Here is a 72,089-nt window from a genome sequence, read left to right on the forward strand (position 1 = left end):
TCCCCCTGTTTCTACTCCAAGTAAAAGGTCACACATAGCAAATGGTTTTTAAAGACTAAAGTGTCTGGCTTTTAACAATGCTTACATTTATAATAATAATAATTTTGAATGACTTAGATATCATTTATGTAATTATTATACCCTTAATCAATTACCCATGTATCATTTTAGTTAATCAATCATTAATAGGCACTTAGTTGAAATTCATATAAATAGCCTATATAAAGGTCATACAAATAAGCTTTAAAATCAATAAATAAAGCTATAAAAATGACTACATGTGAGCTTAAATGTTCAATTCTCTCTATATCAACTAAACTAACTTCATAACTTTTACTTGCATTGACGTAGTAAGATTTTTCTTAAAGTTGTACTCTTTCATTGACAGCTCTTTTCTTCTTGCTGTGTAAATTTGTTTCAATTCTTAATATGTTTGAATCATGTAATATTCTGCAGAAGAGAGAAATGAGTCTCGCTGCTTTTCTCTCGCGAGAAGTGAATCTCAGTTTCACTGATCCACAGCATGTGATTGGCTGTTCACTGCTGATGTCACAGCTAAACTCCTAATCTCAGGATCAAAGCCTGAGTTGACAGAGAAAGCGGATGATCAGCATCATGGGACCAACAAAGCCTGAATTGATTGGTTTGGTTTTGTCAACTCGAAACTAATCCTGTAACTCTGAGTTTGTTAAACTACCATCATGGTACAGGCCCCTGGCCAGCTGTGTAAAATGATGACATAAAATCTCTATTTTACATATAGCTATGGTAGACACTCAATAATAATTAGCAATAATAAAAATATATAATAATTGTTTTTGTTGTTGTTGTTGTTGTTATGCATTACAGCTTAAAGGTTGGCTCTACTGCCATCTTGTGCTGTATTAAAAAAAATGATCCGGAGACTGAAAAGGAAAATGAAAAGGAATTATTCAGGATCACCAAACATTGTGTACTGATCAACCTGTCTATGATTTTTTATTATATTTCCTGTTTTGCTTCTAACAAAATAAGCACATATCCCTTCAATATCTTCCTTTGGATTAAAGGATGTAGCTGCATCAGGAACACACATACAAGCAGACGCACAAAACAGAATATGACTGTAGATTTGACACCAGGATTATCAGAATGTATTATATTTTATTTGAAGATTATTTTGTGTGGAGATGATTATGATACATAGAGATCAGTGTCCAGTTATCCCTGTTATTTTCTCCATAATTACTTTGATAGTAATATACTGTTTGGATCTTCAAATCCAAATGTAATCTAAGACCCATAAGCTGATAAAACATGAGCCCTGAGGTTTTTTATTGTTATCTTTCATTTATTGTTCATGATTTTGTTTTTTTTACATTTATTGTTTATTCCCAGGTTTTGTTTTTGTTCTGCTGAGGTGGAATTTCATTTCTGTTTCGTGTTCTCGCAACACATTTTATCTCACATGTGGTTGTCTTATTCAAGATTATATAAAACAGTGCCTTTGATGTTATGAATAAAAGATTGGTCGGAAATTATTTATGTGTTATTATATGCTAGATTAATGCAACAATGTCCTAATATTTGTTATATTACATGTTTTGCAAACAAAGGAAATGCTTACTTGTGAAGATTTAGTATTGTCAGATGTAAGTGTAACAGATGTAACACGTCACATAAATCATTTTTGGTAACACTTTATTTTACAGTGTCATAAGATACATGTAGCTACTATAGTAATAACTATAAATTATGCATAATTACATGCAACTAACCCTAAACCAAACCCTATCATAACCCAATAGTAAGTACATGCTACTTAATATTACTCGGTACTTAAATAATATAATTACAGTGTAAAAAAGACACCTTAAAATAAAGTGTAACCGATTTTTTTATGACAAAGATATCTATTAATTTGTTAAAAGTGAATGTTAATAAATAGACAAGTCATCTATTTACATAAATATTAATACACACAATGTAAACATCATGATAAAGAGAAAACAGAGGAAAGTTTTACAATTACACCCACAGAAACACATTGAAAACATTATTTACATTTGTTCAAAACCACAATGTTTTGTATGAATTAAATTGAATAAGTTACTGTCAGGGAAACAGCTGGTGAGGTCAAAGCATTTTAGAGTGCAGTCTTTTTTTTTGCAATAGCAGCATTATCACAATCCTGCCAATGTTGGACAATCTTGTGCAAAATAACAGAATACTCTCAACTATTAACCACTGTAAACATAAGTACCAAATTTGAGACATACAACTGACAAATACATCAGTTTACCACAGATACAATAGCGTTTATGTAACAATAGATGTTTAGCAGTCTTCCAGATTGGTGACTACAGCTGCTTTATATATGAGGTCCGAAATATCTCCCAGTGAGGTCTGAGGGTAGTGTGTCAAAGCCTGTCTCTGTAGTGCTCCATCAGGAATCACTTGGTCCACACACATGGAGGAATACATGGGCTGACTGGCAGTACAGTAAGATTTCAGCTGATGTCCCGAAAACCCTTCATGGTGAGCAGTAAAGCAGTTATTCTGCCAGAGACCGTTCGTCTGGTTTTGGAACGAATACTGAGCCAGTCTTTCTGATGGACAGTTGGAGAAAGGTGACGCTCCAGGTGTTTCGGAGTATCTATTCCCCCACTGCAGAACTCCAGGCAGGTCTGGGGAAATAGAGGGTTGGTGTGGCGTCGGGTGAGGGAGATTTTGAGACCAGGGACTCAGAGCTTGTCTAAGGCTTTGCTGATGGTGACGCAGGCCTCTGTTGACCTCTGTGGCTCTTTCTTCGTGGATGCCAGAATTTGGTTCAAGATTAGTTGGTGGGAAGGTAGAGCTCACTTCCTTGCCTGGACTCCTCCTTTGTGGTGTGGTCAGCTTCTTGCTTTTCATACTGCGAGCCCGTCTGTTTTGGAACCACACCTGTGAATAAATATTAAAATGTCAAATCAAAGACGGATTGAAATAAAAATAACATAATTTTCATCGTACTGCGGTTTTATTACCTGAATTTTGCTTTCTGGAAGCAGTGTGAGCGCAGCCAGTCTTTCGCGCAGCGTGATGTCTGGATACGGCGTAATCATGAACGCGCGCTCCAATTCTGACAATTGCGCGCGGCTAAAAATCGTCCTCTTCCTTTTCCTCTGTCCCTCAGCTTGGCAAGCTCTTTCGAGTTCAGGAGAGGACAGCGTATGCTTGCTTGTTTCATCTAAAAAACCAAAGTCACTTGTTAAGTAAAACACATATTTCCCCATTCATTCTATAAAAATAAAGTTCCCGCGCGCGCCTTGCCATAGAATAACCTTTCTGGGTTCTTAAAATAACCATTTTAATATTCTAAAGAACCTTTTGTCCAATTGAAAAGTTCCATGGATGTTAAAGATTCTTAATGGAACCATCAAACCTCTGTTTTAAGAGTGTTCTTTTTGGAACGTTGTTACAACGAATGTTCTCTTTAGAATATTTATATCGAAAATAACACACTCTAAAAAAAAAGAGGTTCTAGCCTATATGGCACCAAAAATGGTTCTTGGCTCGTAATCATAGGGGAACCTTTTTTAGTGCTATGCAATTTTGGTGCTTCAGTGGTTCTTCACCGGTTCTTTGACTAAGGTGCTATATAGCACCTCTGAAGAACCAAAATTGGTGCTATATGGCACTAAAAAAGGTTCCCCTATGATTACGAGCCAAGAACCTTTTTGGTGCCATATAGAACCTTTTTTTTTAAAGTGCACAAATGAAATAAGAACATTGATTATTAATTGCGTAGTCAATAACAATCCAACAAACCAAAGTTCTCACCTGTAAACTGGACCATGTTTGTGTTGAAAATAAAATCGCTTTCAGTGTCCACGGTTATTGTTTTGACTAGATCGAACGATTGGTCAAAAAACAATGCCATAGTCCAGTCTGCGCAATACAAGTTCAGTTCTCGGAGGTTCCAGTCCTGCCCGCGTCCAACGCTGAAATGTTTCCGAGCGCGTTTAAACCCACCTACTTTATACCCGCTCCTTTCACACCCACGCGCTCCTCTCGCCCTTCAAGGTGTCGTCGCAGGCACAGCGACAGCCCGAATCAGAGAACTATCGTTCAACTTTGATCCCCCCCACCCCGGTAGGGTAATCCCTCTAGCATGTCTGGCAACTTCGTGCCCATCTCCTGTAGCTGCCGTGTCGACAGGAAAGCAGACATTCCGCTTCTGTCTGATGGGCGTCCTGCGGCTGTGTATCACAGATCCTTTATCAGGCAAATAAACACACTCGCGTGAAAGCTCAGGGCATGGACACCAGGTCAAAAACAGATTTTTCCACAGAGAATGTTGCTGTTGGATCAAGTTGTTTCCATGCAAATTTTCACTGCACAATTAATAGGCATAGGCCTACATCAAATAAAATGAACGTAGGCTGTATAAAATAAACAAATACAATTGTTAAATAATAATATAAATAAAATACTATACAATAAAAAAACAGCCACTAAAGAGACCCAATGAAAATACTGAAGATGGACAACATTATTCTTTAGTGTATTTTTTTTATGTTTTATTATTTTATTTATATTATTATTTAATAATTGTATTCGTTTAAGTTGAATATAAAATACATATATTCATAGTTGAATATAAAATACACACACACACACACACACACACACACACACACACACACACACACACACACACACACACACACACACACACACACACACACACACACACACACACACACACACACACACACACACACACACACACACACACACACACACACACACACACACACACACACACACACACACACACACACACACACACACACACACACACACACACATGTGTGTGTAGCTATTTTATATTCAACTAGGAATATATGTATTTTATATTCAACTTCACAATAAAAAGGGGAAATAAATAAAAGTTTTTTTGCGTTTTGAGTTTCATTCATCAAACATTTTGTTCTCAAAAATGTTATTCAAAATGATCTGAAAAGTGAAATTTGTGTACAGTCTGGCACCGCTTTGATTTGAAAACCAGGGCATCAGTTAGGCTAAACATAGGCTAAGTGTTCCGTGATACCTATAATATTTTTAGACCTATTCCCTGGATATGTTTTTCTAATATCCAGGGACATATTATTATCTAAGGATGATATTAAGGATTAAGAGCGGTGTACGACGAATGAACAGTAATCTAAACCCGAGATTACTTCAGTAATCTGTGCGTTTTTGAACTTTGTTGGCATGAGCCTCCATCACTTTCAGGTCAACATGCGAAACATTCGAAAGACAATTTTTTTTACCATCTTACCAAATGCACACTATTAATATAGCCTATTATATTATTAATATTATATTAATATAGCCCCTGTCTGCGTCAAGTGTTCCAATATTTATTATATTGTGAAAATGACACTTTTATTACATTATTTAGCCCAATACATTGTGCTCAGAATACACACCCAGGCCATTCCAGGCGCTTTGATATGAAAGGACTATTGATGGCGACAAGTGGCTCCATCAACTTCTAAACGAGATGAAACGCAAACACTCCAGCCACATCTGACGTTTAACACCGTGTGGGGGAAATGTGTATTTTCCTGGTTTTAAAGCTGTCAACGATAATACATGGATTGCGCTTTCTGGAATGTACGCATAGGCTACATGTTTTTAATTATTAAAAATGAACCTCTCAATACAATACACAATGTTGTTGGCACAGATGGACGGGATCAGAAAATACCACCAGTCCTCGAAAAAACACAAATAATTTGAATGTATCATTGAATTATTTTTAGAGGGTTTTTTATTCAAGCAAAGTGGTTAATTTCTGTGTGTTTTGCTGTGGTTGTTTAATATAGGCTATAATTCAACACTGGCATCATCTCTCTTTTTCTCCACGAGTCTTTTTTTTATTTATTAATTTAGCTTGATACATATTCATTCACCTTTACAGAAGAAAATGACTGAAGTAAGGAAAACAACGTTTTGCTACAAACAATAGGCTACATTTTTGCTTGATAAAGCCCTGATAAACAAAATGATAAACAATTTTCAGATCATATACAGCAGCCTGGAAATCATTACAGTAACCCACTTAAAATGAACTAATCTCATTCTACATTAATAATATCAAGTGACATCTGCAAGCAAATATGCTAGACCCTTATTTTTAGCACAAGCGCATTTTTTTCAGTATTACTTTATGCTCTAAAAAAAATGCTGGGTTGTTGTTTCAACACAAATTTGGGTCAAATACGGACAAACCCAGCCGTTGGGTTAACTTTTTTTAAATAAAATTTTCATCCCAGCGTTTGGGTTTGTCTGTTTGTCCCAAATGTGTGTTAAACAACCCAGCATTTCTAGAGTGCACTCAAAAAAAAAAAAAAAAGGTTCTATATGGCACCAAAAATGGTTCTTGGTTCGTAGCCTAATCATAGGGGAACCTTTTTTAGTGCTACATAGCACCAATTTTGGTGCTTCAGTGGTTCTTCAGCTGTTCTTCAGAGGTGCTAAATAGCACCTTAGTCAAAGAACCGGTGAATAACCTCTGAAGAACCACTGAAGCACCAAAATTGGTGCTATTTAGCTCTAAAAAAAAGGTTCCCCTATGATTACGAGCCAAGAACCATTTTTGGTGCCATATAGATTTTTTTTTTTTTTTTGAGTGCACTCTAGAAATGCTGGGTTGTTTAACACACATTTGGGACAAACAGACATTGTATAGCCTACAATAACATTTAATAATCAGAACTGTAAAATAGGCTACCTTTCGTCTTTGATTTGACACTTTTTGTGAAATCTTTTGCTTGAGAAGTGTTGTTGGTGTAATATTTTTTCAAAAAAGTAGCCTATATTTCATTCTCTGTGTGCTACATAGCAAAAAATAAGGATTTAGTCTAGTATGGTAGCTATATATGAACAAGAATGTTCATTATAACAATAGGCTACTTCTTGTTTCGTTGTTGTTTTTTGCCACAGTTTTAACACATTTCAAAATGCTGTGGCAATCGCAGTCATCCTCACAACATTATTAATCACAGTTGAGAAAACAATTTTGAGTTGCAAAGATCAACAATGTAAGGGTACGAATGAGATCGTATGAAGTAGCCACCAATTCAGCAAAACGTAAAATAGTTCTGAATTGCCGTGAAAGTGTTGGTTTGCTTCACCACCAGTGCCCACACAGGGTCGCTGTGGTTATTAGCATTGTCTTTTCTATGCTAATACTGTCTCGTGTGCTTGCAAGGTTAATCTTTTGGGATGTCATCTGTTTTCTTTTCTGTTATCCGTTATCTTTTCCCCTCTGCCACATCCCTTTTCATTAAAGAATTTATCATCATGATTATTATTAATAAAACTAGGCCTAAATAGTAGTAGTAGTAGCCTAGTAGTATACAAAACAGAGTTATAGGTACAAAAACATTATAACCATGGCATACACAAGCCTTTTATTCATGCCAAAATCAATTTAATATCAACTAAATTATACCAAGTAGCTTATAGAACAACAGCAACAACAATAAAAGTCAGAGAAAAACATTTAGGCTTTAGTCTATAATAGGTAGTTTTTGACATTCCAAAGATTTTTTTGTGCCCATCATAGACATAAGAATTATAGTCAACCCTGAATCCAAGAGTTTGTGTCGTAGTAAAATAAAATATTCTTGAGGCGCGTATATATTTTTTTTTACTAAATGTTTTGACAAACACATTCACAAAAAAAGAAAGATTTTTTTTCTCTATAGTTTTGAATATAGGCTACTTAGAAAGTGTGCTATTACAAGGGTAACATTTATGTAAAGTTGTAACAACTTATTTTGTCACCCTACACACACACACACACGCTGAATGTGACGTCATCACGTCAACACAGAAGTCTGGCGGGAGTTATAACTGCACGCACCCACACCTCGAGTATTGCTCTTCTAAAGTTTATTTCGTTTAAATATTCGTTTTATTTTCGCCGACATGATTGGACAGAAAAGTATTAAGTCGTTCTTTTCGCCAGCGTCCAAAAAAAGAAATCTGGACGAGATACTCACGGGGGACGCAAGAGAAGATGTGAGTAAAACACACTTTATTCTGGGGCTGGTGGCCTGAAAGCAGATTAGTCATATATCGACACATTTCGGCTGAAATATGAATGAAAGTGGTGGTGGTTTATGTGTCTGTTGAACATATTGTCATTCACGAGCAAACAGAATTGGCTCTGACTGACACCTCGTTGTTCTTTTTTCTCCCTTCCCGCGAAATAGTTTACACAATTCCGGAAGTAGTTTTACGTCACTTTAGCCTGGGAAAACCCAGACTACTTCCGGCGAATTTAGATTTGCTCTGCTAGTAACTCAGTTACTACTGAGAATTGTCTGGTTTTAACCAGGCTAACGTCACTTGGCTTTAACGTCTATCACTTCAAACAACACACACTGCTAAAATGTTAGCGTCAACAAAATTGGATATAAATTTCACATATTTTAGTTGCTTATAAATCAAAATCTCACGAATTCTGTTCGTGACTTTATATATGGTGGAGCTCTAAAGGGTTACTTTATAATTTGAGTCTATTTCTATTTCTTTTACTCTCTACGCCGTAACAAATAGACAAATGTTTTCAAATATATCATGTCTAAGGTTTTTAAATGTACAAATGCCCACTCTTTTTGCCAAACGAACGTGGAATTCAACCAAATACATAAAAATATCGCCTCAGGGGAAAAAGCAAAAGTTGGAGAGCGATGACGTCACGTTCCCATCACCATCATTGAGTCCTGAGCAACTGGAGCGGATCTCCAAAAACAAAAAGGCGGCTCTGGAGCGGCTCGCTGCACAACAAGTGGCTCCGGACGGGTTTGGAGAGAGCTGGAGGAAAGCCCTCAACGCTGAGTTCGGAAAGAACTACTTTAAGTCAGTAAGTGACTTACACATGAAAAATCATTTTCATTTTAACCCTTGATAAAAGAAGAGTGATACAACATTGTTTCTCTTCCGCAGTTGATGACTTTTGTTGCTTCTCTTCCGCAGTTGATGACTTTTGTTGCTGAGGAGAGGAAGAAACACACCATCTATCCACCTCAGCATGAAGTTTTCACCTGGACACGAACATGTGACATACAAGATGTGAGTTGAATGTCATCGTTCATATGTAAGGCCTGCTACAGACTGTGCAGTTTCGGCAATCCTTTAAGATCATTACAAATCACACTCTCCGATTTGAACCACTTCCATATGTGGTACTTAATCCGATACAGGGCAGATGTTTTGCAATGTGACCTTAGTCTGAACAGTCAAATCGGAATTTATGCAACTTTTACGTCTCTAGATCGACATTTGTCACAATTCTGGAGTCACGTTAAAAAAGTTTTACATACCCGAAGTTGTCATGACAGTTGCGAAAGGTAGTGAAAGGCAGTGTTGCCACAGTTACTTTGAAAAATTAATCTAATTACTGATTACTCCTTTAAAAAGTAACTTAGTTACTTTACAGATTACTTGAAACACACACATGTTGTAAAACTCGCACATGACAAGCCGCTATAAGCAGGTAAGTTACCATTATAAGTTATACATTTTACAGTACCATAGAGATGTCCTGCTGTAGTCGTCGTTGCTGCTTCTCCTGTTCAATTTCAGCCTCTAGATCTGATTCTGGATCATATATGTATGGCTACATCCGTAAAAAACGTTTTTTCCACGTTTAAGGATGTCACAGCTTTCAGCTCTCAACGCAATCGCTGTGCGCGCTTGTGATTCTTTAGCTCCGCCCACACGATACGCCCCCATCCGCTCTGTTTTTTTCCGGAAAGACTCGGTACAGCGTATCTTTCTTTAATAGATATAATAAAACTAAAGACTTTTCGGAGATATGAAGGATGCAGTGCTACTCTATAGGCACTTAAGATTGACATGAGATTGACTGAAACTGAGTGTCTGTCTGCCGGATGTCCTTCCGTTGTCGCCTACACTGTTATCTTCTCACGCTTTGCCCTTTCTTCATTTTAGCCTTCGTCATTCTTATCTCCACCTGTGGTTTTTGACACCCTTTCTTCAACCCTGTGTGCCCTCTTGTTAAACTTTGTGGTTGGCTACAACTATTTTAGTTCATGAACTTGACTTTCACAACTTCTGCTCATTTCTTTTTTTGATTATTATCAAGTTTTTAAAGTTATTTTATTCGATATAGTCAAGTGCAATATCATTCTATGTATTGCAGGTACTTTCCAAGCAAATAGCATTCAAGCATCTTAATATAACATTAACTTAAAGGTCCCATGGCATGAAATTTTCATTTTATGAGGTTTTTCAACATTATTATGAGTTCCCCTAGCCTGAATATTGTCCCCAAGTGGATAGAAATGTTGATCGGTGTAAACCCGAGTTCTGGCTGTCTCTCTCTGCCTTTGAGAAAATGACAGGCCAGACTAGCCAATCCTGAAGTCTCCTGGTTTGACGTCCAAGCAGGAACGGTTTCCTCCCTTTCCTCCGCCCAGAGAATCTGCCACGCCCATGCAAGCGCTCGAGTCGAGAGATCATTACTTGTGAACGCTGGCAGTTTCTCAGTGTTTGGATGTACAAATGAAAACAGAAGTCTTTTTTCAGTTCCTTCTGATCTGTGATCAGTGATTTCTGATGTGTAGCTAATTATTTATTATTCGTGCACACAATGCGGCTTCTCTCTCTCCAGACAGAACGGTGTTTTCGTGTTTTATATCTTGTGAGTCAGTGTTTTTGTACGTCCTCGTCGCGTCTATCGGTTCTAAAATGTGCATACAGTCATGAGTTTCTGCTCAACATCAGCAGAGATAAACCTCACACACGCCGAAGCTCGGCCTCCAACATCCCCGACCCCCAGTACTGCATCTGGCCCACAGCGGAGGCACCAAACGCGGCGTGAGATTAAGCAGAAGGGGGTAAGCGTGAGCATATCTGGGCTAGGCTAGCCAGCTTTCCCCACAATAAACTGGATTACATTCGATTACTGCTGTTGTGTCTTTGTTTGCGCTGTGTACTCAACGCGCGTCACTGACGCTTTTATTTTATTTTACACTTTATCAACACTTACTTTTAGCTCGTTCATCTCGACAGCTGTAATGGTACTTTGCATGTGTTACAAAGTTGGTAGAATAATGATGAAGAGAAGACGGACTCGGTGTGACTGGGACTCGTGTTTATTCAGAACTCTCAAATACAAACACAATAAACTCGCGCTGACTGACAGCGCTCTCATAACTCAGTAGTTACTATAAATAACTTTGTTAGCAATCGCTGAGCTCCATCTCTGGTACATTAGTGATGTCCGGTTCGCGAACGATCTTTCTTTTGAACCAGTTCTTTTTAGTGAACCGAATCAGTTCACCAAATCGGACTGAATCGTTCTAAACGGTTCGCGTCTCCAGTCAGCGCTGATCCATAATTGACTAAAGTTACTAACTTTCTGACATGAGTGACAGTCCCTCCGACTAGAAATAGACTAATAACCTGAAGTATATGCTGTTAATAAAACAGTTCAGACATGCTGAGAACTGATGTGAAGTGAACTCAGGTCCATCCGTCTCTCTGGCAGCAGCTCGTGCCTGCTCGTGCCTCGTTAAACACACGCCCCCTCCGCTCATATAAAATGCAAAGATGTCAGCCAATCACAACAGTGGGTGTTTTTACTGAAGTCTCACAGCAGACACGCCTCTTGAAGCAGGGCATTCAGCCACAGGCCAAACAGCAGTATAGAAAAAAATGCCTTTTATTTCTAAATTATGACATTTTATGATGTAAAAGTCATACTAACAATATAAGTACAGCTCAGGAAACATTATAAAATAATAGAAAAATGCCATGCCATGGGACCTTTAAAAGCAAGCAAAATAATTTCTTTGAAACTAAACTAAATATCAATATCACGAAACAGATTCAATAGCGAAAAGATAAAATCCATGATAGCTTTCCAAAAACGGAAAAAAAACATTTGGAGGGCTTGTGGTCAGAATAAAGAAAGAAGAAACGCTCACACATCAGCATTAAGTAGTTCAAATGAAATGTAATTCCAAGGTAATATAATACACAGTGTAGTCTTTTTTTAAAAATGGAAATATATATAAAAAAAAAAACATGTTAATACTGTGGAAATATCGCAATTACTGTAAATTAGAGATGACAATCCGTGACATCCTACTCTGAGCTGTTCACGTCATCTGACTGGAAATTATGCACTATTAACGCCTAAATACATGGTACAAGTAGGAGGTCTTAAAAAAATTCCGGTAACACTTTATTTTAAGGGTCCAGAATAATGCATTAGTTAAGCATTAATTAAGGGTTAACTTGTTCACAACTAAGCATTAGTTAAGCACGAACACACTAGTAATTAATGATTAACTTTACATTTAAAGGGTCCGTAATTATGCATTAGTTAAACTAGTAATTAATGATTTGCTTGTTCACAATTATGCATTAGTTAAGCATGGACACAATAGTTATTAATGATTAACTTAACATTACAGTAAGGGCATATTAGACATTATTTACAACTTAATAAGCCATATATTATTTTTCTGTAGCTGTGTAATTATATCTCTGTATTTTCTGTTAAGTTAATTGAACAATAAGCTAGTAATTGTGTTTAATTACTGCTGATTTTGCCGTTATAAATTACTAAAATAGTGTAATAAAGACAATTTGAGCCCCTATTCTGAAGTGAAAGTTTTATTCTCATTAATTATGGCACTTATTGAATGATATTTAAGTTTATTAACCAGAATAAGCCAATAATTAAGCCTAACTACCATTAATACAGTACTAATAAAGGCAATTTAATACAGTACTAATAAAGGCAATTTAATACAGTACTAATAAAGGCAATTTAATACAGTACTAATAAAGGAAATTTGACCCCCTATTCTAAAGTGAAAGTTTAATCCTCATTAATTATGGCACTTATTCAGTGATATTTAAGTTTATTGACCAGAATATGCAGCTTTTACGGACACAAAACATACTTTTGTTGTATATTTGGATAAATGGTTTAAGGTAAGGTTAACATTGAAACAAACGTAGGCTATTATGTATTACAGAAAAAAAAACGAAAAGTATATTTTATTAAATTTTAGTAACAATATAGCATTACAATTATATGTTGAGCCACTAATCTCACTCAAACCTCTAAACCTACATATAAACATTTCTTAAAAGTATGTAACGTTAGGGTGAACTCATGAAGAAAAAACGAACAAAAGTGTAATCACAATAATTTCTTTATTGTGAAAATGTCAAAAGCGGTACCAATAGTAGTCCAAATGATGATGTGCTGCAGTCGGAGTCCTCTCTGGCGATATAGATAATTTAAGTTATTTAAAAAAATCTCGAGGGCCAGAGGTGCACAGACCTAACAGCACCTTTCAGTAAAATGTAAATATATCAAATTATGTAAGAAAATACTAAAGTTGTATTAATCCTGTTTTACAGAAAACATCTACTCTGTGCACAACACTTGAAAGGGAACTTCTGTTTTTTAAAATATCTCGCTTGGCATTGAACTTTGAGCTTTATAATTTTACAGGTATTATTTATGCTCTAACAGCAACATTACACACTAACTAAAGTTTGAAAAATGGGATCACGAAGAACAGGACCTTTAAGAGGTGGCTTTATGAGAGTGGCACTTATATAGATCAGTGGTGCACATGCTTTTGGTGTGAGCTCGAATCCTACGGGAATGACTAAAATGATGTACAATACAAGCACTATTTAACCAGAGCGAGTGACTGGAGGCAGGTGTGTGTCAATTCGCCGCTGGAGAGAAGAGAGAGTGAGAACGCGCGGCTGGTATCAGTGTATCGATACTGCAGAAGAGTATTGGAACTAGGGCTGCACGATATGAGGAAAAGCTGCGATGTGCGATAACATTGTTTAATATTGCGATGACGATATGACTTGCGATAAATATTCAAATGTGAATGTTTAGCGTGAAATGCGCTATACACATAAGCTTGACCAAGTCTAATAGCAAGCACAAACTGTGTTAAATAAAGTAAAGTTTGAAGTAAAATGTATCTGTCCTACTCCGTTTTCTACTTTACCACAGTAAATGATGCGAATAGCCTACTCCTAAATAAATCAAACAAGGAAGAAACGTTTAATCCCCTGTGAGAGACGTAAATGAGGATTTGGGAAAATGAATAAGAGATTCCATGTCCAGTAGAATAAAATGGAGTAAGCCTATTGTTAAATTCGTGGAAAATCGTGTGACCAGATAGCAGAACGCAAGCGAACTTAAATTTAGCTCACCACACAAAGCCTTCCTCTCTCGCTCAGCATAAATCCTTATGTTTCCATGGCTGTGATGTAACATTTAACAGCGAACCTATTATTTATTTTGTAAATAAAGCTTTGTGCTTCACTCGTGTCATAATATTCACGTAAAACAGCTTCACATACAAAAAAAAAGTGTTTTGGCCGACCACCGCCGGTGCTACTGCTTAGTTGACGTGCAACTTTACATTCTCCTATGTGCTGATTTACCAGCCCAAGCGCCGTTGGCCCCGTTTGACGTTAGCTAAATATTTTATAATTTAAACAGGATTTGATGGCCGCATTCCTACACTTATAAAATGCAATTCAATGTGGAAGTAATCCAAGTATTCACAATACGTTACTCAGATTGGCGCATGTAAACTGTTTTCCCTTATTCATCGTATCAGGCTGTCTGTTGCGATGTGTTCATTGCGCGAGTTCATATCGCGAAGACGATGAAAATTCGATGTATCGTTCAGCCCTAATTGGAACACTTTCAGATATATTGAAATATTGATATTTTTGACAACACTACTATGAATGCATTTTACAAGTTGAAATCTTTGGAGTTTTGGAGGATGATCAGATATCTCTTTTAATTTTATTAACTTGTGTTTACATCACTCAAATAGCGAGCTCGGCCGTTTACAGAGAAACAGTGGTTGTGAGACAACTGACCAATCCTGAGTGGCGACGTCACTACATGGTTCACGCGGTTAGCCAACTGTGCTGAGAATTTCGGGTGCCGTGCCGAACAAAGCTTAATGGAAACATAACTGGAACCATTCATTACTGTTCTTAGAGCCGTTTGGTCCCACAGTAGAAAAGCATCTATAGTCAGTGAAAAGGGTCATAGGAGTTGCTTGAAATGGCATCATGCAGAAATGATATTTTCTTTCTTTTTCTTGTGATTCTAGGTAAAGGTAGTGATACTTGGCCAGGACCCTTATCATGGGCCGAACCAGGCTCATGGGCTTTGCTTCAGCGTTCAGAGACCTGTGCCACCTCCACCAAGGTATTGTCTAGCAGTCGCCAAGTCAGGGTGTATTTATATACTTTTCCCAAAACACATAATTTCAAAGCAGCTTTACAGATTACTATATTGTGATATGTATCCATGAGTTGTGCATCTTGAGACTGTTGCCAGTCATGACTCACATGAGCCGCCTACTGGTGCATGTGCAATCATTCTCCTAATTATTGCTTTTTACTTGACTTTATTTACATATTTGACCTTGAAGGAATCCAATAGTAATCAGATTACATTACTTTCATATTGCGGTGCTTGGATTATGTTACTGAATACTTTGTGTATGAAGTAATTTGTAACTGTTACAGAATTTTAAAGTAACCCTCTCAACTCGTGACAAATTATATTCTGGCAGCTTATGTTTAATTTCAACCTGTTATTTTGAATGACATTGAACATATAAGCAAAATTATTATAATGGCTAGATGATTCTTTTTTTTTGGATGCAATGATTTTATGAGACTTTTTCTGTTCACAGTTTGGTGAACATATTCAAAGAACTGGCTTCAGACATCGAAGGCTTTGAGCAACCCGGTCATGGGGATCTTACGGGATGGGCAAAGCAAGGTGTGTTTCCCCTGCTTTCTCCTTTTCATGGCTTACACTTTAATGGTTAAGTACACAACTGATGCCAGTCTTGCAAGATATGTAAAGAGAGACTCTTTTTACCAGTGCGGTCATTGCAGATTTTGGTTTAGAAATTGCTCTTTTTGTGAGCAATAACCACATTTCATTGCACAATAAATCAGTAAGAAAAACAAAGATTAAGTAGTGAAAGGCAAAATGAGATAAAGTCTTAAAATCCAAAAGACTGTCAGCCATATTGTTGTAGGCGGCGTTCCAATATATGATGCATTAGTGCTTCAGGTGACCCAAGTTTGAGTTTGTGGCTGGTTGGATAAACTGCTTGGACTAGTCTTACAAGTTAGTCATTAATTTGTTTTTCTTTAAAACCCAAGTCATAATTTGAAGTCAGGTAGATTGGTCTAATTTGAATCTGGAAAGTAAGACTGATTACCCCCTTGGCTAACTGTTAGTTGGTCAAACTAGCTCTTAACTCTTTCACCACCATTTACGAGATTTTCCGTCATACATGCTTCCCAGCCATTGAAGAGATATTTTCCTCTTTTGATATATTGACTTTGTACATATTCATACAACAAAGTATTCTGGGTGCCATGAAAGTTTTTTTATTAAACGCTGGTGGGGAAAGAGTTAAAGGGATAGTTCACCCAAAAATGAAAATGAGCCCATGATTTACTCACCCTCAAGTCATCCTAGCTGTATATGACATTCTTCTTTCAGACAAATACAATCTGAGTTATATTAAAAAAGTCCTGGCTAATCCAAGCTTTATAATGGCAGTAATCGTTGCTCTGTTTTTGAAGTCCATAAAAAATGCACCTGTCCGTCAAATAACGTGCTCCACACGGCCCTGGGGTGTTAATAAAGGCCTTCTGAAGCAAAAGTATTGTTTGTGTAAGAAAAATATCCATATTTAAAACTTTATAAAGTAAAATTTCGGCTGACCGCCTTCCGTATTCAATTTATTGAAGAAGTGTTGAAAGTGCCTCTGCTGATCGAAAGACAAACGCGACCAGGTACAAGTTCGTCATGACGTCACGTACGCATCTTGAATTGCGAGAAGGAATTTTTAAACACTTTTTTTGCAATTCACTTTAATATATTATCCTGCAGTTAGGCTCTATAAGGGTACGTTTGCATGACAACGATGTACTAAAAGGGGATCGTTTTCACATACAGATGACACCATTGCCCGCAAATGTTGCGGATCCGCAAAAACAATTAAAAACGTTGTATTCTACTGCCTGGCCAGTAGATGACGATGCCATTTTGTAAAGAAACACAATGCGCCTAAAGACTGAACATGTGATACGCACGCACATTACGTCACCGTTTTCACAAAATTCACATTTTTGTAGTTTACACAAAGATGATAATGCTATAGTTTTCCAAAACGTGCACTTTGAAACCCGTTTGCAGGTAAATAAACAGCCAAAGTGCATAAAGTTTTCCATTTTTAGTTGAAAATGGTGTTGTGTGAACAACCCCAAAGTGTGGTTGTTTTGTCAGGGCAAAGTCAGGACATATGTTTGATCTAAACGTTTGATTTACATTTTTAAAGTGAGGAAGCAAAACGCACCTTTACCTGTTACTTGATTTCAGGTGCTTAAACTTTAGCAAATCATATGAAAAATGTTGGCCTTGGTTTTGTTTTTGGGCTCTACTAGCCTGACAATCCAGACCCACATCAAGATGTTGGGTCTGGGAACACACTATTGGCAGGGCTCAATCCAAGGGGCGGGATAAATGGTTGTCTTTCAAATTCCCTCTACACGCAACAGGATATCGCTACAACCAACCAACAACCGTATCTGGTCTGCAAAACTCTGAACACATCTTCCTTTTTTAAGAATGACTTCAGTGCCGTTCTTTGTTAGCAGGGAATTCATGTGGAACCGTCACAACTCCACCGTCATTATGTTAAGCCCGCCCATTGACTCTATACACAATGTGATTGGCCTGAGGAGAGTTTGGTTTTTCCAGCTCGCATTGTCGCATTGTCAATTATATTTTCTGCCGCTAGGGTGCGTCTAGATTTCTGGGCTAGGTTAAAAAAAAAGTCATTATTTTTCAAATATTGATACCAATGGTGTCTATGATCAACTAATGGTGCGCTTTTCCACTGCCTGGTATTGCTCGATTGGGGTTCCAAGTTTGCCGTACCAAAATGTGACGTGTAAACAATGCAGATCACCGATTGGTCAGAGAGAATCTTCACTGCCAGCGCCATTGGATTTGCAACACGAGACACCAAACCCGCAAGCAGTAACAGCCACCGCAGTATCATTTGTTTGCACAACTTTTTTTAAGTGACTTGGAGAAAAAAAAACGTGAAAAAAGAAATGGCTGAATCGTGGTGAGTAGACGAGGTGCAGACGTTCCTCTCGTTGGTTGCGAAGGAGCGGATTGTGATTGGTCAACTGCTTTTGAGTGTGTTTGGGAACTGCCCCTTGATTTTGCTTATGCCTTGAGCAGGAATTATTTAAATGAGAAATACTGTGGCTTGTTTGTTCCCGAAATAACGTTTCTGTTTGTGCGTTCTCATGTAGGGAATAACTTGGTTTGACTTTGTGCTTTGTAACTTTACAGACCTTTTTCAACCTTAAACATCCAATATTACACACAACAAAGAAAGTTGAAAAACATAATAATATATATAATTCCAAAGTCGTGTCTACTTAGTTCATGTCTGTCATTATATCGCATATCCATATAAGCTCATTTTCTTGTGCATGTGAATGTGTTCAGTGACAACCCCTTTATGAATGGCTGTTGTAGGAGTCCTGTTGCTGAATGCTGTGCTGTCTGTGCGTGCGCACCAGGCCAACTCTCACAAAGACAAGGGCTGGGAGATCTTCACCGATGCTGTGGTACACTGGCTCAGCACTAACATGCAGGGTCTTGTTTTTATTCTCTGGGGCTCATACGCTCAAAAGAAAGGGGCTGCAATTAACAAGGTATGTTGGAAACAAAGAGCTTGCTTGTGATTCTTTCAGTTCATAACTGAACTAGAATTGCCAGTTTAAATATGTGAAAGTATATGCCAGTACATCCGATAAATATTCCAAATGGTTGTACATTGTTTTCTGATTGTTGACTAGAATCGACACCATGTTCTGCAAGCTGTCCATCCCTCGCCACTGTCTGCTCACCGTGGCTTCTTCGGATGTAAACATTTCTCAAAGACCAATGAACTGCTGAAGAAGTCAGGAAAGAAACCCATAGACTGGAACGCTTTGTGATGGTTTCCCTGTCTTGTAGATGGAATGCTGTTTGTCCTGTGTCAAACGTAAGCTTTATTTTTTTATTTTCAATTCCTGCAAAAATGATCAGTGTGTTGGTTCTGAATACATATATTTTTTTCCTTTTAAATTAATGTTTTTCCTTTCCCGAAGAGTTGGTAAATAGTTATTTGAATTACTTTATTGCTGTTCGTTTCCATCTACTTTTCTGCATTTATCCCTTTTATGTAGTCAAATGTACAACACTAACAACAGTGAAAGTTTTCGTGTTTGTGCCTGTTAATACAATAAACTATTTTTCTACTGAATGTTTTGTGCACTTGCTTTGTCAATCTAAATCTGTGTTTTAAGTAAGATAGACTATTTTGCAGTGTTTTAAAGCCAGATTAGATGTAATATCTGGCTTTTTCAGTGTAGAACATTATGGCCTGGTATTAAAGACCGGGTTTAGATTAAGCCAGGATTGGTTCAATTAGTACATTAAAGGTCCTGTTCTTCGTGATCCCATTTTTCAAACTTTAGTTAGTGTGTAATGTTGCTGTTAGAGCATAAATAATACCTGTAAAATTATAAAGCTCAAAGTTCAATGCCAAGCGAGATATTTTAATAAACAGAAGTTCCCTTTCAAAGCCTACAGCGAACGGCCGGTTTGGACTACATCCCTGTACATCCTGCTTTAATGACGTCAGTAGAACAGTTTATTGACTAACCTCCGCCCACAAGAATACGCAAAAAAGGGGGCGTGGTCTTGTTGCTCTCCCTCATGGAGAAGAGGAAGTGTTGCGTTCGGTTCGGTTGCATTTGTCGCCATGTCGTCCAGACGCTGTTATTTTCATCCCGTAGTCAAATCACCTTTGTTTGGCCTTCAGGGGCTGTAGATTGAGCGCGTTCATCTCCTCGTTATGGTAAGAGGCGTGACCTTTCCGGGCAACGTGCGTTAAGCTGCTGTCCAATCACAACACGGGAACCGCTGGCACAATCAGAACTCGTTACGTATTTCTGAAGGAGGGACTTCATAGAACAAGGAAATCATCAAGGCGTTTTTAGGACAGTGAAAACAGCGATATACAGATAAGTAAATTGTGTGAAAAATTCTGTGTTTTTTTACACGCGAAACATGAACACGTTATATTGCACACTGTAAACACAATCAAAGCTTCAAAAACATAGGAAAAACGGGACCTTTAAGTAGCTTTTATAAACGTACCTTAGAAAAAAAAACATTAATGGTGTGCATCTTAAGACAAAACAATGGCAACGACATATTTTATTTAAGATATACTCCTGAGACCAATAATTTTTTTATTTATTTAGTCCCCATGTTGTTACATTGTTTAGAGTATATGTTTAGGAAAACATTTTTGGAAATGGATATTTTATTCATATGTCTATGTTATGTCATATGCTATGTCCTCTGTAGTGGACACCAGGACTCAGTTGTTAAAAAAATTAAAACACATTATGACATCATTGACATGTATAGGCAAAAACAATTCGATTTTTATTTTTCATTCACCAATCAATTTTTAGGTTTCAGGATTCTTTTTAACCAAGCTTTGATTCATAAAAACGGAATGAATTGATATACCATTTACTTAAATACATAGTCCCATTCAATACAATGTGTAGACTATCAAATTTGCATATTAATGTGTTATTGGGACAACATGTAATGAGAAAAATTTAATAATGGGAGTATCAATTTGCAACATTTTCATAATAATATTGAATATTTCATAGGGATATTGATATATCATTTCTTTCCTTATTCACTTGCTGTGTCTCCCAAAATGCCTGATAAACATGCTGTAAGTCCCGGTGTCCTCTACAGAGGTCATGTATGAAATCAATAACAGAAAGTCATAGTTTGATCAGAAACGCCATAACATTTTCCTGATATGTTGATTTATGGCAAACAATTGGAAAATGTCATATTTAAATAATTAGAAAATATTGTCATATACCATAAGAGTGCTACATTTGATCATTAATGTCAGTCATTTTTAAAGACCAAGGAGTTGTCGTGTTGAAACCCAAAATCATTTGGTATCTCTGAAAAGCCCTGAATGTGTTCTTTACAGGACATCCAGACATTAAAACTGTGACGTAGTGTTAGAGAAATTCACTAAAATGTAATGTCCACTACAAAGGACAAGAGTTCTGCACCCAGGAGCAGTGTTGGGCAAAGTTACTTTAAAAAAAGTAATGCATTACAATACTTTTACTTAGTTACTTTTGACAGAAAGTAATGCGTTTTTACTTTTTCTTTTTTCACCTGGGCTGTGCTTGCTTGCTTTGTTTTTAATAGCAAAAAAACCCTCTTCCTTCAGCAATAAAAAGTCATTTTGCTTATTTGTATGGTTGAATTGGATCATCAAAAGTCAGCAGTAAATACATTGGTTAATAAAGTGAGATTAAATACATAAGGATATTTGTGTTATTTAACATAATTATAACAGGTTTGTGTAATATTCTAACAAACCTTTCAGCTGTGCTGCCATTCTGAATTGCAGAAGAATGGGATGCAGGAGAAGAAAGTTTAAAGGTGCACTGTGTAAATTTTAGCGGCGAGGTTGCGAATTGCAACCGTTCACCGCTCACCCCTCCTTTTCGGAGCCCGTTGCTACGTATGACACAGTCGTTTGAAGACTGTGATTGGTTGGTTGTCCAAAAAGGGGAAAAAATGAGTGCTTTTAAGTATAGGGTCTATTCTAAGCCTTCACTTTGAATTTACAAGCGCAAATTGTCCTATTTTACCGTTCTCTCTCACTCACACACACACACACACACACACACAATATATAAATGTACACTGACAAATTAAAATAAGCATAATTAATTTGTGCTCGTTTAAATAATTTAAATTTATTTTTTTATTTTAATTTTAAAAAATTAATTGGTTTAATGGGAATTGCATGTGTTTTTGTTTAAATTGAGATCAAATAAATTGATTGCGACCACTTACGATAATTTTTTTTAGTAAATTCAACAAATAATTTTTTTCAGTGTATATAAATCCTTTTATTATTTACCATGCTGTTAATTTCCTATAAGGTATTTGATTGGCTTAGAATTATAAACATTGTTCCACTCTTTCCAATTACACTGATTGCTGGCATGTCTATTTAATTGGTGGTTTGAAAGTTGGTTTTAATGCAACAAACATGATCTAATCTATAGCGTCTGATTAAGTCACTGTCATCCATTGTCTGCAACACATTTCTTCTCCCTCTTCGTCTTTCTGCCATTTTCTCCGCTGCTAAAGAAACTCTTAAGCCTCTTAAAAGTCCTCGTCCGTGCTCCTAACAAATTTGACCTTAAGACCTCTTTTAAGGGTTAAGATGCTTTCTGAATTACTTTTTTCTTTACTAGGATTTTTTAGTTAATTTTAAGAGTAAACGGCCACATTTCTAAGAATTTTCTTAGAATTTTGTCACTAGGAGCTACTCTTTGCATTAAGATTCTTTATGAATACGGGCCCTGTTCACCCGGGACGATTTTTGTGTGCGTTTATCGCTGACGTTTAAAGCCTCATGACTAAACAAAGGGCAACAATGTGAGTGTGCACACCGACGTGCAAAACGGCAGGCGTAAAAACGTCATTTAAAAAAAAAAAAACGCCTTGGTTTTTTTGGGGGTTTTTTGACGCGGCACGTTAAAAACCGGCCGACAAATGAGATCAGCGTTTAGTTCACGTGCCTGGAGCTGCTGAAGTTACAGTAAAACATGACTTGGTGGCGCTCAAGCACAAAACGGTCTTGCACACATTGATACGACAAAGAGGAAGTAAGTAGAAAAAGAAGATGATGAGCTACTAATGAGAACAGAAGAAGAAGAGAGACAGTATTTACGTGCTTGCCAAAACCATTCACACACTTTTTGCTAACTGGCAAGCACGTAAATACCATAGACCGTAAAAAAATATGGACGATGCGACTTCATTGACTCCCGCTGACGAGAGTTGAAGCTTTCGGAGGCCCGCACACGGCGCTGACATCTTGCGCAGATTTGGGACCGAGTCTGCGCAGTAGAGAACAGGAAGTAGAGGCGCGATTATCAAAAGCCCGCCCACACTCTCACAGATGCAGAACAATTCATTATGTTGGTGTGAAATAAACAGTAATGGAAATGTAGAAATTAAAGCTAAAGCTCCAATCTCCTCCCGAAAATCCAGAGAAAAGTCTGTTATTGCCTCAGTGACAACTTCACTCAGAGACGCCGTCAATCATGACGTCACACCCCCCGTTTTTATAGCATCAAATAACTAACTTAAACTAAACTTATTTAAAAAAACAAACACTTGAAATGAAATCATTGTGATAAAAACTGCCTAAAATGACAGAAACCATCTTTAGGAAATAATTATTTGAAGTGTAATTTAATTTTTTAGTTTGTCTCGCGTCCATTGTAATACATGGAGGGGTGGGGTTTTATGAGCTATACTGGGACAAACCACCTGGGGGCGATCGAGGCGCGGAGGCTTCAGTTTCTGAGAGGAGTGCCTCAGGCTTGGTAAATACATAGACAGTAAAGGAAATGGACACAGCAACCCCATAGACTTCAACGTGAAAAAGTGAAGTCAATTAGAAGCACTCACTTCCTGATGGCTGAGCGTACTGCGCAGCCTCATGCTGCGTTCACACCAAACACGAATAGAGCGCCTGGCGCGAGTGATTTCAATGTTAAGTCAATGGAAAGGCGCGTTGACGCGCGTCTGGAGGTCCCGCGGCGCGGAAGGCGCGTTTCATGCGGCGCGAAGGACGAGAATCCACCTCATTTGCGCGTCGGACGCGAATTGAGCGTCTTGCGCGATTCGCGTGTTACACGCGAATGGTGCTTTTGTGCATTCACGCGTTTGAATCGAATTCGCGTCTGACGCCTGAGTTGAAAAATTTTAACTTTGGCGTCAATTCGTGCCACGTTAACCAATCAGGAGCCTGCTTGCTGCTGTCACGTGGTAAAGTGACGTGATGAGAAACCCTGCATAATTAAAAAATACTACTATTGTGTCACAAAATGTAGTTTTAAGACTTTTTCAGGTGAGAATGTGGTTGTTTAAAGCTCAAATCTGTGGTTTATTTATTAAGAGAGCGCCTATTTAAAAAAGCTAATCTTGTGTTTTTGGAGTTGTGAGATCCAGGCGATCACCGGGCACTCAGCGCTCATAACCCCGGCCAGAGCAGCCTTTCCTCGGCCAGTCCTTCTGACGTTTGCCGCTGGCTCTGATGTCCTGTAGTGGTTCGTCTTGTGTAGATCTAATGGGCGATCTTTGCTCTCATGAATCTATAATTTGTTGTCTGCCAAATCGTTTTGACTGAGGGCAAAGAGAAGTTTCATAACTTTATTTTTTAAGGATATTTACATGCAGTGAAGATACTGTAGGAGTTGCCTGGACCACATTTTTTGTGGCTATTAATGCTTAATATATATTTTTAATGAAAATGAAGAGGCAGAGTGGCGTTTTATGACATATTTCTCCTGGAGCGCCTTGAACACGCATCTATTTCGCTTCAAACGCTCGATTTCTACGCGCGTCCAATTCGCCGTAGACGTGCGAATGGATTCAAAATGTTCACTCGTCAAACTAGACGCGGTAGACACGATTTTGACGCTCCATTCACGTTTTGTGTGAACGCAGCATCAGACTGAGCTTGACGACGTAGATGTTACGTGAGCAACCTGTCTGACAGTTGTCGGTAGTCATGTCCTCTAGTAGTTGTGCAAAGTGAAATCTGAATCATGTTGTTGATGTAGTAGGTGTATGTAGATAGAAATGGCTCATTTTAAGGTAATAAAAACATAACGGTTCATTATGTCAGGTTATTATACACCACTGAAAACACATGTATATTATATTGCATTTCTGTCAATAGATCCTCATGAAATTACACACTGCACCTTTAACATTTACAAAAAAAGTCATTTTTGCTTATGGTTTAACTGAATCATTAAAGGTCAGCAGCTAGTACATTGGTCAAAGTGAGATTAAATGCATACAAAATATCTGTTTTAATTTTTGGAGTTTTGCGTAGTATTCTGGTTTTGCATTTCACTGATTTTATTCATTTTGAGGAATATGCAATTTTTTTGGAGCAAGTGAAAAGTAACTTTGTTACTTAATTGAAAAAGTAACGCAGATATTTTGTTGTAAATGTAAAAGTAATGCGTCACTTTACAAGTTACTGAAATAAAGTAATCTGATTATGTAACTTGCACAGCAGGATATGTCAAGTGCAAGTTGCTTTCAGTTAAAACAGCTCAAATATGCATTTTAGTCTGGGACTTGTCTGTGAAACCTCGGGGGAATATGTTTTGACTGACTTGCACAGTTGCAGCCCGCATAGTGTTTCCAATGTTAGTGGGTGTGCTTTCTAGTCAACCAATCGCGATCGGTTCTGTCATCGCGACGCAAAGACCGTCTTGAGTTCACCAAAATCCCTTCAAGTTACAAGGGATAGCATGCTGGCTAATATTCAGGGCGTGCGGCAAAGTCTGGACATCGAAATAGCGTCTAAGACTATACAAAACAATCCAGTTGCAATGGATGAAGTGCGTGGCATAATGTGAAGTATCACCAGTGCAACAATTCTAGCAAACATCTTTTATCATGGCTACTCGAGACACACGACAATACCGACGGGCTGCTATCAAACAAGAGCAGGACGACGACTCTGACGCAGAGGAACCGACTATTTCGTTAAAGAAACCCGACGGACGAGAGTCCCAGATCATCCACAGTGGTCATTTTATGGTGTCTTCTCCTCATACGGATCACCCCCCGAAGAAAGGTTACGACTTCGACACTGTAAACAAACAAACCTGCCAGACGTATCATTTCGGAAAGACTAGCACGTCGCATCTCTCTATAGATGCCTCGCTGACGAAGCTCTTTGAGTGCATGACCCTTGCATACAGGTAGGCTAGTTAACAAAAGAGCGATTTACTACCTGTTTGGGCGAAGGCTTTTGTTGGGCCACAGTATAAATGTTATATCATCTTTCCTATAAAGACATTAGCGCATTGCTAGCTTTGCCAAAATCTTGTAGATAAACTAGTACAGCTTGGCATTTAATTTCCTGGGGGAGCAGACGAGAACTAACTTGTTTTTTGTTGTTATTAGACACATACAATAGTATTGGCCTATTTATGTTTCACTTTTTTTACTTTTAGTTTGGATTAAACGCATTGACCTTAGTCATGACATAATTGATTAACCTGTTTATAAAATTAGACTTTTGTCAGGAAGTGTTAAACATTTCCCCCTTCTTATCTTAGCAACCAAATACACAAACACTGATAGTTAAAACATTAGTATTTTGGAAGTAAATGTGAAGACTGACTATAAAAATACAAGTCAGTCACATGATTTCATTTTCGGATCTGGTCATTTATCCAGAAATGCACTATAAATGTATACATGCGAGCATTTACTTGAATAGATACACACTTCTGCGATGAACATGTTTAATTTCGTAATTAAAATTCATTATTTTTGGTGTTTACATGGTGAAAGTTTGGAAACTTTAGGCCTATTATTTTTTAATGTTTTTGAAAGATGTCTCTTATGCTCAAGCCTGTATTTATTTGATTGAAAATACAGAATATTAAACAGTAATATTGTGAAATATTATTACAATGTTTTTCTATTTGAATATACTTTAAAGTATAATTTATTTCTGATTTATTTTCTGCATCATTACTCCAGTTTTCAGTGTCACATGATCCTTCAGAGATCATTCTAAAATGCTGATTTATTATAAATGTTAGAAACAGTTGTGCTGCTTCATATTTGTTATAACCTGTGATACGTTTTTCAGGATTCTTCGATAAATAAAAAGTGTAGCATTTATTTAGAATATAAATCTTTTGTAACAATAAACACTACCGTTCAAAAGTTTAGGGTCAGTAATTTTTTTCTTTCTTTTTTTTTGTTGAAAGAAACTACTTTTAAATTGTTAAATTGATACAAAGTGATAGTAAATATTTATATTGTTAGAAAATATTTCTATTTTGAATAAATGCAGTTGTTTTTAACTTTTTATTCATTAATGTATCCTAAAAAAAATATTAAGCAGCACGACTGTTTCTAACATTGATAATAAATCAGCATATTATTTCTGAAGGATCATGTGACACTGAAGACTGGAGTAATGGCTGATGGAAATTCAGCTTTGCATCACAGAAATAAATAATATTTGAAAGTATATTCAAATAAAAAAACATTATTTTAAATTATAATAATATTTCACAATATTACTGTTTTCTTCTGCATTTTTGATCAAATAAATGCAGGCTTGGTGAGCATAAGAGTTTTATATATATATATACATATATATATATATATATATATATATATATATATATATATATATATATATATATATATATATATATATATATATATATATATATATATATATATATATATATATATCTCTACAAAATTGGACAATCCCCTTGTGTGTTCCAATGACCAAAGAATAGAACAACATAAGGGAAAGTAAATGGTGACAGAATTTTCATTTTTAAATGGCACATAATATTGACACGCACTCCTTGCAGAATATGCAAGAGGTTAATTTGACAAAATAAGAGGGATCATAAAAATGGCATGTTATTTTTTTAGTACTGAATATGCTTTCACATAACAGATGTTTACATATAGTATACGGTTAATACAGTAAAATGCATTAAATACAGTAAACTTAACACAGTAAACACATAAAACACACTGCTTTCTTCTATTTTGCTCAGCAAAATTGTCTAAGTATGTGAAAACGTGTTCTTTTCTCCATTCTTAAGGCCCTTTCACACCGGACGCGTAACGAAAAAGCGAAGCGGAAAAAGCGAATATTTCGTGCGCGAATAGTTCGCATTAAAACCATTCACACCAGCCGCGACGCGAGTTTGCGACGTTTCAGAGCTCCAACATTCCAAAACATTCGCGGCGACAGCTGAGAAACACGGACACGTAATCATTCAGTGGAGACGAGCTTTTCATTTTCTTTAAAAGACAGAGAAGAAGGCTTTGGGTGTACCCAGTCTTAAAGAACAGAGAGTCTGAAGGGGAGTATGCTAATCTTGTACAGGAGCTAAAACTTTATCATGGCCGGTTCCGAACTTACTTTCAAATGTCCGTGGGACAATTTGTGGAGCTCCTCCAGACAGAGACGGTAGCAGCGCATCTTGCGACACACACACACACACACACACACACACACACACACACACACACACACACACACACACACACGTTTTTCAAAAAACATCACTTAGTCTGATTTATAAGATGTTTTCCTCATGGGGACCTAAAAATGTCCCCACAAGGATGAGGATTTCGGATATTGCTATCTTTGTGGGGACATTTTGTCCCCATAACGTGATGATTACCAGTCCACACACACACACACACACACACACACACACACACACACACACACACACACACACACACACACACACTCTTCAGGAACGGCTCGATCCGGAGCAGCTGTTTCCAGTTGAGTCACAATGTAAATATTTAAGTGCCACAGTCGTACTGACGGAAACACATTCACTTTCTATAGTCGCGGACACAATTAGATTAAAAAAAAAAAAATCAATGTATTGATTATAATATCGTAATCTGTAGCCTATAGTGGGCAAACACAGCTGCATCTGTACAGCTGTAAACACAACTACAGCTGTAATCTTGTGAGAAATGCGACACCTGGCAAAGGTTAATGTTGATTGAATGGCTAGTGACATCAACTGGACTTTCGTCACCTTTGTTTCCTTGTATGTGATTGGTTTAAGCCTTTTCTGTCGCTGTGAGTGTTAAAAAAAATCGACATCGAAACGAAAAAAATAAACATAGTTTTTTCGCCACAGCACATTCGAGTTCGGTGTGAAAGCTCTCATTACACAAACAGCTGATCAAAAAATAAAACCATCGCGCGTCAAAATCGTGTCCAGTGTGAAAGGACCTTAAAACATAGATATGTTCTGATGATGCTGTTTTAAATGCGTTGCAGTGTTGATATATTTATATAGAATTATATAATGTTGACTTTGTTTTGATGAATTTACTAAAGTACCATTTACAGGTTTTAGGTTTGGGAAATGAGCTAAAAAAAACTATAGTCTATAGTACAGTACACTAAATTATGATTCAATCCGAGGGGTGGGATTTAACGGTTGTCTTTCAAATTCCCTCTGCACGCAATTAGATAGTGCCATGAGGGCCACAACCAACCAGAGCAAAGAAGAAGGTGAAGCGGAGCTAACGCTAGATGATAGATTAAACTTTTACCGTATCCGGTCGGCAAAACTCCGAACACATCTTCCTTTCTTAAGAATGACTTCAGTGCCGTTCTTTTCTCAAAGAAAAGCTGAACTCCAAGTCTTCCAGAGTCGCGGCTAAAGCCGATTCGAAAGACCGCTGTTCGCCAGCTTCTTTGTTTATGAGTAGCACGCAGAACCGTCACAACTCTGCCGTCATTATGTTAAGCCCGCCCACGGCCTGACCAGAGTTTGGTTTTTCCAGCTCGCAAGCCAACGGAGAGTTGCTAGACGACCCTGGCTGCAAATTACATTTGCTGCTGCTAGTGTGCGTCTAGATTTATAGACTAGAAAACACATGACCCTGCTATCTTTTTCAGATCTTGCTCGTGTCTAGTTTTGTCTGAACTAAGTGGAGTAGTTGCACAGACTAGCATGTCAGGTTTTTTTTGTTTATTTTTTTGTTGTAGTACAACACAGGTCTTATGGCAAAAGTCATAATGGTTAATATTTCTTTTTTTTAATTCTAATTATTAGTATTATTAATGATTTGATTGATAGAATTTACATGCATATTTTTTGGGAAAAAAAATTGTATAGTAACTTTGTCATATACACTGCCCATTCAAAAGAACAACAACAAAGTCACTGTTTAGTAGGGGTGTAACGATACCCTCATGTCACGATTCGATACATATCACGATACTGAACTTGTGATGCAATATTATTGCGATACACCATGACAAATGGTAAAAAATTAACAACAAATTTACAAATCAGGTGATTAGTTAAGGATATGGCCATAGTATTTTTTGTATATAACACCAATTATGGTCACACTTTATATTAGGTGGCCTTAATCATTTGACACAATTTACTTCCATACATACATTTTGGTGCATCATATTTAAAGTACTTGCATTTGATTAACATTTGTAGTTACACTGTTAACTTTACCCCTAACTGTAACCCATTATTACCAATAATTCGAACCCCTATAATCCCAACCCTGCCTTTACTCCTAAACCTAACCATACCTCAAACTCATTAGCAGTAAATGTTGGCATTTTCCCAAATATAATTGGTAAATTCGTAGTCTTTTCATAGGTATTTCATAGGCATTTAATCTTAGTACATAGTTAAGGCCACCTAATAGTAAAAAATATTACTGTAGGTTGACGGTTCTATTCAAGTGTGAATAGTGGAGTAAAGTGGATACAAAATAAATTATCTTTATATTTAAATTATAATTATCAAAATATTTAAAATATTTAGACAATTAATCACCACCAAAAATGTCATGATCTGATAGCCCTAACAAACACACATTTGTTCTGTGTCCATAAGTGGAAGGTTGGTGTCACCAAAATGGAAGAACTTCAAAGGCCTCAAGCTGCTGTGGAGGGACAAGATTCGCCTCAACAATGCTATTTGGAGAGCCTGGTATATGCAATGTAAGATCAACAATGAACCATGCATACTGTTTAAGGCGGGCGTACACACTGCGTGAGTTCGAACACTCGGGAGGTTTTGAGATATTGCACACAGTATGAGTCAGTTAACGGGATAATCGCGTCAAAGCAGCTGGTACATGGCACGACCATGCCGTTTTCGGTTTCTCAGTCAGCTCCTGGTTCAGTAGTCAGGGCACTGATCAGGGAGTGAGCCCATTGACTGATTACCTGCTCAGTGCCCTGACTACTGAACCAGGAGCTGACTGAGACACACCCACTGGATCCTTCAATGTTGCAGCTATAGCTTTCTATAGGAAAAAGAAAGAAAAAATAATTTATGTGCAAATGATTTGTTGAAAAGCAGAGAACAGCAGCCATTCCTTTCAACAGAAACAACCAGAGAGAGAGAAAGTGCGTGTGTCTGTGACTGTGTGTGTGTGTGAGAGACAATGTATGTGCACACGATATGGGGTTGTAGCTATAGCCTAGTATTACTCATAGATTTGGCCTACTATGTGACGTGGTTGTGTATGATTTGACAATAGGGAACAGCCTATACACTGTTGAAAATCGGGGCTGACTCCCCAAACTTTTTTAACATGTTTAAAAATGATCTGGAGGTCGTAAGGTGCTCGTAACATGCTCGACTCATCTCGTAATTCCTCTCACACGCTGCGAGCCGTGACCATACGAGGATCAGCGATTTCCACACGAGTGAAAAAAAACGTCTTCAAGCTCGTACGACATCAAAAATCGCACCGTGTACGCCCGGCTTTAGAAATTTTAAAATGCAGGAGTTTGTTGATTTCTGTCTGCAATGCCTGTCTTTCCTGTAGATGTAGAGAAGAGGCAGAACCCTGTTTGCCATTTTGTCACACCATTGGATGGCAATATGGATTCGGGAGTACATCGACCAACAGAGGTGAGCATGTTTGGAGTGTCATTTGACTACAGATAGTCTTTCAAACCTGCATACCTGTTTTTTCCCTTGAAGAATTTGCACCGTTCATTTCTTGCGTTTGATCACTTTCTCTTGGTACCGTATTGTTCTGTTTCCTAGGCAATAGCAACAGAAGGCAAATACTGGAAAAGGAGAATTGAAATCGTCATCAGGGAATATCATAAATGGAGAACATATTTCAAGAAAAGAGTATGATTATTTTCCCCTTACACTGAATTTACTTGCAGTACTGTGTAACTCGGATGTTATTTATAAATGGCTTATATTTACAACATGAATGCACCAATTACTAAGATTTCTTTGAGAGCTCTTACAAATTAAAATTTATAGTTACAGAAGCACAAGGATGAAGACCTGTCCAGCCTTCTCAAGGTAATTTCTAGAATGTTCTCCACTATTGTTGATAAAGCATTGCTTCAAAATAATTCTGCATCAAAGTAAGAAGGGTGTACATGCATGCCGTTATTGCAATTGTTTTCTGTTACTTTTTACGCAAACTTTGTTGTTGATTTGTAAGAAAGCACTGCCTGTCTTAACGTCACATGAGATTTTTGATAGTTGGAACGTCAGTGTTACGAATCTTGGTTTAAAAGTGCCAAATACATTTTTGTTGCAAACTTTTGAAAGACAGCATTTCATATTTATTTAGCTGAGATTTTATAACACCAGCAATTCATCCAAACAAGAATGCAAATGTTCAGAATTAGTAAAGAAATGACGAGCAAGTACAGAAATCTATATGTGACAGAGGAGTAAAAAAAACGAAGGATTTGTGAATGGCTACGATTATGTATTACAATATAGATTATATATTGTAGTTTAGTCTGAAGCCACTTAAGGGACATAATGGAAATATAATATCAGATGGGAGGAAAATTTATATTTTAATGCTTTTGCGTTCACTCGCAAAACTTTTGTATTCACTTGCAAAAAACATTGTTCTTTTGTAAAAGTATTGCATTCCCACAAGTTTTTCTCCCACCTCATATTGTTTAACTCAACCCCAGCTCAGAGCCTAACTCCACCCACTGGCAATATTTGAAAAATGTTGGAAAAGTGGGCAGAGCCCAGCGGAGACGGCGTGCACCTGAGACCCGCAGTGATGGATTGATTGACAGCTGTCTGACTCACAAAGATGGAGAATGACTGGAGTGACGCCAATAGATTTGCAACAGAGCGGTCATTCGAAGTATTCTCTTTTCTCCCCCACCTTCACCTGAAGTGGAGGAGGGTAAATTGTCTTAAGACACAAGCCGCTGGCTCAAACTGTGTTAACTCCTGATGCTAGCGAAGCAGCAGCGCAAGAGAGAATGAGACACCTGACCTAATCTATGAACAGTCAAATCCTTATACTGAATGCCACTAAAAATAGATCAGATTTCACGTAAACACAGTCAGCTATGTTTTAAGTGAACGTAAACAGTTGAGAAGAACGCATGTAACAGTATAATGGATCCATGCGTCAGGTCTTAAAGTGACAGCACCCTAATATACCTGCAAAATTATGAGATAACATTAAAAATATCTCTGTTGGAGATTTTCCAACTCAATGTCAAAATTGTGGCCAGTGAAAATGCTGAGTGGCTAGTAACTTTGGAAAACCACTAGCCACAGTGGCCGCTGAGCAAATGAGTTAATGTCAGGCCCTGTTTATGACTAACGCCCGTTTCACACATACTCCGTCTGCAGTGCGTATGCGGTGTGTGTTGCGGTGCGTATGCGGTGCAGGAGCAGCACGTGCTGTTGTGCTTTCATTTATGCTGCGTTTGCAGCACGCAACTGATCCGCGGCTGTATACCACAAACACAGCATTTATTCATTATTTTTTTTATTTCAAATCCAAAAGTTGTTACTGAACATGGCTTGTCAGAATTGCAATTATCTTTGTTTACACTTTCATAGATGTCACGTTTTAACATAGTACATTTAAACAACGTTTTATTCAATTCATTACTTTATATTTATATAGATTTAGCTCACACAAGTGGCAAAACATTTAAACATAGGTTATAGCCTATAAACATTTTAAATTAGAAACGTACAATAGGCTATACAAAAACAGCCGACTCTCGTCTTTTCTTTCGTTTTTAAACCCTTTTAAAAGCAGGTCATAAATACCTTTGTTTTTCCACCTCCAAGAACGTACGAGTGCTATCCATTATTTTAATTGTTTTACCTAAATGCCAGGTAAGGTGTCGTTTCCTTGCTTTACCCGAGAAAAAAAAAATCCATGTGTTGACTTTGAAACAGAGTATATTTGAAATTATATCCCTCTGTGGTAAAATTACAAAATTTCCGCGTCAGTACATGTTTATTTTAATGCGAACAATGTGCTGTCACTTTAAAGGTCCCGTTTTTCGTGTTTTTTTGAAGCTTTGATTGTGTTTACAGTGTGCAATATATATGTGTTCATGTTTCGCGTGTAAAAAAACACAGTATTTTTCACACAATTTACTTATCTGTATACTGCTGTTTTCACTGTCCTCAAAACGGCTCGAAAGATTTCCCTGTTCTATGAAGTCCCTCCTTCAGAAACACGTAACGAGTTCTGATTGTGCCAGCGGTTCCCGTGTTGTGATTGGACAGCAGCTTAGCGCACGCAGAGCGCACGTTACCGGAAAGGTCACGCCTCTCACCATAACAGGGATGCATGCGCTCAATGATCTCTAAGTACAGTGTCCCTGGGAAAGCCAAACAAAGGTGACTTGACTCCGGGATGAAAATAACAGCGTCTCGACGACATGGCAACAAACAAACTATACGAACGCAACCGAACGCAACACTTCCTATTCTCCACGCGGGAGCAACAAGACCACGCCCCTTTTTTCGCGTGTTCTTGTGGGCGGAGGTTAGTCGACATACTGCTCTACTGACGTAATTAAAGCAGGAAATACCAGGATGTTGTCCTAATCAGCCGTTCGCTGTAGGCTTTGAAAGGGAACTTCTGTTAAATAAAATATCTCGCTTGGCATTGAACTTTGAGCTTTATAATTCTACAGGTATTATAAATGCTCTAACAGCAACATTACACACTAACTAAAGTTTGAAAAATGGGATCACGAAGAACAGGACCTTTAATTCAGCTGTGCAGCACAGCAAAAAATAGACTCGGTACAGAAACGATCGCCGGACTGCTGCAGATGCACCGCACCTGGAACGGACTGACAGACAGCATCCGCGTGCAGTGTGAAAGCTGTAATCCGTTAACATGGGTACGGAAAAGAATACGCACCGCATGCGCACTGCAAACGAGTATGTGTGAAACGGGCGTAAGGTAGCCTGGATGCCAGCCGATCTTAGCCCCGCCCACAACATTTGAGGTCGGGAAGTTCGATCTGCACTTGATCCGTTGTGGAGTAACTTTGCTCGAACCAGAGCTGTTCAGACCAATCAAATTGTCAGGGCGGGCTTTATACGATGATGGACTGATGAACAACAATAACGTAATCATCCACGTCACCAAGGAGCGCTTGGGTTGAATTCGTTCACAACACCGGTAAAGATCGTTTACACTCTTCTTCTACTTCTTCCAGCGTGCGTGCAGTAGAGTTCTATTGACAACTATGCGTCGATCAACCACGCCACATAATCACAGCCCAATGGAGCAGAATCAGACTCATATTCTGATTAGAATCTGAGTATGACGACCTCAGGCTATGACTAAGGAGTTCGGCTGGCAAAAATATTTTAGGAACCCCGGGTTTAACCTTTAGGTGAAAGTGCTATTAAAGATCACAAGAAACATAAAGTCAGTTGTGTCCTAACTTTTGACTGGCAGTGCATGCTAATACACATTCTTGATGCTTGCATTTTTCTCTGCATGAACCCTGAGTGTGTCTGTTGACCTGGCCTGCTTGTTGCATTTTGACCTCCCAAAGGGTGCGGAGGAACAGTTTTCGCTCTTTGGGGAAGTGTGTCCAGACACCTACCGTGTCCTCTTCTGCCAGGATGAGGATATCAGTGTGGGAGGTCGTCGTAGGTCCCGCAAGAGTAGTGATTCACCTGTTCCAATGGAGATGGACTCCCTTTTTGACATGGACGTGCTCATGTCTGAATTCTCAGACACTCTCTTTTCCACACTGGCCTCTCATCAACCTGTAGCATGGCCCAATCCAAGGGAGATTGGTGAGAAATGACAGTCAAGTCGGCATTGTTAACGCATTTATTCTTGAGTAAGATGAACTGACTCTAAGCCCCCTTTCTGTCTTCTTAGCCCATGCAGGAAATGCAGATATGATCCAGCCAGGCCTCATCCCACTGCAGCCCAATCTGGACTTCATGGACACTTTTGAGCCTCTGCAAGGTGCGAGCACAATTCCTCTTGTTAACTTGCAGATTAATGATAGACTTGTTGACAACATGACTAGTTGATGAAGAAATGTTGTTTGTGCAGTTATGGCCTGGCATCTTCTAGGGCTGGGTATTGACACAAGTTTCAATATTCGATTTTGTTTCACTAGCTAGCAATTCAATTCGAATCTCAATCTCGTTTAGATTCAAAATCAATTAATTTGGATGTTTATCAGGTACAGTACATGTCAATTTTTCTCGATGAAAAATCTCTCTCAAATAATGTTGTATACTGCAACAGTGCCTGCCTAATCTTTCAGCGGCCTTGGTGCCGGAAGTATTTTTTTTCCATTGATTTTCTCCAATAGGGATTTCAGAAACACTTCATTAAAGTGTTATTTTATGAACCAAGCCAACCAGCTACAAGGTGAATCACAACATTGCAAACTTTGATCTGAAGCAAAAAGTATTTGAAAATCAGCCTAAAGTAGTAAAGGGATAGTTCACCCAAATTTGATGTTTATCTGCTTACCCCCAGGGCATCCAAAATATAGGTGACTTTGTTTCTTCAGTAGAACACAAATGAAGATTTTTAACTCCAACCGTTGCCGTCTGACAGTCGTATAATGCATGTGAATGGTAGCAAAAAAAACATGCACAGACAAATCCAAATTAAACCCTGCGGCTCGTGACAACACATTGATGTCTTAAGACATGAAACGATGGGTTTGTGCGAGAAACCGAACAGTATTTATATAATTTTTTACCTCTAATACACCACTATGTCCAACAGCCTTGAGCGTGCTCTCACTTCTGGTGAGTGAGGTCTGTACACGATCAGGCTTGCGTAAACTACGCCAGATTGTGTACAGACCTCACTCACCGGAAGTGAGAGCGCGCTCAAGGCTGTTGGACATTCACTTTCGGTGAGTGTCCTGTTGGACATAGTGGTGTTTATACGACTGACAGACTGCAACGGTTGGAGTTAAAAATCTTCATGTGTGTTCTACTGAACAAGGGTAAGCAGATAAACATCAAATTTTCATTTTTGGGTGAACTTCCCTTTAACCCTTTAAGACCTAAGGGTATTTTTACAATTAATTTTCCGCCTGGTGTTATTTACTAAAAAAGCTTGTAAAACATCAACCCTGTTGTGCACAGACAATTGACACACCTCTTTTTTTTCAAGACAAGCTGCACTGTCAGTATTTTTGTGTTGCATTGATGTCACCTGAATGTAAAATAAGTTATGGGACCATAAAGACAAATGAAAACATAAAACGGAAATTGAATCACTCAAATATTTATTGAAAACACACACAAATAAATAAAAGCTAAGCATATTTCCTCTGGAAAACAGTTTGTTCAAGTCTTTGGAGTCCTGGAACTCAGGAATAAACATGATAACTTATACAGAACCAAAACTATTTACATTTTTCCAAAAAAAGTCCAGGCGCTTTTGGCCTCTTTGGATTTTGGATATTTACTGGTGCCAAGCCTCAAAACAGTTCCTATCAGGAACTTCTCCACAAACTTTCTTCTCAAACTTTTTCCTCAAACTTTCTCCACAAAACTGCAGCGCGTCTCTCTCTCTCTCTCCTCAACACTAGCCATGCGCCTCTCTCTCTCCACAATAACAGAGCTGTGGTAATGCGTAATGACGCACACCAACGTGGATGACGGATCAGCCTGTCATTGGTCAAACCCTCATCCAAAATGGCAGCTAGCATCGCGCTAGCGGCAAAAATGACGGAAAATTTATAAATTATGGACATCAAGTGGATATATCTTGGATGTAAGCATTTTGATTTATTGCTGAACAACTCCAAAAAGATGCACATGTTCCAGGCTGGATAGAAAACCTTCTGTAAAGGCTACAAAGACACCAAAGACACCCCCGTGATGGCTAGCTCGTTAGCTTTCTGCTGGAAAAAACGGTAAGAAAATCGATAAAAGTTTCATGAAATAATATAGATATTTATCGGAGGTGCCGTGTGACGTCGTGGGCGATGCCGTCGGGCTCTGAGGGTTAAGGTACAAGAAGAACTAAAATCCCATCAAGCATTGCAAACAGCATAATCAAATTAAAAATGGAGAAATATAAAACTATTCATTTAAAAATTGATTATATGTGTAAAAACAATATTTTAAGTTTATTGCAAAATATGCATATATATTTAGTATTTTGACAGACTCGATTACGTCATTCGCTGTGTTTAATGGGAGTGGGCGGAGCAAAAGAGATCTTTTGACAAATTTTTCTTGCTTCAATTCTGATTGGTGGAAATTTCTGCGCATCATCATGGTTAATGTAGTTTTTCACCTCGAATTCTGCTGTTAAGCACGATTATTTTAAAACTAAGTTACCGAACAAATATGGTAACACTTTATTTTAGCGAGACGTAGTTGCACATGTACTTTTTATAGTAATAAATACTAAATTACAATTAACTAACCCTAAACCAAACCCCAGCTATAACTCTATAGTAAGTACATATAGCTAATTCATTTTACTCAGTACTTATTTGAGTGGGTACAATGTAACTATGTCACCTTTTAAATAAAGTGTAACCGCAAATTCTATGGATTGACAACCTCATAGCCCACATTAAAGCTGTCTTTTAAAGGTTTATAAATTATTGTTAAAATATGTTTTTTTTACTTCCGGAACCAGTTTTTATGATACTATGTTACAAAACTTTTGTAATTATATAATTTTGAAATATAAACATTTAAACAGTGTCTGTCTTAAATAAAAATGACAGATTTATTCAAACATAGATTAAATATTGAAGAACAGGTCAAGTAAAAATATGATTATGTAATATAAAACATACAATTTATTTACCAAAGAGTTTATATTTGTTCAAGCTATGGACATTGAATGGCTCTTAAATGTAATGTTCCATGAAAGATAGTTCAAAACTGTTTTATTGATGTCTTTCCGCCGTTAAAACACTGACTGAGTGATAACAGGAGACATGATACAATTCAGTAAGCTGTACTGTATCTTTCAACATACATTCTGATTCATGTTTATTTCATGCTATAATTAGAAGTAAAGAGGAAGAGATGATCGGTTCATGTGCTGCTTGAACTGAAGCACTACAGGAATCTGTCGCGCCACATTATGCCAAAATGGTATTTATTGTTTGAATTTTGTTATAAAATTTACTTTGTTTCATATTACTAGTAACAAAGCACAAATCTTTTTGCAATTAATTAAATTATGATTAATTAAAATTGAAATTGAGAAATCCATAGTCAACCCAGTCCTATCATCTTATACTGGCAACTGGTAATATCTGATTTTGTGACTAAATCACTCATTTTGAATTCATGAATCAATCAAACAATTTTGTCGAACATTCTTCATCAAAGTCATAAATCAGTCAGAAATTCAATTAATTTACTACAAATTCACTTAATCTGTCAGAGTAGTTTTAGAGTTAACTCATTGGATCAAAGGTCTTTTTTGTTTTCCCAACTAGATTTGTTTCACACCCTGCGTCAGCCAGCCTTCCCCTTCACTTCCCCCACTGCTCCACAAGTCACCCCCTTAACCAGCAGCGGCTCCCAAACACAGGTAACAACCCTGAACATGCATACACAGATTTGTAGGGCTGCAAGTTCTTCCTGTTTCGTATGCACTTCCTTTCCTCCACCACAGATGCACAGTTGCTTCATGTTAATTACAGAAATCTGCAGTGTCATTGTAACCCATTAGTATCATAAAAAATAAGGGTAACACTTTAGTTTAGGGTCCAGTTGTCACTATTTACTAGTTGCTTATTAGCATGCATATTACTTGGATATTGGCTGTTTATTAGTACTTATAACGCACATATTAAAGGGATAGTTCACCTAAAAATGAAAATTACCCTATGATTTACTTGTTACCCTACTTGTTAGGTTTAGTACTTGTCTTGCTCAAACTATGATGTGCACCCAGCAAAGGCAGAAAAGACTGCATTGTGCTGATATTCATATCTGTTGTTTGCTAGAATCCCTTGCTGTCATCCATGCCGCTTCCCTCTCTTCCACTGGACTACCGCCTCATCCCGTCTGCTCCACTGCCCAGCCATCTCTCAGTCACCAACCAGGACAATGGTAATGCTGTTGGCCCATCCTACCAACAAACCTACATGCCTCTTTTCACCGAGCAAGTGACACCCTCCGTCCCATCTCTCCTGCCACCACCAGCTCCGCCTCTCCCACCAGCTTCACAACCTCTCCAGTGTGAAGGTGTTTCTACAGGCACTACAGTTCCTCAGCCCTCCCCAAGCATCCCACCTCCATCTGTAATAACACACTCCGCCCCTTCCACAGTAACTCCCACCGATGCAGCCACTACCTTCAGTCGCAGGTCAAGCTTTGAGCTGCCTGCTGCACAATCTCCACAGCCTGCGGCTTCTACCTCTGTCTCACTGAACTCACAGCCAGTCAACTTTGCCTTGCCCAAATCCATTCTGCCTCCTGTTTCTAGCAAAAAGGCCAGACACCCACAGAGACAGATTGTCCCGGCCAATCCACTGCCATCCTCTCAACTCATACTCACAGGTTTGTGTCTCTCCTCAACGCAGATTTTGTAACATGCTCACACACGCACACACAAAAAAGATACATTTAGGGGACCAAGCGGCAGTTGTGGTTGCAAGGTCGTCTTTTGATCTGGAGATTCTGTAGCCAGAAAATTCCCTCAATGGCGGGGAAAGAGTTAATATACTAAAATCTATTTTTTACTTTTAAAATATACTGACATCTACATGAATCAAAGTTCAAAGTAAATACTAATATATAGAAGGTGTGCGCACTGTGCGGTGTCATGCACACAAATACAAAACACCATCATGTTAACACACAGCACTAAAATAATGCAATAATTTAACAACATAAGGTGTAATAAAACCCTAACATACGTAAATGATAACAAAAAACTTAGAAGAAACAAGGTTTTCAATGAAAAAGATCAAATGTGACTGGTCACACAGAATTCTGGAAATGTTCGCTGTAAATTATAAGATAACTTATACAAGCAAGCAAGCATTTTTATTTATATAGCACATTTTTAAACAAAAGTTGTTGCCCCAAAGTGCTTTACAGAAATGAAAACATTAAAATTAGTGTTCTCTGAACTGTACAGTTCTCTGAAGTAAAAAAAGAACATTTAACCGTATTTCATTGTAAAATTACATGAAATGTCTTTATTAGATCTATCAGTTTTTCACTGTGTAAAGTAAAGGAACTAACCATTAACCAATGAAAGGTTTTTTTTAAACTGTTTTTAACCATTTTTTACCATTTTAAAATGACTTTGTGCCGTACAGTGATGGACACTCAATTGTGATTTTGAATATTTTAATTCAAAAACACATATTTACTGCAAACATTCCTCAAGCTGCTGATCTGCCACTAAGGTGCAATGGTAAAAATTCACACTTTTTCTATTAGTTCTATTATCTTCAACAGCTACAGTTAGGGATGTAACGATTCACTCAACTCACGATGAGATACGATTCGGGATACTAATTTCAACCAGGGCTCTGAACCGGTTCAAGGAACGAAAACGAAAACCGGAAACGAACGAAATTTTAAGAGGAACAAAAACGAAAACTAAATCAAAATAAATTTGAATCGTTCTGAACAGAAACGTTAATTTGAAATGACCATTAACCGGTTAATAACGTTATTTTATCGTTCTTTTAATATTTTAATTTGGCAGTGACCAATCATGAATTGAGTAGTACAGTGTGTGACGTTGACGGATCAAGCGTGAGTGAAATGCCCGCGCACCAGTCATCTATGAATCTACCGGTAACGCAAGTCAGTGTAGAGCGCGCATTTTCATGCCTCAAGTACATTTCTTTCCCCACTGAGGTCTACAATGAATGTGCAGGTATTGGAGGACATTCTTTTCGAACGTTTAAATAAGCAGTACGGACTTTAAGCTCAAATAGACTGATCTAGGCTAGTTTATGGATTCCGTTTAAGCCTATCCAAGTAGGCTATAGCATCTATCAAACATTTTTCCTATAGTCTTTCAGATTGCCAATACAGGACAGGTCAATGTTTTCTATATAGACGGTTGATGCTTCGTATTAAATGGTAATGTTCTATTGCATTAAATGATCAAGCTTTATTAGCTGACTGAATTTGATTATGTGATGCAGTGTTGCGCAGTGTTTGCTTTGAAATTAGCAGTTGACGGTGCATTAAAAGAGCAATGGTTATCCAGTTTATTTATTCTTTATTCATGCAATTTTTAAAACAAGTCGTGTTGAAAAAAAGTTATGTACAAAGAATGTTATCACTCTTCTGAAAAGAATTAGGCATAAGAGCCACTTTCGATTGTCTAACGCTCCATTAAAACAGGTCCGCTATGCTTTGTAATTAATGCATGTATTTCTGTTGTGGTTTTAAAAATGTTATGAAATAAATATTCAAGTTTAATTACCATGCGTTATATTATTATTGAGTGAAAAATAAGTCTATTTATACATATTTGTTTAAAGTATAGGCTAAATTAAAATAATGTTATTAACCGGTATTTTTTCAAATCAAACCGTTTTCGGAACAGTAATGTTTATTGAGGAACGCAAAAACGGAAACGCTATAATATCGATTCTGCTCGGAGTGAACCGATTGATATTTTTTTCCGTTTTTAAGCCCTGATTTCAATAAAATGAGATTTCAGACAAATTATAAAATAAGTGTCCTTTTATTTCTCAGACAAAATTGCATATTTCTTTGTAAAATTTAAATATATATTTTATGTCGAATAATAACTCGGTTGAAATTTTAAAACAAATTCTCAAAAAGTCCCTTCAAGGAGATCTTCCAGTGGTGTTTCGGCTTCTTCACCCTCATCCTGCACTGAGGAACAGCAGAAATAAAAAGACTAGGTACAAATTTAAGTACAACAGTGACAGGGGTTTCACATTGTTATAAAGGCAAGATTTTAATTATAATTTGTATCATTACACTTGCAAGAGTTAGAAAAACAGGACGAGATGGTAAGATAAATGCAACTCCTGGTTCTGCATCTGAAACAGCACAGATTTCTCCTTCAGTCTGTGAACACATCCTCGTGCTGGTCTTTCTCTTGATGAGGAAGGGCCTGGAATTAATTTACTACAGCCCATCTTTCACTGTGAAAACACTGATGCACCTTGTAATCTTCGTGGCAATCGTCCTCGGTGCCTCGAGTGGGGCTGCAAATCCGCCGGTCAGTGTGGTTTGGCCTGTTATCTTTTACATGCAGACGGAATTCTGATTATTAGTATTCGGAAAGTCAAAATGCCACCACACCTCCAATTTGAGTCAACGTAAACTGCGCGCTTGCCGTCGCCATGCTTCTGTTTGAAGGCGCGTTTACACGGGTGCGCTCGCGCCCAACTTCAATATTAATGAACTGAAAACATTTGGTTATTTCACTCTTCTTTGCGCCAGTGCACGCACAGTCTGTAACGCTATAGCTACAACTTGCTCGTTGCTATCCTGCCTGTAAAGTGAGGTGATAGTATATGGTTTCAGTGTCCCTGCTGTTTAAAACGTGTATTGCGATTCGTTTAACATCTCAACCGACTTGAATCGTCACACATTTGTATCGATTTTCAACTGGCTCAGACTGAATCGTTACATCCCTAACTACAATGGATCCCCAAAAATCATCCAAAAACTGATAGTAGGCTAAAAATCAACCGCATTGCCAATGCTGAAATGTGTTCTCATCATGTACATATCCCATCATAACCATCCCCAGGTCCCACCAGTGCTGTCATTGTTACCTCGTCCCCTCTCAACACTGATGTTGTCCCCACCACTGGTATGGTCATTGCCTCCTCCAGTATTCCTTGTGTAAGCTTTTCACCCTTCATGTCCTATCATGTTTTACAATAGGTACAGTGCATCCGGAATGTATTCACAGTGCTTCACTTTTTCCACATTTTGTTATGTTACAGCCTTATTCCAAAATGGATTAAATTCATTATTGTCCTCAAAATTCTACAAACAATACCCCGTAATGACAATGTGAAAGAAGTTTGTTTGAAATCTGTGAAAATGTATTAAAAAGAAAAACATCCCATGTATATAAGTATACACAGTCTTTGCTAAATACTTGAAGCACCTTTGGCACCAATTACCGCCTCAAGTCTTTTTGAGTAAGATGCTACAAGTTTAGTACACCTATTTTTGGGCAATTTCTCCCATTCTTCTTTGCAGGACCTCTCAAGCTCCATCAGGTTGGATGGGGAGCGTCGGTGCAGAGCCATTTTAAGAGATGTTCAATCGGGTTCAGGTCTGGGCTCTCTCTGGCCACTCAAGGACATTCACAGAGTTGTCCCGTAGCCACTCCTTTGTTATCTTGGCTGTGTGCTTAGGATCGTTGTCCTGTTGGAAGATGAACCTTCACCGGAGTCTGTGGTCCAGAGCGCTCTGGAGCAGGTTTTCATCAAGGATGTCTCTGTACATTGCTGCATTCATATTTCCCTCGATCCTGACTAGTTTCCCAGTTCCTGTCGCTGAAAAACATCCCCACAGCATGATGCTGCCACCACCGCTTCACTGTAGGGATGGTATTGGCTGGGTCATGAGCGGTGCCTGGTTTCCTCCAGACATGACGCTTGCCATTCAGGCCAAAGAGTTCAATCTTTGTTTCATCAGACCAGGGAATTTTGTTTCTCATGGTCTGAGAGTCCTTCAGGTGCCATTTGGCAAACTCCAGGTGGGCTGTCACGTGCCTTTTACTGAGGAGTGGCTTCCGTCTGGCCACTCTACCATACAGGCCTGATTGGTGGAGAGCTGCAGAGATGGTTGTTATTCTGGAAGGTTCTTCTCTCTCCACAGGGAAACACTGGAGCTTTGTCAGAGTGACCATCGGGTTCCTGGTCACCTCTCTGACTAAGGCCCTTCTTCCCCGATCACTCAGTTTGGTCAGGCGGCCAGCTCTAGGAAGAGTCCTGGTGGTTCCAAACTTTTTCCATTTACGGATGATGGAGGCCACTGTGCTCATTGGGACCTTCAATGCTGCAGAAATGTTTCTGTACCCATCCCCAGATCTGTGCCTCGATACAATCCTGTCTCGGAGGTCTACAGACAATTCCTTGGACTTCATGGATGGTTTGTGCTCTGACATGCACTGTTAACTGTGGGACCTTATATAGACAGGTGTGTGCCTTTCCAAATCAGGTCCAATCAATTGAATTTACCACAGGTGGACTCCAATCAAGTTGTAGAAACATCTCAAGGATGATCCGTGGAAACAGGAGCACCTGAGCTCCATTTTAAGTGTCATGGCAAAGGCTGTGAATACTTCTGTACATGTGATTTTTTTCTTTTTTTTTTCTTTTTTAAATGTGCAAAGATTTCAAACAAACTTCTTTCACATTATCATTATGGGTATTGTTTGCAGAGTTTTGAGAAAAATAATTAATTTAATCAATTTTGGAATAAGGCTGTAACATAACAAAATGTGGAAAAAGTTAAGCGCTGTGAATACTTTCCGGATGCACTTTGGTCTATATAACAGGGTTGTGGTATCATTCAGAATTGATTTAAAGAAACTTTTGGTAAGACTTAACAAATAAGGTCTCATTTGTTAACATTACTTAATGTATTAATAACTAACATGAACTAACAATGAGTAATACATTTGTCACAGCATTTATTAATATTTGTTAATGTTAGTTAATAAAAATACAGTCGTTCATGTTAGTTCAGTGCATTAACTAATGTTAACAAATAAATGTTGCAATAAAAGTAAATGTTGAAATTAACATTTACTAAGATTAAGAAATGGTGTAAAAGTATTGTTCATCCTCATTTCATGTTAACTAAAGTAGTTAACTGATGAAACCTTATTGTAAAGTGTTACCAAATTTACCAAGCAGGATGCAGAATTATAATTCAAATTGAATGAAATTTAAAGAAGTGTATGTAATGGCTATTAATTATTTGTATACATTTTTCAGTGTAATCTAATCAAACAACATTATCATGTATGCGACATGTATACACTGCTGTTCAAAAGTTTAAGTTTTAAAAATAATTTTGAAAGTCTCTTCTGCTCATCAAGGCTGACTTTATTTGATAAAAAATACAGTAAAACCGTATCATGAAATATTATTACAATTTAAAATAACTATATTCTATTTTAATATATTTTTTAAAATGTAATTTATTTCTATAATGGTAAAAAAAAAACAGCATCAATACTCCGGTCTTATGTGCCACATGATCCTTCAGAAATCATTCTAATTGGCCGATTTGCTGAAACATTTTTTGCCAAAAAAATTGGCTAAATCATGATACAAATTCTGGATTCTTTGAGAAGAACAGCATGTATTTGGAATAGAAACCTTTTGTCACACTGAATGTCTTTACTGTAATTTATGATCAATTTAACCTAAAAAAACAACAACTAAACTTTCATTTTCTGGAGTGTGACTTCAGTTTCTTTGAATTTCAATTCACTAAATTCATCTTCCTATCATTCCAGTTCAGAATCATATATGTTGTGGTTTGTTCCATTTCTGATTCATGAATTGAAAATGGAGCCAATTCTTAATTTTGAATTTTGCCCAACCCTTGTAAATAATCATTCATTTTGGCCTCAAGCAATGCAAAATTGCAATAAAAAATTACACTGCTTTGCAGGGTTCTGCTGGTTTTCATATTCTTCCTCAGACACAGAAGTCTCCCCAACTAATCGTACCCAAAGAGGAAACCGCCACAACTGTGTCCAACAAGAAGACATCAGTACAGTCCGCCAGTGCAGGTTCAATTCACCCCAGTCACTTTCAATATATGCTGAAATTGCTTTGTGTTTTTGTCATTATTCTGTTTGAGATTCACTAAATTTAGGGTTCTGAGCAAGGTTTTTTTTTTCCTTTAGCGCACGACGGACGGATCTCAGGTCAAGGGTCACCATTGGGACCAGAACAGGTACCTAGCCCCCAGTCACCTCTCAACACCAGTGGAGGCATGAGCAAAAATGAAACCTGTAAGGTATGGTTAATGAGATTACACTTTACTAATGTTGTCTAACTGTACATTGATGCGATGTATCCTGAAATTCAAAAGGTTAATTTACATACATTTTCAAAGCAGAATGTTTGAAATGCAAACATTTATTTGCACAATAAATGATAGTACATTTTTCTTATATTGAAATTTTACAGATTTACTCAGTTCACCAAAAAAGGAAGTCGTTTTTTGTGTGTGGGTGAACTAACAACTCTTAATTGGCCAATTGAGCATAATTGTCACCAATTTTGATGTTTTAAATATTAAAATCTCTACCAATTTCTCTGTTGTTGTTTTTTTTCCATGTTTGTAATTTTTTTGTCTTGTGCTTTGACAGAGTCGCAGAGTAACTCACATATCTGCGGAGCAGAAGAGGCGGTTTACCATAAATGTCTGCTTTAAGACATTGTCTAATCTTGTGCCAACTCTCAAGTCTCAATCAAATGTAAATCTGCATACATCTTACTCAAAATCCAAATTCTTTTTATTATAGAGCATGTAATTTGCTTGTCTGTTTAGTGGGAGAAAGTATTTTAAAGAAGCCATATGTAAAGAAGCCACAAAAGGTCATAATTATGTTTTTTGGGTGTACTAGAATAGGTTAACATGATTTAATGTAAAAAATATATAAATATATATTTTTCACATACTGTACATTGCAGAACCTCTATTCCCAGTCTGTCTTAAACACTGATTTCTAGAAAGCCCCTTCTTCCAAAAAAGCCCAGAGTGCTTTGATTGGCCAGCTGACCCAGTGCGTTGTGATTGGCCAAAGTCCTCTAGTGTGTTTTGAAAATGTAACCTCCCCCACCATAGAGCTTCAGATTCCAAGGCTTCTTAAGCAATTGTAAACACAAAACAGTTTATAATGTTGTTGGTTTTTGCCACATCAGTTCGAGTCAGATTCTGAACATGTGAATGGTAAAGCAGATCGATCGGAAACAACTTGAGTAAAAAATTTCAGAGTGTGTATGGCTTTGCTAATATATGACATTGGCCACGTACACACTGCAGCTGAATTCGGTTGTCAATTCACCTTTTAATCCTTAATCCTTAGTCATTTATGGGAGTGACAACCGAATGAACAAAATGCATTTACAAAAGTTCTACACAGTGTGTACAGAACTGAACAACTTGTTGTTAATGACGTATGATAAGAGAGATACAGTGGGGAGAACAAGTATTTGATACACTGCCGATTTTGCAGGTTTACCCACTTACAAAGCATGTAGAAGTCTGTAATTTTCATCATAGGTACACTTCAACTGTGACTGACGGAATCTAAAACAAAAATCCAGAAAATCACATTGTATGATTTTTAAGTAATTAATTTGCATTGTATTGCATGACATGAGTATTTGACACATCAGAAAAGCAGAACTTAATATTTGGTACAGAAACCTTTGTTTACAATTAAAGAGATCATCCGTTTCCTGTAGATCTTGACCAGGTTTGCACACACTGCAGGAGGGATTTTGGCCCACTCCTCCATACAGACCTTCTCCAGATCCTTCAGGTTTCGGGGCTGTCGCTGGGCAATACAGACTTTCAGCTCCCTCCAAAGATTTTCTATTGGGTTCAGTTCTGGAGACTGGCTAGGCCACTGCAGGACCTTGCGATGCTTCTTACGGAGCCACTCCTTAGTTGCCCTGGCTGTGTGTTTCGGATCGTGGTCATGCTGGAAGACCCAGCCACGACCCGTCTTCAATGCTCTTACTCTGAGAGGAAGGAGGTTGTTGGCCAAGATCTCGCGATACATGGCCCCATCCATCCTCCCCTCAATACGGTGCAGTCGTCCTGTTCTCTTTGCAGAAAAGCATCCCCAAAGAATGATGTTTCCACCCCCATGCTTCACGGTTGGGATGGTGTTCTTTGGGTTGTACTCATTCTTCTTCTTCCTCCAAACACGGCGAGTGGAGTTTAGACCAAAAAGCTCTATTTTTCGTCTCATCAGACCACATGACCTTCTCCCATTTCTCCTCTGGATCATCCAGATGGTCATTGGCAAACTTCAGACGGGCCTGGACATGTGCAGGCTTGAGCAGGGGGACCTTGCGTGCGCTGCAGGATTTTAATCCATGACGGCGTAGTGTGTTACTAATGGTTTTCTTTGAGACTGTGGTCCCAGCTCTCTTCAGGTCATTGACCAGGTCCTGCCGTGTGGTTCTGGGCTGATCCCTCCCCTTCCTCATGATCATTGATGCCCCACGAGATGAGATATTGGATGGTGCCCCAGACAGAGGGAGATTTACCGTCATCTTGAACTTCTTCCATTTTCGAATAATTGCGGCAACAGTTGTTGCCTTTTCACCAAGCTGCTTGCCTATTGTCCTGTAGCCCATCCCAGCCTTGTGCAGGTCTACAATTTTATCCCTGATGTCCTTACACAGCGCTCTGGTCTTGGCCATTGTGGAGAGGTTGGAGTCTGTTTGATTGAGTGTGTGGACAGGTGTCTTTCATACAGGTAACAAGTTCAAACAGGTGAGTGGAGAACAGGAGGGCTTCTTAAAGAAAAACTAACAGGTCTGTGAGAGTCGGAATTCTTACTGGTTTGTAGGTAATCAAATACTTATGTCATGCAATAAAATGCAAATTATTATTATTATTTTTTTTAATCATTATTTATTGTATTATTTAAAAATCATACAATGTGATTTTCTGGATTTTCTTCTCTCACAGTTGAAGTGTACCTATGATAAAAATTACAGACTTCTACATGCTTTATAAGTAGGAAAACCTGCAAAATCGTCAGTGTATCAAATACTTGTTCTCCCCACTGTATATAGCAGATGTAAGGATTAAAACTATCATTCTATTTCTGGACACACACACACACAAACACACACACACTCCTATTGCAGATTTTAAAAATGTATTTATTGACCTGAGGGAGGGGTTCTGGCAGACCAATCACAGCGCTTGCGGTCCTCGTAGAATTGACGCGCTGTTACATTTGTGGAGAGGTGCACGCCAGGCTACGCGTGCTACACACAGCCTATGACGTAACTATGGCGTACAGTCGACGCAGAGGTATAAATTGGGCTTTACTCCCACATTTAACTGCGGTTGTCACTTCTGAAACTTTGCCATTGTGACACAGACATGCAGAAGTAATCTGGGCTTCAATCAAGGTGTTTTTGGCAGTTCTGAAACAGTGTTCTCTGTTAGATATAATCAATTTGTGAAACACAATGAGCTTTGTAACTTTGCAGATCTTATCTGCATGTACAAACAGACACATTGCACACTAAAGGAAAAGGAACACATTAAAAAGCATCATATGGCCTCTTTAATATTGAAAAATAATGTAATTGTTTAATTTTGGCCCTTAAACAGCATCAACTTCCCGTTTCTGTGTTTTCAGATCAGTAATGCTGCAACACTTCAAAAGACAGTTGATTACATAGGCAAACTACAACTAGAGAGACAACAGATGCAGGAAGAGACCAAGAGACTACGAGAGGAGATTGAGGAGCTTAATACATCTATAAGGTACGCTTGTTGTGATCAAGTGTTCATAAAAAAGAAATATTGGGAACCAATTTCTTTTTACTATTTAAAAGTATTACGTTTGGATAAACTGCTGCTTCATAGCCAGGCTATTTCAATGTACATATATATGTGAAAGGGAGCACAAAAATGTGCATGTAGGCCTGCTTATACTCTGTAAAAGATGCCCACTATTTATTTCAGCTTGTGCCAGGAACAGCTTCCTGACACTGGGGTTCCCGTCACACGCCATCGCTTTGATCACATGAGGGAGAAGTTTGAGGACTATGTGAAGAGCAGAACTCTTCAGAACTGGAAATTCTGGATAGTATCCTTAAACCTGAAGAGATTCAACCGAATAGTCAAAATGTTTGTACTGGATTCGACACCTCCACAGGCTTCTTATTTTCTTTAATTCTCCTCTCTCAGTTTAGCGTCATTATTCAACCTCTGTTTGAGTCCTTCAATGGGACAGTGTCTACCACCAACAACACAGAGCTATGTGAAACCACCATGCAGTGGCTGGATCGTTACTGTTCCCTCCCTGTCCTCCGACCTAGTAAGTTCAGCGCTCCATTTTATCGAAACGTCAGCAACTGAAAATTGGACAGTAGTAGTTTCGCATAGCCAAACCTTTAGGCTGACGGCAGAATGTCTGGACTCCATAGCATCTTTCATTGGCCAAGGCCGACCCAAGGGGACGTCTGACCTATATGTCAAGCAACCAATCATAGTTTGTTTTGTTCAAAAACAAAACGCTTTTATTGAAACCAAGCTGCCAAAACGACTTGCTTTTTGTACTTCCTTGTCTTTATGAAGTCATAGAGATGAATACATCAGCACAAGACACAGATCAACACTTTGTCCTACTTATTGGCGCATTTGTGAAGGCAGAGATACTAAAACAGTTTCTGCCTTCCAAGGATTCTAACATTTGGGGGAAGTGGCTGTTTTTTTTTAAAGTTAATTTTCAACTTTTAGTGTGTAATGTTTCTGTTTGAGCATGAAAACTCTTCTACGAAACATAGGGCTGGGCGGTATATCAAGTTTGTACAATATATCGATATATTTTTTAGAAACGATATGGAATGAGGCAATACCGTTTATATCGATATACAGTAGATTGATACGAGCACATCTGAAAATAGCAGAATGAGCTGATGCAGTGAAAGTGCATGATACAATTTGTCCTGAACATGACACATGCTTTATATTAAGGGTGAGAAATAGTTAACACGTGTAGTTTAAAGCAGCTTGCCCTGCCAGATGCTCTGAGGCTACTTGTGCTGACAGACTGATAAATATTTGCGGTGTTTAATGGGTTTGAAATGCGGTGCTTTCCTCAGTGCATAACTTACATTTCACAGGTATATTCTCCATCTGTAAATGTTAGAAAGTCAAGCAAATACGCGCTGCAAAAAGACGGAGCGCAATAGAATAGGAATGCAATAATTCTGACTGAAGTATACATATTTCTGAAATATTTGTTGTTGGACAATAAATGTGCCATATGTGGAATTTTAAACCTACAAGTAAGTATATTTTTATGAAAGGTACCATTATTATGGGGTAATCAAATATAGGCTAATAAGCTTTTGTTATATTTTCATTTTTAGTTTAGTGTTTAATTTTGTTTTAAGATTGTAAACCCCCTTTTTCCACATAATATATTGCATAGCCTACATTACATTTACTGTATTTGTTTATAGCCTTCAATATAAACGTTGTTTTAAAAACATTATTGGGCAGGATGTGAAATAAAAATGATTATTTAAAAAAAATACAGATTTTTTTAATCCAAATAGAAAAACATAGAAAATACCGGGATATATGCCATGTATTGCCATTCAACCAAAAATTACAGAGATATGATTAATGAAACACGCTCGAAGCATTTGACCAATCACAACGCACCGGTCCAGCTGACCAATCAGAGCAATTTGCACTTTTCAGAAAGAGGGGTGTCTTAGAGACAGGAACTAAACAGAGTGTTACTAGCCACGTTTCCATTACCCTTCAAATTGCGCAAATTAAAATTGCGAGTCAAAAATACGGCCAATGGAAGCGCGTCAATTTCGCAAAAACTCCCATATTTCGCAAACAAGTTTTTACGCACACATCAGGTGCTTTTTCAGGCAATTTGAAAAAACTGCAATGGAAACTTTTTTTCTGCATTTACAGGTCACCTGGCGTATGTAAAAGACAATCATTCTTTAAAGATGACCCTGTATTTTGGACAGAAGACGAGACAGAGTTCTTTATTAATCTCATAAGAGACAATAGAATTACAGGAATAATGGATTCTAAACAACAAAGAAATGCCACAAATGATCATTTAAGACCTTGAAGCAGATCTGAGGGAGAAACACCCACAAACACCTCTCCGTGGCCGCTCCAAAGTATACAGTTCTTTCCTTGCCATTAATGCTTGGATAACATGCCTATGTGTCCTTTCATTAAAAAATAATGGCTAGTGCAGTGACTGAGATATACGTAAACCTACTACATACGTGGCATCATTTTGGAATCACGAGAGGAGTTTTAGTTGCATGACTTCGGTTAATGGAAACGCCGTCATTTTGCAGTAGTTTTTATCGACATTTAAGCCGCGTTTCCACCGAAATTACCCGAAACAATTTGTACCAGGAACTTTTTTCACAGGAACTTTTTTCCCCCCAGATCTGCTCCTGTCTGCGTTTCCACTGCGGTCTAAAGTACCGGGTAGATTAGGCAAATTAGCCCAGAGACGTGGCATGGGACTGCGCGCAACTGTTCCTCCCAGTCAGAGACGGACAGGAATCATTTTTGCGCGATACTGTCTGCAACAATAACAAGTGGAGGAGATGCAAGCAGCGCTGCTTTTGGTAGTTATGTATTGTTTTAATAAAGAGGTCATTAACAAAACGGCGGAAAAGAGACTAGCACTGATACTAAAGCGTATTCTGAAAGCTCGTAAAGCTAGATTTAAAATAAGACAACGTTTGTTATTATCAGCTATTACGGACATTGACCGTGCGATGGCTGAGACGAACGTGCGCCATCAGACAGAAAGAGCAAGACTGATATTTACTGAACGCAGAACCTCGCAAAAGACTTTTGAAAATGCCGGTTGAAATAAAATGCTTCGTGAGTTCAACCAATGAGCATGTTCAGCGCCCAAGTCCCACCCCCGAAAGTTCCCGAACTTTGAAAAAGTACTACCCCGGGAGCAGGGCCGTTTGGAGGGGGAAATATTTACCCGGAACTTCATTTAGACCCCGGTTCCTGCGGTCGAAACACACCGAGTACCAGCCCAAAGTTCCTAGTTCCTGGGGAAAGTTCCTGCGGTGGAAACGCGGCTTTAGAAAATATTGCAAAAGTTTTGCACAAATTTGTAATGGAAACGCGGCTACTGAAAGACTGAGTAGAGAGGTGCTGCAACAATGGAGAATATGTGAAAGAACATTTACAAATTTTTAACATTCAAGCATGAAATCCTATTCTAGTAGCGCCCAAAAACAAAATCAAGACTTTGAAAAAGGGCATAATATGTCTGAGGAATTATGTATACGTTGTGAAATGATGATGGTAATATGTAATGTTAGTAATAGTGTGTTGGTCCTGGCGCTTTCTATTCGATGTTTACCATTTCTTTCTTTTGATGTAGTGTCTTGTATATCTATGTATTATGTTCACCATTTTCTGTGTTTGTGTGTTTTTTGTGTGTCCTACAGTGGTACTCAGGACATTACGACAGCTCTGTACCAGCACCTCCATCTTGACCGATCCTGCACTTTTACCTGAGGAAGCCAGAAAAGCTGTTCTCAACCCCAAAAAACATTCCTCATGATCCTCAGTTTTAACCCTCTGACATGGAAAATGTGATTTTTAAGAATTTTTACCCAGGCAAATCAGTCTTCAGGAGCCTTGTGCCTGCGGTGAGGTCTTTGCTTTGTTGTTACTCATTTAACTCCACTCAAAGTGGTGGAAATGCAAGAGAACTGCTGGATTGATGCTCATAGAAGTGTAGTGAACAAAATGGACAACTGTATGAACATGGTCAAATCCCTATTGTATGCTTCTCTTATGTACAGGAAGATACAAATGGCCACTCAATCCTGAAAAAAATAGCCCCCCCCCCCCTTTTTTTTTTTGTATGTAAGCGATTTATTTTAAAAGGACAAACCAAAGTCAATCTCTCTTGTTTGCGTTCACCGTCTTGAGAGTTCTTTGCATTGTTTTAATAGACCTGTTGCCTTGAGACTTATGGATGTTTTGTGTTTGGGTGTCTTCCATATTAGAATCTGTTATTCGGATTATTTAGAGCCCTTTTTAGAAATTGATCCTCTTCACCCAAAAACTTCAACACCATTTAACATATACCATGATTGATACTGGCTTATTGAAGCATTTTAGTGCATGGACAGATGCTTGAGCCTGTAAAACTGCCGAAAATAACAAATACAATACAGCCACATATATTTATATTCATAGAAGTGTGAGATGCATTTGTTGTTTGTCAAGATGAACATTTTAAAAGACCTTCTGGTTTACTGTTTTTTTTTCCTTCTCTCAGGGAGGATGTCTTAAAGGGTTAGTTCACCCAAAAATGAAAATTAGCCCATGATTTACTCACCCTTCAGCCGTCCTAGATGTACATGACATTCTTCTTTCAGACGAATGCAATCAGAGTTATATTAATCATGTCCTGACTCTTCCAGGCTTTATAATGGCAGTGAATGGGGGATGAGATTTTGAAGGCCAAAAAAGTGCATCCATAGTTAGTTATATTAGTTTATAAAGTTTTAAATATGGATATTTTTCTTACTAAAACCCATTGGTTCGTTTCAGAAAGGCTTTTATTAAAGGATTAGTTCACTTTCAAATAAACTTTTGCTTATAATTTACTCACCCCCTTGTCATCCAAGATATCCATGTCTTTCTGTCTTCAGTCGAAAAGAAATGAAGATTTTTGATGAGAAGATTTCAGGATATTTCTCCATATAATGGAAGTCAATAGACCCCATACGGTTCAAGGTCCAAATGAGAGGTTCAGTACAGCTTCAAACGGGCTTTAAACCACATCAAACGGTACCAGACGATCAATAAGGGTCTTATCTAGCGAAACGATCTGTCTTTTTTTTTTAAATAAATAAAGTTTAAGTTTTATAAGCACAAATGCTCGCCTTGCTCTGTTCATTGATGCGCGCTCGTGACGTCACGTAAAACGCAATTACGTTGAAAAGGTCACGCTAGACGCAGCCGCAAAGACGTTTGAATATGTGGATACGGTCCTCCTTACGCTCATTTGCAAACACTGACTCAGTACTTCCGCCTGCGTCTAGCGTGACCTTTTCAACGTAACTGTGTTTTACGTGACGTCACGAGCGCGCATCAACGAACAGAGCACGGCGAGCATTTGTGCTTATAAAACGTAAACTTTATTTATTTTTTAAAAAATTTGTTAGATAAGACCCTTATTGATCGTCTGGTACCGTTTGATGTGGTTTAAAGCTGTACTGAACCTCTCATTTGGACCTTGAACCGTATGGGGTCTATTGACTTCCATTATATGGAAAAATATCCTGAAATCTTTTCATCAAAAATCTTCATTTCTTTTCGACTGAAGACAGAAAGACATGGATATCTTGGATGACAAGGGGGTGAGTAAATTATAAGCAAAAGTTTATTTGAAAGTGAACTAACACTTTAACCCCCTGGAGTTGTACGGAACACGTTTACGAGGGATAGATGCGCTTTTTTTGGACTGCCATTCACTACCATTATAAAGCTTGGAAGATGTTTTTTTTTTATACAATTCCCGATTGTGTTTGGCTGAAACGAGATATAAACGCCTAGGGTGATTAAATCATGGGATACTTTTCATTTTTGGACCAACTATCCCTTTAATGTCAGACACCTGATTTCAGCAGTTCACATTAAAGGCTCACAGGTCTAAAATAAGGACATAGTATCTATTATTAAATATTAAGGGTTATTTTTCACTGTGTGCTGTGAATGCTGATCATTTTTGTTTCTGCATTTACTTGGTGAAAAACAAAAAACAAATGAACCTTTCCGACTGTGGGTTGTTCCCAATAAAAATATAAGATTTTGCATTCATTTATATGCAAGGCGTTTGACTAAAGTCATTTGTATGGGAAGTTGGTGGGTATTTTCACTAATCTGAGCAAAGCAGGTCAAGATAAAGTTAACGTATTTACCACAGTTATGCTGTCTCCTGTTAGCTCAGGCTTCACTTTCACAGAGTCAAACCAAATCATTTAAACCTTCTGTTTTAAAATGTTTGACTCCTGGAAATGAGTTTGCATTTTAGCCCTTCCGGTTCCATAGTGCGGAAGTCATGGGTTTTTGTTAAGGTCAGTGGTGAACACAAGCTCAGGATATTTTCATGTTTTATTCACTATGGAGGATTTCTCCTTTTTGTATTTGAGGGAGTACATAAAATGCCACGTTCACAGTAGGCCTACAATAAAGGTACAATATGTTGCTTTTTTTCCTTCAGTGAATCTGCACAGAACTAATCACCGGTTAGAAATGTGTCCCAGTGTTGTCTCACTTGCTCTGAATGCCAAAAAACTCAAGGCGCCATGCCAGTTACTCTGTGCTGACTGAAGCGGTATGATTGTAACTTGATGCTTATTGGTTTAAACAACTGTGATGTTTTGAAATGTTTGATTTATAACTTTGATATCATGTTTAATGTGATAAATTCTCTGTGGATATTCCCAAACACTCTGAAAGTGAATCTGCATTCTCTTTAGATATAGTTATCATAGAAAAGTCTTTTTTTTTTAATTATTATTAAAAAGGAATGGAAAACACGTCAAAATAAACATACTTTGGGTGTCTTGTTCATTTTTATTTTCATTAAAAAAGCATAATGTCCAATTATATCCAATGTATAGTTCTGCAGGGATGACCTATTTTTCTAGGCCGAAACCTGGAAATGAGTTTGCATTTTAGCCTTTGTGGTTCCTTGTGGGTTTTTGTTTGAAAGTAGGAATGGAACCACTGAGCTATACAGAGAAGTCATTTATATAGATCAGTGGATGGAACGGTATGAAAATTTCATATGATTATAGCGACCCAAATTATCACGATTATCAATATTATCACGGTTTTGTTCAAATGAGATGAGTGTTCAAAAGGAACTCGTGCACACACTGAAAACATTTAAACAAGATCTCTATTTGAAAATCAACAAACAAATAAAATCAGCAGCTTCATGCACTTTTGTAAAGTAAGATTCTATTCTGTGGCACAACGGACGTGCTCTCTCATTTAATTCAAATGCAACTTGCATCTCTGTTTTTGATTGTATTGAAAATGATATCTGAGGACTTTACTATTAATACTTCTATAATTATTACTATGTGATCATCTAGTCTGGACGGTTTTGTACACTGTACAAAATGGATTTATAAACAGGTAAGATTTAAAACAATCTCAATGCAATATGTCCCCGTAATTATATATGTGGTAAAGAAAATCTGTGTAATAAGTGTACAATGCATAAAAATTATTATCTCTTAAATGTCACCTAGTCTCATGCGAACTTGTTCGTTCGTCTTTCTTTGGCTCAAAACCACGTGCTGCGAACTTTTCTTCGTAGAAGCTTCACGTTCCCTTTCGAGGGAACTTCACACTGCGTCCACTAGGGACAGCTTTGGGAACGCCCACAGCGTGATAGCGTCTGATGCACGTATGTCAACTCAGCCAATGGCGAGAGTGAGCGTCACGGGCGGGTGACGTCAGGTCCAGGAAAGGATAAATATACATCCGGTCCGATCGCACTTCAGCTTTTCTGCCTCAGCTAAGCGATCTGTGTGAAAAACTGTCTCTGTCTACCTATTGTTGTCCGTCAAAAGCACAATAAGTCTCAGTTTAAAAATGGCGAATGCATCAGTATTCAAACAGTGTACTCCTCCGTGTCCCCGTTTCCTTACGGGTGGAGATACACATGATTTGTGTGTGATGTGTTTGGGAGTGGAGCATGCTCTGTCAGCCTTCGAGGGGGCTGAGTGTGAGCATTGTGAGAAGCTGCCGCTTCGCATGCTCCGCTCCCGCCTGTCACTCTTTGAGAAGGGTGATCAGGATCGCGTTCCCTCTGGTTCTGGACCCGCTGCTGCTGAGGCACAGCGGAGAAGGACATCATGGGGTTCGCAGATGGATCTCTCGGCGGGGTTTGAGACGAGCGCGAGCGCTCTTTCTCTGCCTTCACCCGGGAGATCTGTCGCTCAATCTCTGGTGTCGGAAGCCCGCGCTGCGGCTTCTTCCGCCCAGAGTGAGAGCCCGTCGCTTCAACACTCCAGCTCTGAGGAGGTGGATGTGTTGAGCGTCGGATTGGGGGAAGATGATTCGCCATCTCTTTCCCCCGCACACGAAGAGCTGGTGGAGGTGATTACTCGCGCTGTGGCGAAGTTAAATATTGATTGGCCAGCCGAGAAACAAGGCGCTCGTCCGAAAAGCAAATTAGACGAGCGCTTTTTGACGTCAAATGTATCACCTTCACCACGGGGTCTTCCTTTCTTTCCTGATTTACACAGTGAGCTGTGTAGATCATGGAAGAAACCATATTCATCACGTCTTTTCAGCCCTCAAGTAAAAACATACAGTGATATAAGGGGGCTGAAAGAATATGGTTATGGGGCGATGCCTAAAGTGGATCAGACGCTTGCTAGTTATCTGTCCCCTGCGTCAGCATCGTCCCTGAAGGCCCCCACGCTCCCCACTAAACCATTAAAAACAACATCAGGGCTAGTGGGGAAAGCGTACACGGCAGCAGGGCAGGCTGGTGCATGTTTGCATACAATGAGCATTTTGCAAGCGTACCAGGCTGAACTGCTGGGGGATTTGGATGGCGGCGAAACAGTGAGCCCTGAGGCAGTGCGCGAACTGCGTTGGGCCACAGATTTATCCCTGAGAGCCACCAAGGAGACCGCTAGAGCTATTGGGCGGTCTATGGCAGCCTTGGTGGCGACAGAGAGACATCTGTGGCTCAATTTATCTGACATTAAGGATAAAGACAGGGCTTTTCTCCTTGATGCGCCAGTTGAACCCGCTGGTCTGTTCGGCGACGCTGTAAATGAAGTCGTCGACAGATTTCAGGAGAATAAAAAGCAAGCGGAGGCTTTTAAAAAATATCTCCCGCGCCGCCACCAACCCTCTGGGGCTGCTGGGCGTGAGCAGCCCCAGCCGTCTAGCTCTTCGTACAGGCAGCAGCAAAAAGAGAGTGTCGCATCTCGTGCTCCACCTCAGAGATACGGTGGGCCAGGTCGGCACTCTCAGCCGAAGCCTTCTAAGCCGAAGACCGACCTGAGGGTCGTGCTTCAGGCGAAGAAGGCTTCAGGCCAAAAGAGGTCCTGACGCCAGCAGCGTCAGGTCTCCGAGGGCGCCCCCCCGCGGGGTGGATTGGTGTTCACCTCAGTATACGGTGCCCACTCCACTTCGTTGCCCTCAGGGGACCGTTCTGCCAACCCCGCCACCCTTGGTGCTTCGGGGCGCAGCGGTTTCCAGCGAGCTCGTGACTCGGCGTCCACAGGACAAGGTGTCACACTCGCAGCCTCCAAGGAGGTTAGAAACACAGCCAGATCGGTTAGGTGCTGCCAGTACGCTTCAGGCCGCCGAGATGGTTGCAGTGGAAATATCAGAGACCAGCCTCGAGAGGCTGGTTCCCTTAGTAGATTTTCTGGCAGAATGGAAACGTCTACCAAATATATCGCTATGGGTCCTGCAGACGGTAGAAAAGGGGTACAGAATTCAGTTTGGGTTCCACCCACCTCGTTTCAACGGAGTGCTGGTAACATCAGTACGTCCCGAGCAGGCTCTGATAATGGAACAGGAAGTAGAAACCTTGTTAAAAAAGGAGGCTATAGAACAGGTCCCTGTACAGAACAGAGAGTCGGGTTTTTACAGCCGGTACTTCTTAGTTCCAAAAAAGGATGGAGGGTTGCGCCCCATATTAGATCTTCGTCGTCTGAATTGTACGGTCAGGAAACTAAAATTCAAGATGCTGACGCTAAGTCAGATTGTGACCCTAATCAGATCCGAGGATTGGTTTGTCACAATAGATCTGAAGGACGCATACTTCCATGTCTCCATCCTTCCACAACACAGGAAGTTTCTGAGGTTCGCTTTCGGGGGCAAAGCGTACCAGTATCGGGTTCTTCCATTTGGTCTAGCTCTCTCACCCCGCACGTTCACGAAATGCGTAGATGCAGCTCTGGCCCCGCTCAGGCTGCAGGGCATACGCATTCTGAACTATATAGACGACTGGCTGATTCTGGCACAGTCGCAGGAGATGGCGGTTCGGCATCGAGATGTCGTCCTCGCGCATATTCAAAAGTTGGGGTTGAGACTGAACGCGAAGAAGAGTGTGCTTCCTCCAGTACAGAGGACCACTTTTCTAGGCGTGGTTTGGGATTCTGTAGCAATGCGGGCAGTGCTTTCACCCACGCGCATTGCTGCGATTCTGTCAGCTATAAAGAGAGTCAAACTAGGCCAGTCATTCACTGTCAAGCAGTTTCAAAAGTTGCTGGGGTTATTGGCAGCGGCGTCCAACGTGATTCCTTTTGGCCTGCTGTACATGAGGCCCTTACAGTGGTGGCTCAGGACCAGAGGGTTTTCCCCGAGGGGGAACCCTTTTCGTATGATCAAGATCACGCGGCGGTGTCTCCGCGCCTTGGTCATATGGAAGAAAGCCTGGTTCCTGTCCCAGGGTCCGGTGCTGGGGGCACTATGTCGTCGAGTCACCCTGACGACAGATGCCTCTCTCACGGGCTGGGGAGCGGTAATGGAAGGCCGCTCAGCTCAGGGTCTGTGGGGGGACCATCATCTTTCGTGGCACATCAACTGCCTGGAGATGATGGCAGTCTTCAATGCTTTGAAGTTCTTCCTCCCGGACCTGAGGGGCCATCATGTGTTGGTCCGTACGGACAACACATCGGTGGTTTCCTATGTAAATCGTCAGGGGGGTCTGCGTTCGCGCCCACTGTGCAAACTAGCGCACCAGATCCTCCTGTGGTCTCTGGGGAAGTTACTCTCCTTGAGAGCAATCTTTATCCCGGGGGCCCAGAATATTGGAGCGGACATCCTGTCAAGACAGGGGCTGAGGCCAGGGGAATGGAGACTTCACCCCGAGGTGGTGAAGCTCATTTGGGAGATTTACGGCCAGGCGGAAGTGGATCTGTTTGCGTCTCAGAATACGACGCACTGTCCACTCTGGTTCTCGTTGACACATCCAGCTCCTCTGGGACTGGATGCCATGGTACAGACGTGGCCGAGGCGGCGTCTGTACGCATTTCCCCCAGTTGTTCTGCTCCAGGGAGTTCTGGAGAAAGTTCGCCGGGAGGGGATAAGTCTACTGCTAGTAGCTCCTTACTGGCCGAGCCGGATTTGGTTCTCGAACCTGGTAACACTGCTCGATGGCTCACCTTGGAAGATTCCGATAAGGAGGGATCTTCTATCTCAGGCGGAGGGCTCAATATTTCACCCCCGCCCAGAAATGTGGAACCTATGGGTTTGGCCGCTGAGGGGGCTGAGCTCATAGAGTCTGGTCTCTCTACTGAGGTAGTGGAGACCATTCTTAGCTCCAGAGCTCCATCCACGAGGAGACTATATGCCCTGAAGTGGAGGTTGTTCACTTCTTGGTGTCAAGAACGACATTTAGATCCAGTCAACTGCCCTGTTGGTTCAGTGCTAGATTTTTTACAAGAGCGATTCTCCTCTGGGTTGACCCCTGCTACACTAAAGGTGTATGTTTCATCTATTTCTGCTTACCATGCCCATGTGGATGGTATTACTGTGGGGAGAGACCCGTTGGTAACTCGTTTCCTTCATGGCACTAAGAGGCTGAGGCCTGCGGTGCGCACTAGAGTTCCTACTTGGGATTTGGCTATAGTGTTGGAAGGTTTATCTTCGGCTCCGTTCGAGCCACTTAACATCATCTCAGAAAAGTTTCTCACTCTGAAAACCATCTTCCTTCTTGCCATCTCTTCTATTAAGAGAGTAGGAGACCTTCAGGCCTTATCAATATCCCCTTCGTGCTTGGAGTTTGCACCAGGGATGGTTAAAGCTTTCCTTTACCCTAGATTAGGGTATGTTCCGAAGGTGTTAACCAATGTTCCACGGCCTATAGTGCTGCAGGCTCTCTGTCCTCCTCCATTTGTTAATCCAGACCAGGAAAGATTGAACCTTATATGTCCAGTGCGAGCACTGGATGCTTATGTCCACAGAGCTGCCCTGTGGAGGAAAGCGGATCAATTGTTTGTTTGTTTTGGACCTCAGAACAGGGGTCTCCCTGCGTCCAAACATACAATGAGCAAGTGGATAGTCGAGGCTATCTCACTGGCTTATGGGTCTTCTGATCAGCAGTGTCCCTTAGCTGTCAAAGCCCACTCTACTAGGAGTATGGCGGCCTCTAAGGCCTTAGTATCGGGGGTTTCCCTCAAAGAAGTCTGCGATGCGGCCGGTTGGTCCTCGCCTCTTACGTTTGTGAGATACTATGATCTTGACCTGGAATGTGCTCCAGGTTCTTCAGTGCTCCTGTCTTGAATGTGCCACAGTTTCACACGACAGGCATTTGGTATTATGGCGTTTTGGTATTTCGTTCCCAAAGCTGTCCCTAGTGGACGCAGTGTGAAGTTCCCTCGAAAGGGAACGTCTCAGGTTATGACTATAACCATAGTTCCCTGAGAAGGGAACGAAACACTGCGTCCCTTTGCCATACTCCCTGCATCCCTGTGATCCCTTGCTTCGGCAGTTTAGCTGAAGTGCGATCGGACCGGATGTATATTTATCCTTTCCTGGACGTGACGTCACCCGCCCGTGACGCTCACTCTCGCCATTGGCTGAGTTGACATACGTGCATCAGACGCTATCACGCTGTGGGCGTTCCCAAAGCTGTCCCTAGTGGACGCAGTGTTTCGTTCCCTTCTCAGGGAACTATGGTTATAGTCATAACCTGAGACGTTATTTCCCAGACGTAGTTTTAGTATTGAGGTCAAAGTCCGCTTGCCTTGCGCAGATTTGAAGTGTAAGGACTTGAAGATTAATCTTGACTGAAGTACCTTGGTGTATTATTCCTTTATTGTGGTATGACAATGATGAAAATTGTTGTTATTGTTCCTTTATGCATTTAATAAAAATAAAAAAAATTTGAAGTGTTTCCCCCTGCAGACAGGGTGACCACCATACTCGATTAAGTTTCCCTCAGGACTTTTGTAAAAGCCATTTCTCATTCGAAAAACGACGTTGCGCGCTGCCTCTGCGCCAGACTGACGCTGACTGGACAGGATTTACTGTGAGTTTTCAACTTCGTGATAATCAAACACGGTTTTGAACGATATTACTAACCGTCAGTACATTTGATCGTGAAACCGGTAATCGTTCCATCCCTAAAAGCCTGAAATAAGGTCAGTGGTGAACACAAGCTCGAGATATTTTCATGTTTTATTCTACGGCATAAAAACACATCAGTAATACCCCACTCGTGATATTTCACAGAGTTTACCGAACAGGTAAACTATTTACTCATTAGTCGCTTTCACAGCCTTGTTGAGTTTAAATAATCACGCTTTTGCAGTCTAACTCTTATCTAATTTAGGGAAATTGTTTTAAAGACAGATAGAGTTGGATGAAGCCTAAGTCCCTTTCAAAGAAAGTCTGTTCACTCGCCATATTTTTAATGAAAATAAATTTGTTTTGACTAACAAATTATACATAATAGGAGATCTGTTAGTATGTTCAGTTATGTTATGGTTTCTGCTATGTTGCTGTTTTAGTGGATTACCATTGTGGTGAAGAGTGATTGGACAAGAGATTATGATTAAGGACTATAAAGAAACTATGTTGCTGCATATTAAGTGTGTGTGTGTGTGTGTGTGTGTGTGTGTGTGTGTGTGTGTGTGTGTGTGTGTGTGTGTGTGTGTGTGTGTGTGTGTGTGTGTGTGTGTGTGTATGGTTCCTTTATGAAATGTCCCCAGCTTATAAATCATGAAATTATTTTGAAAATGTAAAAATGCAGAACGTTTTCTGTGATGTGTCGGTTTAGGGGTGGGGTATGGGGAATATACAGTTAGTACGGCATAAAAATCATTAAGTCTCCATAAAACATGAAAACCCAATGTGTCTGTGTTTGTGAGCCTGTCTATGTATGTGGGTATGTGCGTGAGTGTGTCTGTGTGTGCATGTTTGTGTCTTTCTGTGCATGTGTATGTGTGTGTTCATGTTTTTCTATCCCGGTGGGGACTTCAACCTGAATGCACTGACTCATGGGGACTTGTGTCACAGTTGGGACCTAAATTGAGGTCACCATGAGGAAAACAGCTTATAAATCCTACAGAATTAGTTTTTTTTTCTCCAGAAAGTTTTGTGTGATCGGTAGGGTTAGTGTAAGAGGAGAGAAAATACAGTCAGCAACAACAACAAAAAACACGTTACATCTATGGAAAGTGAGAGTGTGTGTGTGCGTGCATTTGTGAGTCTGTGTGTGTGTTTGTGCATGTGTGTGCGCAAGTGTGTGTGTGTGTGTGTGTGTGTGTGTGTGTGTGTGTGTGTGTGTGTGTGTGTGTGTGTGTGTGTGTTCATGTTTCTCTATCCCGGTGTGGACTTCAACCTGAATGAATGCACATGGACTCGTGTCACTGTGGGGACCTAAATTGAGGTCCCCATGAGGAAACAAGCTTACAAAACCTGGAAAAAAACTAATTCTGTAGGATTTATGTGATGAGTATAGGGTTAGTTATTCTTTCTGTTAGTAATGTTAGCTCATATATTGCTAGCTATTTTTAGTGCTATATTTAGTGGTTTCAAAATAATTAAGCTGACATTACTCATTGTTTTTAAATTGGCTTCTTTTATTTTTCATGGTTCATATGGTTTATATTTTTCAAGTTATTCAGATCTACTTCGATTGACATAATTCGGTTATAGTTCACTGATTGCACAACTTTAAAGTTTATGCAATATTTTCAAGTGTAAAAACAAGTATACATAGTTAAAGTTTTTAGGGTTTTTTTCAGTAGAGGTACCACAGACTGTGATTTCACTGGAAGAGGTGTCGTTTAATTCCAAATAATAATTAGATGATGGTCATATGCTCAGATATTATATTTCATATTACATTGTCTGTGGGGTTGCTTGAAAACAAGCATAACAGATCTAAAACCTTTAATCGTCCCTCAAGTAGGGTTTACGTTTAAGTCCCTTGGGGTCAGATAGACCCCAAACGTTTACAGAGCGATTGCATAAGGAAATATATATTTTTTTTTTACATGGCAAACTATATATAATTTTTTTACATTTACTTCTCAACTTTACATTTATGCTGTGTTTTTGTGGATATTTTTTTAACCTATTTACTAATAACTATGCCATAAATTGGCTTATGAAAAATATATTTTTTAATGAAAAAAATCACTTAAATGATGATCTTAATTAAATCTAAATAGTTTTTGGACATTGCCATATGTGTTAGGGGTGTGTTAACCATCTGCAGGTTTGTGGAAAAACTTTAGGAATTATAGTTAAAGAAAGAGAGTGCAATGCCCACATTATCCACTAGAGGTCCACAGGCACTCGTTTCATTTTCACCTCATTTCTCTTGATGTTTCAACTTCTTACAACTTTATGATATATATTTTGTGAATATATATATATTTCACAATATCACTGTGAATATATATATATATATATATATATATATATATATATATATATATATATATATATATATATATATATATATATATATATATATATATATATATATATATATATATATATATATATATATATATATATATATATATATATATATATATATATATATATATATATATATATATATATATGGGTCAAAGACGAAACAGGGGTTTTCAAGCATAAAAAAAATAAATGTGTAATACAGCTTTAAATTTAGTTTTTTCCTGTACATTAGAATGTGTCCAGTTTAATTTTATATTTTCTTAGCAAAAAATAATGACTATCACACATTTTTTACCATGATTTACAGAAGACACCCACTAAAATGTAATTCAGTGTAACAATATTTATGTATCAGAAAATCTTATTAGGCATATTTAAAACAGGAATCATTTGATGGCATATTAAAAGACTCTAAGTATCAAAGTCCAGCCCACAAATACTAATTAATTGTAATTTTTAAATCCACTATCCTTCAAACCACTAGGTTTACCCATTTGCCAGCAAGAAGTTTTTGTAAGGAAGTGAAAGTCATTTAAAATATAATACAATTTTGTATGATCACATTATTTTATATATTTTAATGATTACAGGTTAAAATAAGTATATTGTTTAATGTTTTACATATATATATCTGTTACACTGAATGAAAAAAGCATTACCCCGAATGACGAAACTTCTACTTCAGCTTATATTGCAGGCCTTAAGCTGGCCATCTAAATCAAAAACTGAGCTTGACCAGTAAAGTTAATCACAATTATTCACAACATCTACTTATTTTTCAAAAATTCTAACAATATAAATGTTTTTTTGGCATTTCTCTGAATGACGTGTACGGTTTTGTAACTTAGGATACCACACCATGAAAATGTGGAATTATCAAATATTTAAGAGCAATGAATTCACTTTTCCGCTGCACCACATGGTCTTCAGGGGGCCTTTTGATGATGTCACAGACTGTTGAATGACTATCTGTTTTTTATATGATTTCAGAATGACTTCTTGATCCTGTTACACTGAATGATCTCTTACAAACTGGATTTTCGGGACAAAAGTCCCCTGGTTATTTAAATACTTGTTAAAAGTATAATTAAAAAATAGGTAAGACATAGTCCTTTTAATATAACACAGCCAACACATATTTGAAAATGCCAAGAAAACAAATATATTTTTTTACTTGTTATTTTATACATTTATTTAAAGATGTAATGGCAAAATCAAAGTCCGGACCATTACGCTGAATGACAATTTTACACTTTGGAACATTATTTCCCCTAAATGTTGACATTTTATTTTGACAAGAGTTATTTGAAATAGTAAAGTAGACACTTTACTTGCATTTAACATGTTTTTATGTATATAAAATGACTTTTGTAAACATAATTTGATGCGGACACCAAAATTGTGACGTCTCGTCTTTGACCCATATATATATATATATATATATATATATATATATATATATATATATATATATATATATATATATATATATATATATATATATTTAAACATTCTAAAATCTGTATTTATTTTTGTTGTTGTCTGATATATATGTTTGTGTGTGTGTGTGTGTGTGTGTGTGTGTGTGTGTGTGTGTGTGTGTGTGTGTGTGTGTGTGTGTGTGTGTGTGTGTGTGTGTGTGTGTGTGTGTGTGTGTGTGTGTGTGTGTGTGTGTGTGTGTGTGTGTGTGTGTGTGTGTGAGAGAGAGAGTGTATGTGTGTGTGTGAGTGTATGCGTGTGTGGGCAGGGCCATCATTTCAGAAGTGACGTTTCTTTTCTGACCTTTGTCAAATTGAGACTTGATGAGATTATAAGCATTATATACAGTGTGTGTATGTATGTATGTATATATATATATATATATATATATATATATATATATGATGAAAGCATTAAGGTTTTTCAATGTTTTTGAAACTTAATCTCACCAAGTCTGCATGTATTTGACCAAAAATACAGCAAAAACAGTAATATTGTGAAATATTTTTACAATTTAAAATAAAAAAAATTCTATTTGAATATATTTTAAAATGTAATTTATTCCTGTGATTCAAAGCTGAATTTTCAGCATCATTACTACAGTCTTTCAAGTCACATGATCCTTCAGAAATCATTCTAATATGATGATTTGCTGCTCAAGAAACATTTATTATTATTATCATCAATGTTGAAAACAGTTGTGTAAAACATTTTAGGATTCTTTGATTAATCGAAAGTTCAAAAGAACAGTATTTATCTGAAACAGAAAGCTTTTGTAACATTGTAGGCTACTTTTTAAATAAATAAAAAAATAGTTTTTTTGGGGGGGGAAGAACTTAAAGAAATTAATACATTTATTCAGCAAGGACGCATTAAATTGATAAAGTGACAAAATAGACATGTATAATGTTGCAAAAGCTTTATATTTCAGATAAATGCTGTTCTTTTGAACTTTATATTCATTAAATAGCCATTAAACCTGAATACATCCACATTAATATATATATATATATATATATATATATATATATATATATATTAATGTGGATGTATTCAGGTTTAATGGCTATTTAATGAATATAAAGTTCAAAAGAACAGCATTTATCCCAATATATAAACCTAAACCCAATATATATATATATATATATATATATATATATATATATATATATATATATATATATATATATATATATATATATATATATATATATATATATATATATATATATATATATATATGTAGTGAGGAAAATAAGTATTTGAACACCCTGCTATTTTGCAAGTTCTCCCACTTAGAAATCATGGAGGGGTCTGAAATTGTCATCGTAGGTGCATGTCCACTGTGAGAGACATAATCTAAAAAAAAAAATCCGGAAATCACAATGTATGATTTTTTAACTATTTATTTGTATGATACAGCTGCAAATAAGTATTTGAACACCTGTCTATCAGCTAGAATTCTGACCCTCAAAGACCTGTTAGTCTGCCTTTACAATGTCCACCTCCACTCCATTTATTATCCTAAATTAGATGCACCTGTTTGAGGTCGTTAGCTGCATAAAGACACCTGTCCACCCCATACAATCAGTAAGAAACCAACTACTAACATGGCCAAGACCAAAGAGCTGTCCAAAGACACTAGAGACAAAATTGTACACCTCCACAAGGCTGGAAAGGGCTACTGGGAAATTGCCAAGCAGCTTGGTGAAAAAAGGTCCACTGTTGGAGCAATCATTAGAAAATGGAAGAAGCTAAACATGACTGTCAATCTCCCTCGGACTGGGGCTCCATGCAAGATCTCACCTCGTGGGGTCTCAATGATCCTAAGAAAGGTGAGAAATCAGCCCAGAACTACACGGAGGAGCTGGTCAATGACCTGAAAAGAGCTGGGACCACCGTTTCCAAGGTTACTGTTGGTAATACACTAAGACGTCATGGTTTGAAATCATGCATGGCAAGGAAGGTTCCCCTGCTTAAACCAGCACATGTCCAGGACCGTCTTAAGTTTGCCAATGACCATTTGGATGATCCAGAGGAGTCATGGGAGAAAGTCATGTGGTCAGATGAGACCAAAATAGAACTTTTAATTCCACTAAACGTGTTTGGAGAAAGAAGAATGATGAGTACCATCCCAAGAACACCATCCCTACTGTGAAGCATGGGGGTGGTAGCATCATGCTTTGGGGGTGTGTTTCTGCACATGGGACAGGGCGACTGCACTGTATTAAGGAGAGGATGACCGGGGCCATGTATTGCGAGATTTTGGGGAACAACCTCCTTCCCTCATTTAGAGCATTGAAGATGGGTCGAGGCTGGGTCTTCCAACATGACAACGACCCGAAGCACACAGCCAGGATAACCAAGGAGTGGCTCTGTAAGAAGCATATCAAGGTTCTGGCATCGTCTAGCCAGTCTCCAGACCTAAACCCAATAGAGAATCTTTGGAGGGAGCTCAAACTCCGTGTTTCTCAGCGACAGGCCAGAAACCTGACTGATCTAGAGAAGATCTGTGTGGAGGAGTGGGCCAAAATCCCTCCTGTAGTGCAAACCTGGTGAAAAACTACAGGAAACGTTTGACCTCTGTAATTGCAAACAAAGGCTACTGTACCAAATATTAACATTGATTTTCTCAGGTGTTCAAATACTTATTTGCAGCTGTATCATACAAATAAATAGTTAAAAAATCATAATCAACCATGTGATTTCTGGATATTGTTTTTTAGATTATGTCTCTCACAGTGGACATGCACCTACGATGACAATTTCAGACCCCTCCATGATTTCTAAGTGGGAGAACTTGCAAAATAGCAGGGTGTTCAAATACTTATTTTCCTCACTGTATATATATACAAACACATACATACATACATGCAAACATACATTATTTACATATACATTTATATATAAATCTTTTTCTATTTATTTAGCAGCAAAATCTACAATAGTCACTTTAGGAATATTAATAATAAAGCTAAATAATATGCTGGATAATGCCAAAATTGTTAGGAATACATTTCTGGTTTGGTCCATAAATCAGTGTAATTTAAATTCAAAATTGGTATCTGCATATACACTTTTCACAGCTTCATAATGCTTCCATCATATTTAAGTGGAATCTACTGACTAGAAAGTTTGATGATCACAGTTAGTGATTCACCTGCATATTCACTGTAAAAGACAGTAATGAGAATGATCATATCTATTTAAAAAATCCAGACTAATGGAGTTTTTGAATCTAAATGCCAAATGTCAGCAAAACCTTTGGGTTTTCCTAAGATGACTTTAGGTCTTCCTCTCTCAGTCCAGTGGAATTATTCCACCACTCGCAGTATTTTGATTCTGTAGAACCTTATGTTTAATTGTTGCCTTAAAGTTTTAAGCAATATGTTAAATTGTTAAAGTACCAAAAATCCAGCAATAATTTCACTGCACTTTTCTATTCTTAAATAATTTCCTACACTGAAAAAAAGGATTTTGAAATAATTTTCACTCAAAAATTGCTAGAAATTTCACAATTAATTGCAAAGAAACAGCACGTAGCACATTCAATTAAACATGACATTTTGAAGTATAGACTAAAATAATATTTTATTTTAAAGCAAACATTTTACAGTGTAAGATGACCTGTTGAAATGTAACTCTAATGCATTTTTTTTGTGAAGAAATTATTCCTTTTGCTTATTTCAACAGTATACAGGAAGTCTATTGCAGTGATATCTTTGCATCTCGGTGCGCATTCATACACACTGTAATTGCACATAAAATGACAGAATTGGGGATTACCCTTCTGAAAGTATAATCTTGATCTGAGTAACTAGGGAAGACCTTCGTCATTTTATAGTGGAGAATTTTGCAATCCTTTTGCTGACGCAAGATTTTCGCAAAGTCATTCTCTTTCCCCTGCAGTTTCACAGACAAGGCTTAAAGGGTTAGTTCACCCAAAAATGAAAATTATTCCATGATTTACTCACCCTCAAGTCATCCTAGGTGTATATGACATTCTTCTTTCAGACGAATAAAATCTGACTAATAAAATTTGAGTTATATTTAAAAAGTCCAGGCTAATCCAAGCATTATAATGGCAGTAATAGTTGCTCTGTTTTTGAAGTCCATAAAAAGTGCATCTGTCCGTCGAATAACGTGCTCCACACGGTTCCGGGGTGTTAATAAAGGCCTTCTGAAGCGAATCGATGCCTTTGTGTAAGAAAAATAACCATATTTAAAACTTCAATTTATGGAAAAAGTGCCTCTGCCTAACGTCACATATGCATCTTGAATTGCGAGAA

The 72,089-nt window shown here is 38.5% G+C and overlaps 3 protein-coding genes across 7 annotated transcripts; 2 read left to right on the plus strand and 1 right to left on the minus strand.

Moving 5' to 3' along the window:
* Positions 1-1,671: 1,671 nt before the first annotated feature.
* sebox (SEBOX homeobox) lies at positions 1,672-4,211 on the minus strand. The gene is made up of 3 exons (XM_079813698.1): positions 3,802-4,211; positions 3,006-3,208; positions 1,672-2,922 (listed from the first exon to the last, which is right to left on the minus strand). The coding sequence occupies exons 1-3, from the start codon at positions 3,899-3,901 to the stop codon at positions 2,317-2,319; spliced, it is 909 nt and encodes a 302-aa protein (XP_079669824.1). The 5' UTR covers positions 3,902-4,211; the 3' UTR covers positions 1,672-2,316.
* Positions 4,212-7,866: 3,655 nt separating this feature from the next.
* unga (uracil DNA glycosylase a) lies at positions 7,867-19,440 on the plus strand. 2 transcript variants are annotated; one of them, XM_079813699.1, is made up of 7 exons: positions 7,867-8,058; positions 8,708-8,905; positions 9,019-9,114; positions 15,195-15,292; positions 15,786-15,874; positions 18,671-18,849; positions 18,994-19,440. In XM_079813699.1, the coding sequence occupies exons 1-7, from the start codon at positions 7,966-7,968 to the stop codon at positions 19,132-19,134; spliced, it is 894 nt and encodes a 297-aa protein (XP_079669825.1). In that variant the 5' UTR covers positions 7,867-7,965; the 3' UTR covers positions 19,135-19,440. The 2 variants fall into 2 exon arrangements, with proteins under 2 accessions (XP_079669825.1, XP_079669826.1); XM_079813700.1 differs by lacking the exon at positions 7,867-8,058 and having other exon boundaries at positions 8,303-8,905.
* Positions 19,441-25,576: 6,136 nt separating this feature from the next.
* Positions 25,577-56,718, plus strand: mlxip (MLX interacting protein). 4 transcript variants are annotated; one of them, XM_079815486.1, is made up of 18 exons: positions 25,613-26,049; positions 30,742-30,848; positions 31,685-31,770; positions 31,909-31,998; positions 32,140-32,181; positions 35,688-35,934; positions 36,023-36,112; positions 39,591-39,685; positions 40,104-40,209; positions 40,586-40,659; positions 43,862-43,924; positions 46,756-46,876; positions 46,994-47,106; positions 47,462-47,569; positions 50,489-50,616; positions 50,818-50,941; positions 51,043-51,172; positions 54,327-56,718. In XM_079815486.1, the coding sequence occupies exons 1-18, from the start codon at positions 25,742-25,744 to the stop codon at positions 54,440-54,442; spliced, it is 2,148 nt and encodes a 715-aa protein (XP_079671612.1). In that variant the 5' UTR covers positions 25,613-25,741; the 3' UTR covers positions 54,443-56,718. The 4 variants fall into 4 exon arrangements, with proteins under 4 accessions (XP_079671611.1, XP_079671612.1, XP_079671613.1 ...); XM_079815485.1 differs by having other exon boundaries at positions 25,577-26,049; positions 40,104-40,659; positions 43,862-43,956; XM_079815487.1 differs by lacking the exon at positions 43,862-43,924.
* The last annotated feature ends 15,371 nt before the right edge of the window (positions 56,719-72,089 follow it).

This window comes from Gobio gobio (genome assembly GCF_949357685.1).
Source record: "Gobio gobio genome assembly, chromosome: 4".
Taxonomy (NCBI): Eukaryota; Metazoa; Chordata; class Actinopteri; order Cypriniformes; family Gobionidae; genus Gobio; species Gobio gobio.

Excerpts from the sequence above, each read along its gene's own strand:
- unga (XM_079813700.1), top strand. The coding sequence starts at position 8,603 with ATGTTTTCAAATATATCATGTCTAAGGTTTTTAAATGTACAAATGCCC. Across the intron at positions 15,293-15,785 it reads CCTGTGCCACCTCCACCAAG|TTTGGTGAACATATTCAAAG; the intron begins GTATTGTCTAGC and ends TTCTGTTCACAG. Across the intron at positions 15,875-18,670 it reads TACGGGATGGGCAAAGCAAG|GAGTCCTGTTGCTGAATGCT; the intron begins GTGTGTTTCCCC and ends TGGCTGTTGTAG.
- mlxip (XM_079815485.1), top strand. The coding sequence starts at position 25,742 with ATGGCTACTCGAGACACACGACAATACCGACGGGCTGCTATCAAACAA. Across the intron at positions 26,050-30,741 it reads TGCATGACCCTTGCATACAG|TGGAAGGTTGGTGTCACCAA; the intron begins GTAGGCTAGTTA and ends TGTGTCCATAAG. Across the intron at positions 32,182-35,687 it reads ACCTGTCCAGCCTTCTCAAG|GGTGCGGAGGAACAGTTTTC; the intron begins GTAATTTCTAGA and ends GACCTCCCAAAG.
- sebox (XM_079813698.1), bottom strand. The coding sequence starts at position 3,901 with ATGGCATTGTTTTTTGACCAATCGTTCGATCTAGTCAAAACAATAACC. Across the intron at positions 3,209-3,801 it reads AAACATGGTCCAGTTTACAG|ATGAAACAAGCAAGCATACG; the intron begins GTGAGAACTTTG and ends TTGGTTTTTTAG. Across the intron at positions 2,923-3,005 it reads TTCCAGAAAGCAAAATTCAG|GTGTGGTTCCAAAACAGACG; the intron begins GTAATAAAACCG and ends ATTTATTCACAG.